Source organism: Mytilus edulis, chromosome 13 (assembly GCF_963676685.1).
Source record: "Mytilus edulis chromosome 13, xbMytEdul2.2, whole genome shotgun sequence".
In the NCBI taxonomy this organism is placed as follows: domain Eukaryota; kingdom Metazoa; phylum Mollusca; class Bivalvia; order Mytilida; family Mytilidae; genus Mytilus; species Mytilus edulis.
Window position 1 is genome coordinate 24,052,687 of NC_092356.1, and position 72,089 is coordinate 24,124,775.

At 32.4% G+C, this 72,089-nt stretch overlaps 2 protein-coding genes across 3 annotated transcripts; both read right to left on the reverse strand.

Moving 5' to 3' along the window:
- Positions 1-2,015: 2,015 nt before the first annotated feature.
- LOC139500704 (neuronal acetylcholine receptor subunit alpha-3-like) lies at positions 2,016-19,062 on the reverse strand. 2 transcript variants are annotated; one of them, XM_071289530.1, is made up of 8 exons: positions 18,900-19,056; positions 17,285-18,068; positions 15,232-16,097; positions 8,407-8,546; positions 5,817-5,861; positions 4,887-4,996; positions 3,165-3,697; positions 2,016-2,470 (listed from the first exon to the last, which is right to left on the reverse strand). In XM_071289530.1, exons 5-8 carry the CDS (start codon positions 5,856-5,858, stop codon positions 2,091-2,093), a joined length of 1,065 nt encoding a protein of 354 aa, XP_071145631.1. In that variant the 5' UTR covers positions 5,859-5,861; positions 8,407-8,546; positions 15,232-16,097; positions 17,285-18,068; positions 18,900-19,056; the 3' UTR covers positions 2,016-2,090. The 2 variants fall into 2 exon arrangements, with proteins under 2 accessions (XP_071145631.1, XP_071145632.1); XM_071289531.1 differs by having other exon boundaries at positions 15,232-17,914; positions 18,900-19,062.
- An 11,016-nt stretch (positions 19,063-30,078) lies between these two features.
- On the reverse strand, positions 30,079-31,278 carry LOC139500193 (acetylcholine receptor subunit beta-type acr-2-like). Its single transcript, XM_071288932.1, has one exon. It carries the CDS (start codon positions 31,240-31,242, stop codon positions 30,079-30,081), a length of 1,164 nt encoding a protein of 387 aa, XP_071145033.1. The 5' UTR covers positions 31,243-31,278.
- Positions 31,279-72,089: the final 40,811 nt, after the last annotated feature.

Below are 72,089 nucleotides of genomic sequence, written 5' to 3' on the forward strand. Positions count from 1 at the left end.
AATAAGTGCATGAACCCGTGAAATTGTTTTTATGTTTAATACACAGTGAACATCCTTTTAATCAGTTATGTAGTACTACATGTAATATATATCCCTTATGTTTTATTATATATAGTTGTTCGAACGTTGGGTGATTGACAGATATGAACCGTATAATTGATATCATTAATAGGACAAATCATTTTATTGATGTTCATTAATTCAATTATAGTATAACAACCTCCTGCATGTATCAATGTCAATGCTGTTGGGGATTAGAAAGTTTGACCACTACGAATGAAACCACTATCTGCACGTTTGTAACCATGGTATCAAACTACTGACCACATATTAAATAATAAAATATTATATACCAAAAAACATACCTAAATTTGCAGTAGTACAATTTTTGGGAATACTTTATAGGATAACATTTGTGAATTTTGTGAAATGTAGAAATTGGCGTTTGTAATAGGAAGACTGACATGTGTGTTGGGATATTTCTTTATATTATATGTAACAAGTTTAAAAGTGGTATACACTGCCATGTTCACATTATTACACAGTTTTTCGTTTCTAATTAATTTTGTGTTAAGGACAAGAATTAAACTGCTCATGAAATAAAAAAAAAACGTTGTTTAACTAAAGGGTAATGTAAGTAATGTACAGGATTGTCTTCACATGCAGATATATAACTACGAGTGCCGATAGTTTGGAATTTGCAACACTCATTGTTATTTTTTGTGGTTTTGTGGCAGGGAATGATTATATAAATTGGTCTGCAGCTTCATAATGCTGAGTTGTAGTGTGCAATTGTTTTCTTCATTTGTCGTGCAAACTAGTCTTGTCTACCAATAGTTTTAAATGTTACAACACTAATTGTAAAAGAAAACATTTTGTCACCACGAAAAAACAAGTAGTCAGTTACTAGTATTTGTCATGCATAAAGCTTATAATAACTGTATGCAGCGAGTCCAGACCCGGTTTTGGTTTTATTTCAAATATGAATACCAAAGGAATAAAGGACGGCAATCCAACGAAATAAAAAACAAATGTTGTGGTAAAAATGATAATATTCGGCATTGATATGATTAATGCATTAACACACAAATAATGAATTCATTTATTAATAAAAAAAAAAAAAAAAAAAATACAACCGTATGAATCATTTTGTGAATAGTTATCTATAAATGCAATGAGTGTTTATTCAAAAGTTATCGCATATTTCCTGTCGCAGGCCTAGTAGCTAGACTTTACTATTTTTAATTTAAGGAAATATTAAATGAAGCTTTTAATACTCCAAATAATATTATGTTTGTTACACAAATCACATTTTTGTCTTTGCTGTCTTGTCCTGTCTCTTTTAATGAATGACACCCTCAAGTGTTTACATTGTCTTAAATATTTCTTTTTGTCATAACCATGCTAAACCCTTTTAATGATCAACACATTTACGTAAGTATGGTGACCACGTGATGCAATTTTAAACATACATGTAGTCATCATTCACAGATAGTGTTAGACATCGCATGATATGCACATGTGTAGCTCTAGAACTATAAGTCCGATGCACTGTCAAATTGATCAATCATTTTTACGAATAGTTGTTCGTCATAAGGGGCAATGCCAGGACAGTGATACATTGTTCTAAATGAATGTCAGATAAACAAATCAATATTTTAACACTGAAGAAAGGTTCAAATTGAGTGTACAAAATTTGTAAAAGTATCAAATGCAAATTCATTGTCCCAAAACTTACAACAACAAAACAATGCGTGGCACACGCCCGTAATAAAACAACATAACAACACAAAGTCATGAGGGACAACATCAAAAGTTCAATGAAGGATAAAAAACTTAATTCACATAGTTTTTTTACTGACCACCACACCCCCCTCTTAACTTAATTTGGGAAAAATTGATTGACCAATAGGGAAGTATGTAAAATCGATTTTAGATGAACAAAACTTGCAACAATGGTGACCCCCCCCCCCCCCCAAACTATTTGATTTAAGTTTTTTTATCCTACATCGATCTTTTGATGTCGTCCCTTATAATTCCAATCATATAGACCTTGTCACAACTTATGTATATCTGCAATGTAGTTATACTTATGAAGACGTTCCCAGTGTCATGGTGAATCCTAAAACCACCATCAAATAGACAACTGTAAATACGAAAAAACAAGACTTGTCGAAAAATTCAGCAAGGTCTTTGTTAGTATTTTTATCATCTTCAAAAGGCCGAACCGTGTCTTTATCGCTCCATACAGACTTGCCACCCTGTGGTGTAGTATTGACCTTTCTAGATACCTTGTCGTCAGTTAATGATACTGTAGCTGTTTTGCACTTCAGTGTTCTACATTTGTTTGCAAATCTATGGACCCACTGAGGCATTACATCACTATCAGGCTTATGGTAAAGTCTTATAATTAGTACGGTCAATATGATGACAAACGAAGCTAGCCCAAGTGTAACAGTAAGGAATATAACTGAAAAATTAAAAACAAAAAATTATCAAAATGAGTTAAATACATGTGAAATATGCATGTAAGATAATATTCTTCTCATTCAAAAAGCAAGCAAGCAAATGTTAATTATTTCATGTAAGGCATTTGAGTTTATTGAAGATCGTAACTATCCACGAACCTCAATTACAGCACACATCACCCCCTATACACTCACATCACTCCCCTTACTCATCTGAAATATACACAGTCCCGCGCTGTTCAAATAACCTTTCACTTTTTACTAAACATTTTAAACCATCCAAGGCCTTTATATATAACGGAAGACACAAGTTATCATTCGAGGGTACCATTTTACACTGTAAAGCATGTCCTGTTTAAGAGGAAAAATATAAGTATCATGATAGTGGATTACCCATGCTACCAATCCGAGGCACACAGATATGTTAAAAGGTATTTTAACCTAGTTTTACATACGACCTATTATACAATTTTTGTCTTTGTATGAGATCGTTTTGTGGTCATATCTTTGTTGTTGCTCACTTACTATTTGAATTGAAAAATGCAATACGTGTACTTCAACAATCAACACTACAGTACACAAAACAACAAGTTTCTGTAGTTTCGAAATGCTACAGGGTTAGGGTTAGTGTAAATTGTTCGGCAACCCATGACCTTAAATATATAATGTTACAATAAACATGATAACAATCCTTACCAAGAACTGAAGTATGTTTTGAAGTTGTTGGCAAACTATCCGAAAACAATGTCAGTAATACAGCTAAGGCTAAAAGTACAGTCAAGATATATCCAACCTTCTCTCCAGACTCTACTGGTAACATAAAAGTTACTGATGTAAGTACAGCTGTAACAATGACAGGAAATATGACACTCATTAAATAATAGCCCGGAAGTCGTTGCACGTGTAAGGAAAACAACAATTCAGAATAGGTCAAGTCGTCTTCAATTATTTCGCCAGGGTGTTGGTCGGTAGAGAGTAGGTCCCATTCGCCATTTGTCCTGTAATTATTAAGGTTGACATGAGTTTTCAAAAATGATAAATTTACTGCCGTTGAAGGAAAGCCCCAGCTGGCTAGTTCTACTTCGCATGTCTGGATATCATATGGGAAGAACGTGACATCCATGTCACATGACGTTGACAAAACAGCGGGTGGTTCCCATCGTACTTCTCCGTCATACTGTATCCTTAACTGAATGTCATCTTGACCAAGATTTGTTAAACCAATAACCCTGAAATTTAAAAAAAAGAGTTATATACGACTGTCTTTATTTTTTTCAAAATTAATTAACGTGTAAGTAATAAGGTCTTTCAGACTAGAGAGCAACATTCATAAAAACATGAACGACAATATACAGTCAAATTTTAATACTTAGAAAGCTCATAGGTGCAGAAAATTGGAATGTTAAATAAGGGAAGTGAAAGATAAGAATCGATAATTTCAACAAATGCCCTGATTACCAACTAATTTATCATGACCTCACGCGTGTAGAGAGAGCACCACGCTTTCTCCACTCGGTAAGAATCCTTTCATAAACTTTGAGAGGGATTCGAAAGAAACTTGTTGCAAAATCCCTATCATGATATACATTAACCCTTAATTGTTACATGTGTTAGTGACAGTCCAAATTTTCGGATTGCGGGTATTGCAGGTCTATTATTCCTTTTTGTTATTTTGTGCTCTTCCTGAACACACTTGACAAGTTTATAACGACAATCAATTAAAAGAGGGACGAAAGATGCCACAGGGACAGTCTCACTCATAAATCGAAAATAAACTGACAACGCCATGACTAAAATGAAAAAGACAAACATATAAACAATAGTACACATGACAATACATAGAAAACTAAAGAATAAGCAACACGAACCCCCAAAAAACTAGAGATGATCTCAGGTACTTCGGAAGGGTAAGCAGATCCTGCTTCACTTGTGGCACCCGTCGTGTTGCTTATGTGATAACAAATCCGGTAAATAGTCTAAATGGATAGATCATATTCTTGAAAGGGAAGGGGATTGCAGTTACAACGTAAGGAACATATCCGATATCATTTGTAAAACAGTTATTCCATAACGGTCAACCAACTCGTGATGGCGTCCGTAAAATTTACGAAGGGATGATTTCAACTTCACCATTTGGAACTTTTGGATTAAAAGCTTCCTTGTGAGCAGCAACCCTCTATCAAGAAAATCATGATAGGAAACGCAAGCACGGGAATATCGTATAAATTGGGAAATATATACTCCGTATTAAAATGTTTCATACTTTTATCGTAGAAGTGATGAGATATTTCACATGTTTACTATACAGGATCAACTTAGCGATATTGTTATTTTATGTTATAAAAAAGGCAAATCCTTGTCTAATTTTAATCTAAATAAGAACATTATAATATAAAAATAAAAGGTAAACATAATTACGAGTTCTCCACGATCAATTCGGGATGCCATATTATTTTTTGCGATGCGTAAATATGTTCTATGTTTCCATAAGAAGATTTTGTCCATGTAAGTCTGCTATCATTCCAAACCTAAAATCAGAATTATATATATAATATATTTATATTTTTAGTGCTAATGGTTCAATTTACACGTTTATTTTGTGCATTTTTTTATTTAGATATTTTTTGTAAAAACATTTATTGGTTGCCATGGCCAATTGTGCAAAATTTTCGGTATGTAATGAATATCTTACGACATTGAATTAAAATCCAACACGTAGGTTTTTCATACCGTATGAATTACAAATCATGGAGTTAGTTTTTACAACCAATGTGCAACCAAATCGCGTTAAAAGTGCAATTAAATTAGATATTTACGTTTTATTTTCCATCAATTCCCCCATATTGTTTTCTTTAGATCGTATTAATTTTAATCCATATCTTTACATTTATATTTTTAAATAACTCGGTGTTAATCGTGATTTTACTCGTCTTGTGTTTTTAATAGAAATTCAGGAATAAACACTTTAATTTTAAATGATTTTTAATCGTGTTGTCATAATCATAGTGAAAAAAATGTAATTTTAAGTATTGCTATCTTCTGTTGATAATTTAATAGGGTTGTAAAAGAGTTGACCGTGCGTATTTTTTTAAAATAATGCGCGTCCACGCTTTATACCAAATGAATTTCGGTCAACGCTTTTGCACCCCAATATATTAACAAAACGAGGCATTCAATTCTTAATTGTTTCTTGAACAAAATTAGGTTATTAGGTGGCTTAATAGAAGAGTCAAAGTTATGACCATTAAAGGGACAGAAAAAAAAACTCTGGTATATCTGTTTTTAAAATCTTTCTAACTCCTGGAAAGAAACAGACATTTTAATTATATTACCGAGGATAAAACTTACCACGGTAAACCATCCAGACGTTGTCAATGTTTGAGTTTTCATTTCCTAAAACAGAACAAATAGAATTGGAACTCCGAATGTTTGCATTTTTTGTTTGTTTGTTAATTTAGCATTTTATTTACTCCTTTTGATACGATGTGTAGGATTTTGATTTGAAATAAAGTTCTATTATAACGAATACTTTGAAGTCGGCACTTCCACGACTGTTATACAAGTGAGAGGTTTAGCTAGTTATATCACTAAATTTAATCCACCATTTTCTAGAGGAAAATGACTGTACGAAGTTACGAATATAACAGTTGTTATCCATTCGTTTGAGTTTTCCTCGGGGATCATTTTGTTTTGCGATTTTACTTTTTTCATTATGAAAAAAATAATCACCAAAGATACTATATCTTAACTTACAAGTTGGCATACTTGACGAACATTTTGTCTACATTAGACTAAGAAGTTGGACTGGAAGCGAAAGAATTGGAAGACCACATATAATACGAAATTATAGATCATTGCACCTAAAAAGTGTCCCAAATACAGTATGGATTTATATTTAGGCAGGAACCTCAGTAAATTGAATAATTTACATTCCGTTTACAGGAATTCATATAGGATATTAGCATATGAATAATACTTTTAAACCAAACAGTGAAAGTAATTAAGACAAATTGAGGAATACTTATTTATCTGATAAGCTTTTAATAGTTATCAAAGGTACCAGGATTATAATTTAGTACGCCAGAAGCGCGTTAACTAAGGGTTACATATATGGGGATGATGTTGAAATCTGATCATAATTGTCATGATATAATATCCAATCTACACTGAGTAAACTGTTCATGAGAAAATCCAGCTAATCATAATAATAGCCAGATGTTCCATGGCATTATATTAAAAACAGAACTTCATTAGTCCAATTTGAGTTGTTTATACTGTATAAACATATGAAACATCAATAGACATTTCAAAAGGGAAAATGACAAACTAAGAAAAAAGAGATATGACCTTATGTATTGATTTGCGATTAAAACATCAAAGAATCAACATAAATTTGAAATTAGAGCTAAAAAAACCAACTGAAAATACAACTTGTCGATTGTTATTGATCAAGGTGTTCAAAAGAAATTCTAAAATTGTTAAATAAATTTATCTATTTTACTCTCCTGTAATAATGACATTCGAATAAAGTGAAATGTTTAAACATACTACTATTTCTATTATCTATTGTCCGATTAGAAATGTAAATCCATTATAGCTAAAGTTTTTAATTACATTGAGATATTTGAAGGGTAAAATATCGACATATTCTTGTGACATAAACAAACTGAAAAACATCCTCAATTACGCCAGTAAAAAACAGTTTTAAAGAATTCCTAATCTGTGCTTAGATCATTAAATTCATTAGCTCATAACAAAGTTCCGATGAAAGTAGTAATCATTTCAAGTCTATTTTATACTTTGAATGATTTGGGCTTAAAATGTAATCTTTATCTTTTTTGTTTGATATGTTATGCGTTAAGGTCTAATCATTTATATATAATTACATTAGATGTATGTTTCACTATAATACGTTATTCTGATTGGCTAACCAAACATCACGTGCTATTCCTAAAGCAATTGCATTACTCAATAAAACTTGTCATTCATGATAACACGAGGTCCAACAATAAAATGGACAAGTAAATTAAATAAAAAATTGATAAAATTCGTGTTTACATGATCCTAGCTAAAAATATAATCAAAAGTATTGAATGTTTCTTTTTGTAACTTCATAGGGTTGTAAAAGCGTTGACCGTGCGCACATTTTTAGAATGAAGCGCTTCCGCGCTTCATACTAAATGTAATCGGCCTACGCTTTTACACCCCAATGAAGTTACAAAAATAACACGAAGAAGCATTCAAATAAAACACAAAACTTAACATTATAAGTCATTGTATGGCCATCAACAATGAGTTAAATCCCTGTTGCGTAGTAAATGGTTCCAAAATGACAAGACCACTTTAGAGTTTATGACTAAATTTTGTTAAGCGTTGACGAGTGTTCCAACAGTTTTTTCTTTCTTTTTAATTTTTTTAGAATTTGGATAGAACTGTGTTAAATGCCCTTCAGATAATTACGAATTGTTTTATTTTTAATTTCTCAAAAGTTGGATACAACCACTTTAACTTCAGAGGACACGTGATCAAACCGGTCTAATTTATTTTTTGGTAAAGACTGTAATCCACATTCTCAAATTTTCTGTGTGGCATTTTGTTGACTTATGATTTTGGTTCGTATGTTGAGCAAATACTTAGATGACGTAGAATTACGTATCTACAAATTATTTCACCCTCCTTATAAAAACACCTCAGCAACTGTAACAAAGCTAAGCAAAAAAAAAAAACAATCGAAGAAAACAATGGAGTAAAATTAAATTCATGTTTTTCATTATTTTAAACTGAGTTTATATTTACACTAGATTTTACCTGTACAATAGATATAAATACATCATTTTACACCTAATGTCAAACTGAATTTCTTCCGAATCAAGATTGGACACTCCCCTTAACTATGGACACTGGTATATTAATACAACTTTATAATTTTGCTACTTACAAGTGAATTAATGGTCAGAAGGTTATATTCAGCCTGCACAATTACGGGCTCTTCAGGGAGAACATGTTTGTTATAACTTGTCAGTATAGCTGTATGTATATTTTCTGCATCACTGACACTGTACGAGGATACAAACTTGACTGAAAAATATAGAATACCTGTTAAAACTGTTTCTGTAAACCATATTTGCGCTGATTACAATTTTTGGGAGCCACACACATGGCATTTGCGAATATTCGTGTATGTTCATATACAGAATAATATGTAGGAGTTAGCTATTGAAACCGTGTTTAACCAGGGTTGAGTTCAATATTGTAGCAGCAACGTAGCGGCTACGTAGCTGATATCAATATCTATGCAACAACTACATGTAGTCTATAGCTACTCGTTCAATAGTCAAAATCTACGTAGCACTACGTAGCCGCTACAATCTTTAACGCAACCCTGGTGAAATTTGATTTTAGACAACGCACTCAAATTTTATCAAGGATGTTTTTTAATCTGTACAGTTTATTGACATCTCATGTGAATACAATTTTCTGAAGCTGCATATTATATTTGCAGATAAAAATCATTACAAAGTTACAATTAAAACTGATTTGTATATATTATATATATAACATACAATTTTCGTAAAACTTTCGATACTGAAAATAATAAAATCAAAAACACAACAATATCTATAAAATATTAACACGATAGGTAAATCAATACAAATTTAATTTCCATAATTGCAAACAGTAAATGATCTGTAAAATAACATTGTTTCGAGTAGTGCACTCAAATTAAACGATACATAAATTTTAGATATAATATATGAAACGCTTTCATAATTAACTTTAAAAAAATGGACACTTACAGCTTGATCCTGTGATAACAATCAAGATCACAGTGAAATATACTCCTCTTTGCGTCAACATCATTTTCACCAATGTGATCAATTGCAAAGTCGGAAAAATTTAAATCAGGTATTAGCTAGTGCATTATTTCAGTATTAATATGTCCATTAAACCATCTTAACACTAGAGACGTAATTAACAACTACATTTAGAATTACACAATAAACGAGGTTAATACCTGGACATGACTTTTTTCAATCATTGCAAGCAATGCATATGAATAAATGTTTGGTCTTGAGACCTAACACGGTCCCTTAACAATCATGCTGCTATTATAATGAAAATCGAGTTTAAGATGATATTTGTTTAGTTTTTTTCTAATTAGATTGACATTTATTAAAATTGATAAAGGATATATCGCGTTTCATTAATTCGCTTAAAGTTGTAGAACTTTAGCATTGGTTTATACGATTAAATGTATTTCTTTGAAATTACTTCTGAACAGGGAAAATTTAAAGTAAGAACATAATAAATAAGAGATAATGATGTTTTTTTTATCAACATGCAACGCACTATAACCAATAAAGGGATTTTCCTTAATAATACATTACATGGCTAATTATTGGCTAACAACAATTGCTATAAACCGGTGAGTTGATGACTTACAACAGTCAGGATAAAGATAAAACAGTTACTGCAACTCATTAAGAGATGAAAAAACTGATTGGGGACAATTCATATTAAATAAAAACCCTTTTTCACCAGAAATTTAGCCAAGCTGTTCTTCTAAGTAATATATTGATGTTATACACGGTGGGTAATATAATGTTGGTATATGAGAGAAAGTTCTGTGCTTCGGTCTTGATCAGATCTTATAATCTATCCAAAACAGAAGCAAAGACAAACATTTTTGACAATTGGTTTTAATAACTGCAGACAACTGTTTTTTTTTTGTTTCCTTATTGGTTCAAAAGCAAGCAACTAAAACACATCATTATATACTACTGTAGTAAGACACTCACCTGTGGATCAGGATCTGCTCACCATTCTGGAGCTCCTGAGATCACTTCCAGTTTTTGGTTGGGTTCGTTTTGCTTAGTCTTTAGTTTTGTATGCTATCTTTTTGGTACTATTATTTGTCTGTTTGTTTATTTCTTTTTCGGTCATGGCTTGTCAGTTCATTATCGATCAATGAGTTTGAATGTCCCTCTGGTATTTTTTGCACCTTTTGTACAAAAGTGCTCATTTTCAGAATATCTGGAAAAAATAAAAGAGCTCCTTGGGTCCAACTACTAGACATAATAAATTTGTTAAAGAAAAACTGTTGCGCTCATGTCCTGCTTCTGTTCTGGTTGCATTGACTTGACATTTTTGGTGGGTTTTAATACCGTGCTTGTGATGTAAATACGATTATGATTAAAATGTTGCAAAATCAACTGTCTTATGTCGAATTGTTAACGACACCTATCTAAACATTGGACATGTCTTTTGATTGTAGTATTAGCGTTTTAGAATAATCGCAACGTCATCATGTGTATACTTTCGAGGACAAAATATTTAGTTCAATATCAGATGTAATCATTGATGTAATCATTGTTGATTATAAAACTTTATTCAAGCTATGAACTACATTCAAAACTTTCATTTTCATATCAATTTACATTGTATGCTTCGTACAAACTGTTAAAAGGTATCAAAATACACGTAAAGCAACACTTTGAACGATTAGTGTCTCTTTTTTATTTTGTTTTTCAATAAGTTTGATCAACTTGTAAGACCGATATTATTATATTGCAGGCATGGAAAATAAAGACTTTGAATGCTACTACTGTGATATCGAGACCTATTATACGTTTGAAGCTATTGTGAATTCAATTTTATGCAATGGAGATAAGACTTTAGTTCTATCAATTTATGAAAAGGTTAAAGGAGTAAACAGGTAATGATGATCAGTAGCCACATTATTTTAACGTACCGTAAAAGCGTCTAACATTAATATTCAAAACGTACCAATTATATGAATGGCAACAATGAGACCTGAAAAGGTACAACATCAATTAGACAAGACAAATTTGGCCACATGCTTTCAACTTATTTTATATTTTGGCCGAAATACCAAATATTCGAAATTAAAGAGATAACTGTGACCTTTGTCTCCAGCTATTTATCGGAAAAATTTCCATTGGATAATATCGCCTTCTTTCTTTTTCTTGATGTTGCTAAATGCTTTCTGAACAAAACCCTGAATTCATGCGATATAACGACGTTATGTAAAAGTACTTTTATTCGTGTGAACCAATTGTCGTGGTTTAAGCACAGGGAATATGATCATGAATTCTTAAATCGGTGGAATTTAGTTATCGAAAAACAAAAATATCTGGCAATGACTGTGAAGGCATCAGAAATGATGTTCTTGAAAATGATTCACTAAGGTTTTTATATTGATTTATGGGTCATTGCAAAATAAGGTGTTCATTTACACTTGTTTGTTCGTGTTTCATGAATGACAACGTTCATTAAATATGTTATAGTATAATTGCTTTCGGATACAAATTGCTTCGGTTGACATACTGCAAAGTAAACATTATAAATGTATCATACCTGCAATCAGAAAGGATGACACTTAGTATATTTAACATGAAATCAACAGATAAACGATCATTAAAGGTGTTTATAGGGTCATAAACATGTCACTTCAAGAAAACATGAAACGGTTTTTTTTTTATATTGAATTGAGGGATATTGCAAAATAAGGTGCTCCTGTTCACTTACTTGTTCGTCTTTCCTTAATAATAACATTCATCAAATATTTAATATAATAATTGCTTTCGGGTAGAATATTTTCCTGTATGCTTACAGATTGTCTTTTTTGAGGGATACTTGAAATTAACATTTAAAATTTTGCACACATAAACAATAATAGTGCATTGACTTGACATATCATCGATATAAGGACGAGGCTTAGAAACGGGGAAATGCGAGGCTTTGCCGAGCTTTTTTTCTCGTTTCGGGCCGAATCCTTATATCGTTGATATGTCTAGTCAATGCACTATTATTGTTTTTATACTTCAATCTAGAAAAAAACGTTTTCAATAGTTGTTTAATGTGTTAATATTATTTATTTGATTACATTATTCGGAAAAAAGTCCCCTTAAAAAGGCATAATATCAGGTGGAGAAATAGACAACACAATGAAATGTACATTACCTGTTGAAAACCGCAATCGATGCTGAACGAATTCGTTTGAGTATGAAGACAAGATATTAGTATCTACGTATTTTTTTATGACACAAAGTAGAACCAACTCTTTCAATGTATCAATAAGTTTAGAAGACCCATTGCCTGACATAATCACCGATTCAATCCGTCAGTATTTTGAAATTGATGAATTAGGTTCACGATATTTCTGACATTTGGATATCACAGAGAAGTGTTCTGACAATAATCAGGTCACCATAAATAACGTGGCCAGCCGAATTATATATGAATAAAGAAATCGCACGTATGCAATCAGGAGATTAAGACTTGAAGTCGTCAACATTAAGATCCTGCAACACGTGTTAGTTTGTGAAATTTTAGTTGCAATTGGTTGGGGTTAGTTATTATAAGAAATGATAGATATATGTTCATAATGCTATCCAACAAGGGAGGTAGATTTATGTTCGAGCGAATTGATGTATGATAAAAGATATGGCTCAAGTTGATGGTCAACACCCGACCAACGAGAAAAAAAGCCACCTATATATACAGGGTAAAGTTCATATTATATTATATTCGACTCCCTTCCGTATCTCAATGATTTCGTTTGCCTCTTTTATATTGTCATTTGTGTGGAAATTTGATAGTTTACTACATGTATATTTGATGACTAGAAACTAAACAAAATTATTTCAATGCTATAATACTTATATATGTAAATCTTGGTATTAGATTCTGACTTTCCGTTTACTACTATTGATCGCCAATCTTCTTTCATGGAGTGAAAATATGCTTGATCTCTTAGTTTGTAGATGTGTTTTGCTGGATACAAGTCTGTAATTTTATAATGTGATCCGGACTCTTTTCACTAAAACAACAGTTTAACCGATAAATAGACGTGTTCAGTTGAAATTCATATGCGCCCTTTTAAATGTTCTAAACCCGTACGTACATACAGTGTAGAGTTTACGCGAAATTAATATCTTATTTTCATTTACAAGTCCCTGAAAGTACATGTATCATTAGCCTCATGATTACTGCTGAATACTGATCTAATTGTATCATTTCCATCCATTTTCCTCTCATTAATCTGAAATGTATTACATTAGTAATAAATCATACCCTTTTATAAAAAAAATGGCTTGATATAATAGCTTTAGTAAGTTTATCATGTTTCGTTGTTTTTACATACAAGTAGATGCAGTGTTTTACTGTCTAATAAATACATTTAGTAAGTACAAATTTAATAAGGAAAATTAACTAGTATTATAATGTAATACAAACTATAGAAGACTTTTTAGAAACACTATATCCACATACAAATTAAATACATTCATCCCTCTATAGTTAATTTCGTTTTGTCTAGTATTATATAGTGATACAACATATAGGAGATTTTTGTATTAAATAGAAACATTACATTCAAATAGAAGTTAAATACAATCATTCTTATCCTCTCTATTTTGATTACTCTTACTTCACGAACACCAACATAAATTTAGCTATAATCCAACTTACTGCGCAGTATTTTTTTATATTAAAATCAGTGTTAACCACACATATTTATTGCTTTTAAATTTATTAATTCAGTTGCGTAAGATTTTTCATAAGTTTAAAGGAAGAACATTTAACACACAAAAAAAGAGATTACAAAGCAGTCTCGGGAATATTTTCTTCACTTAATCATGTTTTAATACGTGTTCTTAGCACAGTAGGTATTGAGTCTGTTAGAGTTGTTACATATTTTTTAGAAACTATCCAGCTGCACAACTGTTATATACCATAGCTGAGGGAAAACTGTAATTTTACAAATCAATGAGCATTGTACACACCCAATCTGTTCCGTTTTTACTTTTCCTTTTTCGCCTTTTGGAAATAGTTAGAAGCAATAATGTTTAATGTATCATGCTTTAAAATTATCTTTTTTTCAATTGACAGTAACTTTCAGATACTACATCCATAGTTTAAGTGACATCAGTATTACGAAGGATACTACATGTGACACAGCAACTGTTAATCCTCCCCGGGGCTATCGAGTTTGACTCAGTGTTAGTTTTTCAGTATAATGTGCAAGTATAGTGCTGTCTGTCCTGTTCAGGGCCATACATTTGTTTTAATTGTTTATATTCGAATTATTGGAATTATGTTTTGTCTCCGTGTTTTTTCTCTTACTAATACAGAATAGAATAATTCCTTATACCTTTTGTGCAGTGTTTTACTGGATAGAGGAAGTTCAGATTGTCTTAAAAAAAGCTACTAGCATATGCAACGAAATTGTGTGTAAACATATTAAAGAAAGATTGTTTTTGTCAAATTTGCTTAATACTTTTTAATAGTATATGTTGTGTTCAACATATTAATATTGTTTCAAATAAGAGAAAAATAACCCAGACAATGCTGTTCTGTTATTTCTAGTAATAATAAGAGAAAAATTAAAAAATATAATTTATTTTATGGCTTCTGTTGGTTATCCCCCAATAAACAGTGGGTATATGGGTAATCATGAGTTATATTTAAAATTTCAATGCAAATCAAATCATTAAAATAAAAAATAAAAAAAAAAAATTCAAAATGCAAAATTCAAACGAAAACTAAAAGAATATACACAAAAATAAATGTGTTCTATATTGAACCCTGGTAAAAGATTTCCGACATCAACAAACGAAATTACGTTAAAGGAGAGACTGAATTTTAATACTGGATTAAAATTATAAATTAAATAATAATATAGTGAAAAATAACGTTAATTGGTACTGGTGCAGCCTATAGAGTCTAACCTAGTGCCTACCTCTGCCTTAAAGACTGTCATGACATCGTTTATAGGTACTCTATAACTGTTGATTCGTTATCACTCTTCAGATGGATGTCGTACTGTAGTTAATCATGTTAATTGTGTTAACTTTATAAAACTGGCAAAGAGTGGTTCATCCACTATGAGTTATAGACTAGCTGGATTCTGTAAAATAAAACATGAAAAAGCAGTATCAAAAAACAAAAAGATGAAGAATTGGATTGGTTTACCTAGATTTTGCGTAAAATAAGCTCATCAATCTGACGTTTTATATGTTTAGTTACTATCTTGCAAATGGTGCATTCAAAATATTGTAAGGTTGGTTGATTGATTGTTGGTTGCTTAACGTCCAGTTGCAAATATTTCATGCATATTCAGGACGAGAACAAGTTCACAATAAATACAATGGGTAGGTCTTTAATAGAGGCCATTTGGGATAATGGTCGGTGACATTTGGACTTCTACTGGAAAATAAAGGTATATTGGATAGGGACTGACATTTAGCCTTGCAACAGGCCACCTACGGGCCCTCAAAGAGTTGTTGCAAGGGTTCTTCACGTGCAAAGAGCGTGACATTCTCTTTACACGAGACATCTGATTTAACGACCCCATTCTGACCGGACGTGACTGCAAACTTAATACATCCCGCACATCCAAACAGACGCCCCACTCGGCAAGCGTTTTACTGCCGGTTGGGAGAAGATATTGTAAGGAGCGATAAGGTTGTCAAGATTTGAATGCCATTTTAACGATTTAAGACGCACGTTACATAGACCTATGCATGCACTTTTACAAGTCTCGCCTTCCTTTCATAACACGATTTAATGGTCAAACCTTTATAATAGAGTTATAGTTACAGAGACCTGAAACGAAAATGATCACATTATTTATGAAACAACATACATAATATGCAATAGATTTAAATAATGCATAAGAATTTTCATTTTCACTTTACTTTAATTTATTATAGAAAAATATCTTTGTGAGCATACAATATTTAACTGAAGTCTGATCAGGATTTTGTTCATTTAAATAGTTTATAAATACAAATGCAGCAATATGCAAATAGTTATAAGAAATAGATTCAAACCTCCCATTCATACATGTAATTTTGTAATCTGAAAATGTAAATCAATGAAATGAATACTGGGAAAGATTCTTTTTTTATCTAAATATAAACAAAATGTGTTAAGTTGAATCAAGGAAGTTTAAAGTTTCATTTTACAAAACTAAATTTTACTTTGATGGTTAGATAATTCTGAAAATACATCCACAGAAAACATAGTTTAATCTAAAAATATAGTTTAATCTAAAAATATGTTTTTAAATACTTTAAAGACACCCTAGGCATTATCTAAACGTGTTAATTTAAATATTGTGGTTCATTCCTAGAACACTCTTCGTTGGTGTTAATATAAAGAAATAATAATAGTGCTTATTCTCATTGATGACCAGTACATACAAAGTAAAATATTTGCCTTCAGATTGTTATTTATAACTTATCATACAAATAGACAACGTATGATGAAAATTAAACTAATGAAATATAAAAAAAACTCTCATTTATGTCAGTTGATTAATTTGAAAAAATAGACATTCCCCATTTCCATTCTCAATTTTATTATGAGGATAGTATGTACATTATTTACACACGGCTGACTAAGATAGCTTTAAACACTTCAAAGCAAAATCATATCAAATCAAGCAATACGCATTGATGCTGCAATATGTGGATAAAGCATGTAAGATGTGACTGAATATAAATTGGGTTATACAAGGCAAACAGTATATTATCATTATTATACAATTAAATATACATTAATAATATTAGTCAAATATAATGCTATACAATACAATTTGATATTTCGGTGAGTAACATAAATATAATTGCACATAATTTTTGTAACATTAGGTTTTTATATAAAGTTTGCATTATACATGTTATAGTACAGTATTTTCTAACAATTTTGAACATTTACAAAGTCTTTTTTATGTACCCCGATATTTTTCAACAAAATTATTAATTCTAAATATATCATTTTGACCTTACCTGGTTGTAATGAACAGCTACATGGCTTATAGTCAACAGATGTTGTCTCTATTATAGATGTTGATTGAACGTTTGACGAACAGGTTGTTGGATGTATGGTTGTAGTGTAACATGGCTGACCAATTGTACTTGAAATAGTGTTAGAATCTGATTGGAAATGACTTTCTTCGGAATTGCATGAACACAGCGTTATAACCTCTCTTATTGTCTGAGCCGTCGATGGACACATGCTGGTACTGTCTCTATAGGCGGAAGTTGTTTCAGAACCTGAAGATATCAGCTGTACGGTAGGAGTGAAAGAAATCATTGACGAATCTGAGTCAGAGTCAATTAAAGACGTTGATACGGAAAAGGTAGTATGAAATAACAATTCGGAAGGCGTTTTTAAACTTGGACTGAACATTATGGATGAAATCAATTCGTTTTCTTCCATTGACGACGTTAATTCCGTACTCTCTTCTGTTAACAACGTTAATTGTGTACTTTCTTCCTTCGACAAATTTGAAGACGTCTCACCAGTTATACTTGTCAAGTAATCTACTAGAAAACTGGGACTTACAGTGGAATCAGAAGGCTGAAAAGTCGTGTAAAGATAGGTGTCCGTACCTGTGGCAGTCAACAGTACGCTAACTGAAAAAGAAGGTAAAGATATCTCATCTGCAGATATCATTTCAGTTGAACTTCCCATAATAGAAAGATCTGTTGATGCTTGAGAAGTATAATACGTCGTACTTCTCAGTTCTGTCGCTGAAGACCATGAAGACACAAAAACGTACTGTATATTCTATTGAAAAATATATAAAAATCCATGAACATGATTCATTCGTGTATATCAATTTCTATCATGAGATATCCCAAACGTTTTTGGCTATCTTCCTTTTGTGTTTTTTTTTTTTTTTTGACTGTCTACATTTTTTATTTCATTTAAAAAGCAAACCAAAACAGTGTTTTCCTTTTCATCCTTTTTAAATGTTTGTTTTATGTTTTCTGAATTGTAAATACAGTATGAAGAAATATAAAATCAATTTCTCTGAAATTAACATCAGGTTTGTAAATATATGAGCAACACGACGGATGAAACATGTAAAGCATTATCTGTCTACAGTTTCGGGCACCTGAAATCACACATGGTTTGAGGTGGGATTTGTGTTTTTCAGTCCTATGTTTTATATTCTGTGGTTTGTACACTGTTGTTTGTATTTTTTCTGCAATAGTGTTTTCACTTTTATTTTCGACTTTGAAATTGAAATGTTCCTTTGATAAGCCGACTATCTTTTACATAATAAGACACCGTGATAGTTTGTTAATTTTAACATACGATTCAAACAAATCCGAAGAAATATTGTAAAACATAAAAATGTTGATTTTTATAAAATGGATATTCACTTATTCTATTACTACACTCTCTAAAAAAGATGAACACGAAACAGAAGAGATACACATAATTTATTGGTATATTAGTTTTTTAAAGATAATCTAATGTTTTATCGTGAATAATATATGCCTACAATATTAGTATACAGGAAGTATGACTGTCGATTTATACGTTGACACCTACTTGTAGAATGTACTTCAAGTTAAACATGTTAAAATAGAAAACTAAACTAACACTTACCATTGTTATCAGAATAAAAATCATGTGCATCAATCTTAGTTCCATGATCGTTTTCATGTAGTTCAGAAATATATCTTGAGCTCTGAAAATTGAAGTCAGAGGTAAATCGTTTTTGTATTTAGAACACGTTCGGTCTCAATCTACAATCTATCTGTAACTACACGTATAGTTTGTGAGATTGGGGGTCGTATCAAAGATAAAAATAGTGCAGGTATAATAAGTATGCAACATATACGTCCATATTCGATTTGAATTGTATTATTTATGAATCATTCGAAATAGGTTATATCTATTTGACAATTGATACTTGTTATGAACGTGAGAAGTAAATCATTTCCTTTACATACCATTTTATTTACAAACATAATTGTTTAACTTGTATTTAAAATTTCTTTTCTTATATTCATTTCTTTAACCATAACACAGATATAATTTGTGTTGGTTTAAATCTTGAACAAAATACTTTTTTACAAATTACTTGATGTACTGAATACTTACAGGGCTGCAATGAAGTCATGATACATGTTCACAAAATAAAAACAAAGAATCCAAGCTCTACCCATACATGGTTTATAAAAAGATGCATTTCAACAAGAGACAGTTTTCGAATCAAATCTAATTTCATTGAGTACAAAAGTTTCATTTGATTCACATGAAACATGCAGAATTTTATAAATGGATCCGGTTGTGTGTGCTTTTTTGTAATTAGCCAAATCATTTGTTTTAAAACGACTGTAGTGCCGTTTGTATACTTTGCTATCTTAAATTCATAACAACCCTTCATTTGGGATATCAAGCATCAAGCTTATACATATTTTTAATTTCAAATCCAATATCGTTTCAATTCATAGCACCTTGCAATTGACATTTTTGTACCCTGTTAATGTTCATTCATTTCATTGAAGTTATAACATATCTTCTCTGGGAGCTTATGAAAAGCGAGATTGAAACTGCCTGTTTCATAAATTACTTCAACATTTTTAACATCTGGTTGGTTTTTGGTATCTGCATGATTATGTTCTATAGCTATGTCTGTTATGTGATATTTAAAAGGAACAGGGTTTATCTAAAAAAAGAAACTAAGGATATAGTATTTCTATTATTCAAAATCAAACTTTATTTTATTGTTTATCCTCGAAGCATGTATCATTTTGTTAATACCATCAGTAATCATGGCATCCATGTTGGCGGGTCAGAGACAGAAAAAAATAAAATTTCTAATTGATTTGATAGATGATCTTAATATATATCAAGATTATAAGAGTTTCTTGAGAAAATGTCAAGAAAAATTCAAACTCTTTATTTATGCGGAAATATGACATGCACACAAAACTTCAAAACCAAAACCCAACAAAATTTGTAGATGATATCGGATATGTTTCATAAGTCGTAACTACAATCGCCTTCCCTTTTCATGAATGTGACATACAGAATTAGAATATTTACAGGGTTTGTAATTTTATGAACAACACGACGGGTGCCACATATGGAGCAGGATCTGCTTACCGTTACGGATCACCTGAGATCACCCCCCGTTTTTAGTGGGGTTCGTATTGCTTAGTCTTTAGTTTTCTATGTTATTTCTTGTGTACTATTATTCGTCTGTTTGTCTTTTTCCTTTTTAGCCATGGCATTGTCAGTCTATTTTCGATTTATGAGATTGACTGTTCCTCTGGTATCTTTTGTCCCTCGGTTTGTAAATACATATGGACAAACATTTGTTTCATTCAAATACATGTATTTATTAAATGACGAATTACATTTATATACACACAGTACTGCTTTTGAGACGACCATTCACATTTTATCTGTCAGTTTCGTTGAGAACTATATCTGTAGATAAGTATTAAAACATTCTACTTATAACGAGATACGTTTACCCTATGTTTTAATCAGGTAAATCTTTTCAGAACGGAAAAAAATCGATCACAAACAAAAGACTATATGAAAACCATATAAATCTAATTTTATCTTCAAAATCTTTGTTCTTATACATCTATGATATAGCATTAATAGTTGCCGTAATTCATTATTGACACTTACAGATAAGATACATGCATACACTAGTATTTCGTTCATGTTAACTTTGTCTTCCTTATACGAGTGCAAATATCTTGTTTGTTCCTTCATCCACTCGTTTAATGTCATAAAATGTTAGACATGTTCCTAATGTCGTAGCTACAATCACATTCCATTTTCACGAATGTGACATACCGAATTAGATTTGTAATCCTTATTTATGACATTTTTGCCCATTATGTCTGTTTGTTTTTTCACGTATCATTATTATTATTATTAAATTTGATGCGACTGTCGTACAAATGAGAGGTTTTGCGCTATAAAACCAGGTTCAATTCCCCATTTTCTACATTTGAAAATACCTGTTCCAAGTCAGAATTAGGGAGTTGTTGTCCATTCGGTTGATATGTTTTATCATTTGATTTAGTCATTTGATTAAGGAGTTTCCGTTTTGAATTTACCTCGGAGTTCAGTATTTTTGTGATTTTATTTCATAGTGAATGTACGTTTAAGAACACATTGATGAATATCAGTGATTCAACCCACGCATTGACTTTTCTTAACTGACTGTCAAAATGAAACAGCTTGGTATCTTTAATTGGCGAATATCAATCAGTTTACTAATCGAATACCTCTACCCTTGACAGGAAGCTTCGGGCATCCAATGTTTCTTGAAGTAATGTATTTTTGGCATACTTCTGACATTCTTTAACTCATATACTGACGTCGGTACTGACATCATGAAAGAATTTTTTTCGGAGGTCAAATATAACGTAGTTAACTGCTACTATGAAACAGGTTCATGGACTACACAATGACGGATTTCAACTTTACGGCATTAATGGCGATTTCCACTAATCTAGTAAGTCATTCGACATCAAATATTTTCTTTTTACAATATTAGGTAAACACGTTATTTGTTCAATGCAAGAAAAAAAACGTTAACGTGAAGAATGGACGAATATATTGAGTGTGCACCACTGTGTTGCGTTAAACCAAATACAAATAATTGATAACAATCAAAAGTAAATAGTATTATAAAAACAAACACACAATATATGTCTGCATGTGATATCCCATTTGTAATAAAATGTATACAGGTATAGATATAGGAAGATGTGGTGTGAGTGCCAATGAGACAACTCTCCATACAAATAACAATTTAAAAAGTAAACCATTATAGGTTAAAGTACGGCCTTCAACACGGAGCCTTAGCTCACACCGAACAACAAGCTATAAAGGGCCCCAAAATTACTAGTGTAAAACCATTCAAACGGGAAAACCAACGGTCTAATCTATATAAACAAAACGAGAAACGAGAAACACGTATATATTACATAAACAAACGACAACTACTGTACATCAGATTCCTGACTTAGGACAGGTGCAAACATTTGCAGCGGGATTAAACGTTTTAATGGATCCAAACCTTCTCCCTTTTTCTGAAACAATAGCATAACATCACAACAAAGAAAAACATACGATAAAATATCAATTGGCAGACTTAACTCAATCAAAAAACGTATGATTAAATATAGCCATACTTCAGAAAATTAAACATTGATCTATGCGAGATGTTAGTAATGGTATTTATATATCTTATGGTAACAAAACACATGACTTTAGTAGTTACTAGTGATACATTAAAGAATACGTACGTTCATTTAAATCTACAACTTTACTACAGACACAATAACAGCGAACAAGTTGGGATATGTAAAGTGATGATTTATTTGGACATTACCGTCCCAAAAAAGAAATTGAACAGTAGGGAACGAACCATTGTTCTTATTGTCGTAAAAGTTTTAAAAAGATCCCCGTGTGCAAATGAAAGATATGTACCCACGAAAGGACATACATTGATGTTTATGTGTATTTAAAGTAATATAAAAGTCTTTGTGTTTACTTTCGTAATGTAATTCTTGATTATCTAACAAAATTATATTATCTCGATAATGCTAAATGCTGTTACTAAAATATTTCTAATCGTGTCTTAAACATGTTTAATGAGTTTTGTTAAAATTGCGACTTATAATAATAAATGAACATGTCTTTTTTTCAAAATAGCAAACTAGGTTACCATGTTTTGGTTGACTGTTCCTCTTGTATCTTTCGTTCCTCTTTTATTTCAGTTGCCATATATAATAATATCTTAATCTACATGATCTATCATCGTTGAGCGAATTTTCTAAAAGTATATTTGAATAATATGAAGTAGTGATGTATACATATATGAATGAATTTTACAAATAAGACCCACATTATTATAAAAACATTCTTGATTTTATTCAAGAGGCGCAAATACTAAAACAAAAACTATGAAAAGATAAAATCATGTCATACGTGTGTCATGTTCAAAAACAATGCTTTTATAATTGGAGCTTTGTGACATAATTTAGTGCATGGCGTGACTTTATATTGTCAAGGTTATTTTGTTTACATACACACCTCTCAAATAGAAAACCATTTTTTTTTAAATAAAGATCTCATCACGGATAGCAGCAGCAAAAAAGTACAATTTACACAACTGTCCAAAAAGTACAAGCAACTTCAACTTTTCGTATTCAAACTTAACATGGAATGCTTCGGATTCATAATTATTCGTTGGATTCCTATTTTCGTCGGTACAGGTGAACCACGCATTAAAATATTTAACGAATTATTGAATTAATTCTAGTTGTATAGGCTTTGTTTGCAGAGATAAGCAAAACCACGAAATCAGATATCCACGATAATGCAAGTTTAGATCAACCCATGTAAATTGATCACCAAAATCGTTTACAGCACCTCACTAATAAATATCAAATAAATGTGATTTAAAAAAAATCCGGAGGAGTGTTGGATAGATTTAGATGCACAACAAACCACGTCATATGTTTGAAACTATTCCCTAGATCAATGTGGAAACAGTAAGTTATCTTTCAGTGCAAACTGTCAACGTGACAAGCCATTGTTGTATAACTCTAAATATAGAAGATGCGTTTTTTGTTGTAAAATTTTACTTTAACCTGGTACATATACCCAATCGAAAAAAAAAACGGTGAAAACTATGTTCTCGAAGTTTGTGTATGTAATATAACGCATAATGACAAGAATGCATACAATCATGGCTTTTTGTGCATTCGACCGGGTCTAAAAAAAGATTAATAAAAAGCAAAAACGCTTTTGAATCAAATTGTTTATGTATCGTTTTGTACTTTAGAATGTGTAACCAGTGACTGCAATTAAGAGATGTTTATTTCATGTTTTTGTAGTTTTACTCTACTGTTTTTTTCCCGTATATTCTGATTTCTGTCCATTAATTTTAGTCAAGACATCAGTTGGCTCAAGCTAAACTCAATTTTAATATTATGAGAGATTTTGTAATTGACCGTCCCTTATTTTAAATTACCTACTGTAATATGTAAATTTACCGATTATGTCTTATTACCTATTTTGACATTTAATTCGAGTGTGCATTCGTATGGTCTTTTTCCCCGTTGAATTGTGATTCCCTCATTTTTTTATTTAGATTAGAGCATTTTTAAACTGCTTTTGCATTAATATTTCATGTTTACATTGCTTTGAATGAAAACTGTAATACATGTTCGAAGCGTTGACTTGTTTGTTTTAGATTATTTAGAAATGTACTGTAAGGAACTGGCTGGAAAATTATTTCAAACCCTTCTGTTATAAAATCTTTTATATAATTGAAATTAAAGTGGTTTTTAAAGATGGTTTGATATCATCAACAAAAAATGTATTCAACGTTTTGTATTTCCATAACTAAGTTTTGTCTTAACTTCCTGATCAAATGTGTTATTGTTTTATTTTTGTATGTGACATGTACTCTAAAGATAACGCATCACAAGGACATCACCATACAATACAACTGTGTGTGCAAATCAGTGTACACATATATCTAGGCCATTTTCATAATTATTTTTTTTCAGATAATAGAGGAAGTTTGAACCATACTACTGTTTTGAATAAGCAACACAGTAGTCATAAAACCTGCTTGCTAATCGTCTTATTCGTTTGTTTATGCATTTTATTATCCAATATACTAGAATTTATATATTCTATTTCATAGGATAAGTATATCCAACATTTCGATTGGAAGAACTATTGTATTATTGCCTTCAAATTTGGATATTATTCCAGAATGTTTCGAACTGCTTCCATTGTTCAAACATAATAACATGTTCTCTGATTTTCAGGAGAACGATCCGAATCAGTTAGAAATAAACCAGATATATGTAATTGGACAAAATTAGAACCAATGCTTTTGAAAGGAATAGTAGGTCTGTTTGAGTTATAGTTCTTTCAACGTTTGCGTCAGATTTGAACAAGTTGTAAACGTGTTCGAAAAATATCCCTCATTGGATATTAAAGATGTTTCTGAACTATTGTTTATGTTTAGAATATATAATTGAAATACAGGGGGAGATAAACGATTTGCGATGAAACTAAATAATACCATGCTGGTGTTGTATAACATCCATAAAACTCCAAGTCTGTGATTGTGTTTAAGTTTTTTTCTGCTTTGTTTATATCTGATTTCATTGTTTGTTCTTATGTTTTTTGATACAACACTGTCTCAAATTAATGGAGCATTGGTGCCTATATGATTATTTTACCCCTTCCCATTATCTGTCATTCCCAAATCAAGATAATGTATTTCAGTCAGTGGTTTCAGTTTGTCATGGTTATAGTTCGAAAATTGTTTTGTTTTAAAATAGGCCGCTGGTTTTCTCAATTGATTTTTTTTTACATTTTTCGTGCATATATATGTCGGGGTGTTTTATTGACGAAACTACGGCATTGAGTTTCCTAGTTGTTCCTGTTGTCGAAAGAGATAGGGTTTGTTATAATTGTTTACTCCGCTTCAATTGAACGTTGATGAATAGCTGTCACTTTGACATGCATACTCATGTATTTCTTTTACATTCAAATGTTTTCGTGTCACTTTTCTCAAGTACTACACAGTGATTTCAGACTTTGGTATTAGACTGAAACTGATGAATATATAACATGTAATTTTTGTTTATTTGTCTCTATATGTTGCATTTCAGTATATATCTCTAATTAATGCAAATTTCCATGATGGGGACTCCTTTTACAACTAAAAGTACCACTTTTACCATGAAGTTTTGATTTTTTTTAATTCTAGAATAGAAAGCTCATATGCAATACTATTTGTTTAAGGTCAAAATATAGGGTAGTCCGGAATATTTTCAATGTTTATACATGTTATATGCCCCGAACTTTACTTACACTAAAATTCTTTACTACCCCTTCTTTGATTAAATGGTTCCCACAGATTTCAATTTGACCAAATGCATACATGTATTTACTGATAAATTACACAGGTATGCTTCTACAAGATAAAACATAGAGATCACATATAGGAACCAGTACGTTAACATAAATAACTATCTATGAAAATCATATATCTCACCAAGAGAGGCGTGGTTTGAGAAACAGCTGTATTTACAAAGTGCAACCTGTAACATACTTCCAGTTTGCAGCCACGATGATAACACCAAAACGTAGATGCGGTAGAATTCGAAATAGACAGATTAACTCAAACACGGATTCCAAATACGATTTCGGGTATGTGAACAATCTGTAGGTTTTGTTTTGCTGATAAGTTCCTGTTTTATATTCTAGTCATGTTGATTTGCCGACGGTGTCATCAAAAATGTGTTAAAATATACAACCGAGTTGTTTTTGTAAACACATTTATATCATTCTGGCTAATAAGTATTAGGGAAGAAGGTTTGTTTAAAGTTAAAGATGGCAATGGACAAACGATGGAAGTCTGGGGCCAACTGATCAGAAAAACTCAATATGTCCTCTGGGTTTGGTTAGCTTAAAATGGTGCTTTAACTATCTGTTATACAACATTTCTAGGCTGAGCCTCTCAGTATATCAAAGACATACTGCAAACAGTAGCTCTAACTGAAGGGGTCAAATATCAAAATATAAATTATAACATGACCCTTTTTTTCTACTCCGTTTAAATTGATATGATATGATAAAAAGAAAACGTTGTTTGTCACTTGAACAAAAGAAACAGGTGTTTGCTTTGTGTTTTTAGAATATCAAGTTACTCGTGTTTTCCATATGTTCTATATACTAATATTTCTATTCCTCTTGATACCCATCCTTTGTTTGACTTATGGAGTTTCTTATCATTTGTTATTCAAACATAATTATTAGTATCCATCCAGTATAAGAGAACTATTGATACAGACTTCTCGTTAATTGAAAAATCTTCTTGAATTCACGAAAATCGATTTATTAATAATAGCCCGAACATTTTTTAAACCACTTTACTTATAAATTGCATATGATACTTATAATTAGGTGGAAGCTGAGGTAGGGACACATTCCTTAAGACACGGCAAGTACTAACCAGTGAAACTAAGACGTATCAAAGTATGCGAAATTTATTCTTTTAAAATGAATTGCTTATATATCTCCTGTAATTTTCATTTTCACTCATGGTGTAAATATATAAATAATAGTTACCAAAGGTACCAGGATTATAATTTAGTACGCCAGACGCGCGTTTCGTCTACATAAGACTCATCAGTGACGCTCATATCAAAACATTTATAAAGCCAAACAAGTATAAAGTTTAAGAGCATTGAGGATCCAAATTCCAAAAGGTTATGCCAAATACAGCTAAGGTAATCTATGCCTGGGATAAAAAAATCCTTAGTTTTTTTTTAAAATTCTAAATTTTGTAAACAGGAAATTTACAAAAATGACCACATTATTGATATTCATGTCAAATAAGACATTCAATGTTATGATATCGATAGAATCGCTATTGGACTCAATGAAACAATGAAACAAAGCGACGTAATTTTGTTTTATTTAATGAATATCGGCTGATAAGGAATCCAGAGAAAAAAAACAAAGTTTGCATCAATTGTTTGTTGCCTTATACTTGGAAAATGACGAACTTTCCCAACATCTCTTTCTTTTTCACACTTACGACTGCTTTCATATATCCTGCTTCTTTTGTAGCCTATTCCTTTGACAATCCACATTGTTTTTAACTATTTGGAGATGTAGATCACCAGAAGATTGTACATTTTTGTACTAAATACGTTACTATAGAGGAAAACAGACCGTTACATGGCAAAACCAGAAGAAAACATCTGGGAAGTTTTTCCGTTGTAAATCCAATCGAGTTGTTCACCTTTCCAATAACAAAAAAACCCATGTTATATGATTATCTCCCTTTTGATCAGATTTTGTATCGTACCCCCACCAATTTCAAGTAAATTTAGTTGGAAAATCACTTAGAATTTAAAAAAAAATTATAGACGTTACATTCGGACAAAAATTTAGAATAAATCTTCAAATGAATATGAATTTATTGTATCATTGGAAATTAAATACGATTTTAATTTTTGAGAGTATATGATATTTTATGGTACATGTGAAAAATATGTCGCTTGGTTTTTAGTTTTCTATGTTGTTTCATTTGTATTATTATTTGTCTGTTCGTCTTTTTCATTTTAAGCCATGGCGTTGTCTGTTTATTATATATCTATGAGTTTCACTGTCTCTCTGGTATCTTTTGTCCCTCTTTTATATAAAAAAAAATTTCTATAAATAATTTGACAACAAGTTTTAACCCAAAATTATACGGATCTTGTATTCTCATGGAAAGATTGACTGCAAACAAAACTGGAACACAGACAACACAGATGAAGTTTGAATCGCATACTAACAACGGACATCTCCCATGAATTTACGACAACACAAATGAAATATACACTGCGAGACAGCTCTATCAAACAACGCCACAACACATGACGTATTTGTTGTGACTTTTTTTATAATCAACACAGGTTAATTAAAAATCAAAATCAATATATTTGTTTTCCTTGTAGACAAGAACAAAAATAGGTTCTGATTTTTAATGTTAATCCATGTAGTTTCTAACAATGACAGGCATATTAAATTTAAATTATGTTTGTTATGGTGTCATTATGTTGTTCTTTCTAACTATGTCAACATTTCTTCTTAAACAAAACTGTGTATAATCAAACAAATCCTTTGCTTTTCAACTTTGTACTTGTTTGGCTTTATAACTATTTTTGGAAAAACTAAGGATTTTCTTATCCCAGGCATAGATTACCTTAGCATTATTTGGCACAACTTTTTGGAACTCTGGACCATAATGCTTTTCAAGTTTGTACTTGTTTGGCTTTATAAATATTTTGATTTGAGCGTCACTGATGAGTCTTATGTAGACGAAACACGCGTCTGGCGTACTTAATTATAATCCTGGTACCTTTGATAACCATTTGCATAAAGTTGCTTTCAATTTGAAATTGTAAAATGAAATAACTAATCTTTCCTCGTAAACGAAAAAAAAAACCAAAAAAAAACTGTATCATAAGGCAAGATAATGTAATACCGAACAGGTAACAAACTTAAAAACACCCATCATTAATAAAAAAAAAAACTAAAATATTTATACTGACCAATTAACTGACAAATAAGCCATATGTGAAATGTACCAACAATACTACAAAAGAAATCACTTAATAAATACATTTTGGATTAATACATACCAAGACATGTCGTTTAGCTATGCGAATCTCCACTCGGGTACAACCGTCATCTACGGGAATAGGTCACGTTTGGTACTTAGCCGGCCAAACGACGCAATAGGTAAACTAAAATCGAAGACATGGTTAAAAATTCGTAAGTTAGTTAACACAGACTTTCTGTGTAAGGAGTAAATTCCTGTTTCTGAAGTCAGTATAATGTGAACATACACAAGCATAACGTATCAGTTGAGATATGTTAACACCACATACCAGAGAAGAGGGAAAGTTAACACCTGCTGTTCTTTATGTTTTTAGTAGAAAGCATATGACTTTACATTTAACATGTTTAATAGAACAAATACTGAATTTCTGAACAACTACAACGGCTACTGAACGACATTAGATTGTACTGAAATTATATGACAAGTTTATCTAAAAATATTTCAACCTTTCAACTTTTGAGGTTTCTACTGTCAAAATCCAAATGGCGGTTCAAAAACATTAATTGTTCTATCAAAACAAATTTATTATTTTACATTTTCGACAAATATATATGCACAATAAAAAATTCCAAACGTAAACCTGGTTTTAAATCTTTTTCAGAAAGAAACATAGATAAAGTAACATATAACACAAATGATAATTGCAGCATATGTGGAAAAGAAAAATATAGTATCCAAAGCTCGTGACGCATCTTTACCGGTAATAACTAATTCCGGTCCATCTACATTTGGAACGATCTTACGTGTTCGTAATAAGAAACGCTTGGCGAAAAATTTCGGTAGAAATCCCATGTGTTCATCCGCGTGCAGATAATAATATTTTGCACTATAAATGGCACCAATAACAATCAATCCACTTATTGAAATAATTACTATCATTATAAGAAGTAAACCACACATCGGATTTGAGGTTGCAGGGATAGATCCAGACACAAGCGTTAGGAATATTACATAAGATAGTAAGATGGTCATGGCGAGCGAAACTCTTTCGCCTGAGTCCACTGGAAGGACAAATACTAACGGATTTAATAAAGCAAACAGTAAAGTTGGTATAATAATTAGTATATTGAAATACAATGACTGTCTTTGGAATTTCATATTGAGATAAAATGCAGAATGATTGCCATCTGTCAGTCCAGTGCTAGTTTTTCTCTCTAGTAAGGTCCAGTCAGCATGTGGAGTGTAGAAGCCTAGTTGTGCCCCACTGTAAACTGATGTTAAGGTAACTTGTGATGATGACATACCCCAGGGGATAATAATTAATGTACAAGTTTGAGTATCAAATGGAAATTTCGAAACGTCCGTTGGACATTTTGCTGAAATTATCCCACCAGGAGGATGTGTCACTATTCCAGTATAAAACACAGTACATGGCAATTTTGCATCACTGCCAATTGTTTTCAAGTTTTCTGCACTATTTAACAAGAAGATTAATGGTGTCCATATATTGATCGAATCAAAGGTTGTCAACGTAATGTTTCCATATGAAGCAGGGTCCCAAATTAAAGAAGGATCTTTCCATGTAAGTGTTGTTCCCATTGTTATAGATATTGTTTCGTCAACCTGGTTGAATGAATTAAATGAAGTTATATAAAAGGTCACATTTACATTTAACGATTCTGATTGGTTAAGAACTGGTCGGACACTTGGTTTGTAGTCCTTCAACAGATCGGCATGTAATAATTTTGCATCTTCTAAGTTTTGTCCTGTGACTGTAAAGACACACATTGTCAGGTAAAAAGCTGCTGATTTAAAGTTCATCGCAAAATTTCGCTTAATCTACTACGATGAGTAGTATCGAAATCAACGTGTTTATAATGTTATATGAATTTACAACAACAAAATTACGGAAACATGTGTGTTGAATTAAAAACCACTGAAATGATAACATAACATCTAGAAGCAAACATATACGCATTCAAAGTGAGGACAAACTTAAACATTTCTTTCATGAAAAATGGTAAATTTATCTGTTAAGTGCGTTTCAATTTATAGTATTTGCTTCCATTTACATAAGAGAATACTACTAATGCAAAAATATTGATTCAGCGTTTTTAATAAAACAAAATATAATTCATTAAGAGAAACGTTAAAAAAGATTGTTATAATGACATTTTGATTACAATGTATGTTGATTGCTGAGTCAGGAACGCCCCAACTCATCACAATAACGAAGCCATAACATTTGACTATCAAATGATTCATCATTTTTGCTTTATGATTGTAACATGTATAATAAAAGAGGGACGAAAGATACCAAAGGGACAGTCAAACTCATAAATCTAAAACAAACTGACAACGCCATGGCTAAAAATGAAAAAGACAAACAAACAACAGCACACACAACACAACATAGAAAAATAAAGAATAAACAACACGAACCCCACCAAAAAACTAGGGGAAATCTCAGGTGCTCCGGAAGGGTAAGCAGATCCTGCTGCAAATATGGCACCCGTCGTGTTGCTTATGTTGATAACAAATCCGGTAAATAGTCCAATTCGGTAGGTCACATTCATGAAAGGGAAGGGGATTGTAGTTACGACGTAAGGAACATATCCGATATCATTTGTGAAACGGTTATTCCATAACGGTCAACCAACTCGTGATGGCGTCCGTAAAATTTACGAAGGGATGATTTCAACTTAACCATTTGGAACTCTTGGTTTAATAGCTTCCTTGTGAGCAGCAACCCTCTATCAAGAAAATCATGATAGGAAATGCAAGCACGGGAATATCGTATCAATTGGGAGATATATACCCCGTATGCAGGTGCTGCTGGAATGTTGCTACTTAGAAATGGAAAGTTCACAATTGGAAAGCTGAAATCATCTCTTTTGTCGTAAAGTTTTGTTTTCAACCGACCCTCATAGTCAATATGTAGATGTAAGTCAATATATGAGGCCGACTTAACTGTATCTGTAGGATCCTTTATCTCTAGTTCGATTGGGTAGATGCGTTCCACATAGTCACCAAATTTTGAATTATTTAGTGAAAGAACATCATCTTTATAGCGAAAAGTAGAGTTAAAGGATATTGCTAACTTCTTATCTTTCTTCCTAAGAAGTTCCTGCATGAAGTCAGCCTCATAATAATAAAGAACCAAGTCGGCAAGTAGAGGGGCACAGTTTGTTCCCATTAATATTTAGTTTCAACTAACAATGTCTTACGATAGCTGTACTATCAAAAATAGTACGATTCTCTTTTAATTCAAGCAGCGCCTACATATAAAAAATATATCAGCCTGTTGATAAGATATTCTTAAGTTGCCTTTCCTATCATAATTCTCGTGCTGCTGCTTACAAGGAAGCTATTGAACTAAAGGTGCTTAGTGTTAACGTCATCACATTGGACGTTTTACGCATGGCATTACGAGTAGGTTAACAGAGATGGAAAATCTGTGTCTCGATATGTTCTAGTTGTCAGTACCTCAATCCCGCAGGCATAACTAGTTGTTGCGCAGCCTTAAGATGTCTATATAGTTTGTGGGTGTCTTGTTATTGTTTTAGTCGTCGTATGTTAACAGCCATGTCGATGTCAGTGTCTCCTAATGAGTTTTCAAAGTTTCCTTGTTATCTTCCGCATCTTTTAGTTAAATGTTGGTAAAGATTTAAGGTTCAAACCCCTCACACAAAGTTCGCCTTTGAAATATTTATGTCATTTTTGATTATATCGGTCTTCAACTGTTTCTTGAATGCATTTTTGCTTGGCTTTCAAATATTCTGATAAAGGTAAATCCCAAAAATTAATTAAATTAAATTAATTACGTGTTGTTTTCATTTTTTAAACATCTTCCAACTGAATTCAGCTTGCTAACAGATGCATACTCGAGAGAATCATAACATTAACGTAACATTCTAATCTGATGCAAAGTTATTAGAATCCTTTCAAATCAAGCAAAACTTTAAAGACTGTCGACGGTTTTTGTATATCTAACAAATAAATACAGGAGTAATATATACACTTTGCAAAATTATTCATACATTATATAAGCAAAATTAATGATTCTGTTCGAAAACTTTTGAAGTATTGAACGTTCGAACAACTTTGGGTTGATATTAAAGGTGATTTGAGAGAACATGTAAAAACAAAACTGCCCCTGGCTATGTTGAAGATAAAATACATTTCCTAATATCATGTTAACATATTTTCATATGATAGTTCTGATTTTGTATTGCTTTTTTTAACTACAATAAATTCATTGGACCTCAGTCTACATGTATGTGTAGCGGTGCTTAAACCGTCACCTAGAAGGCCTGATATTTATATTGCATGTGTATAATTAATACCATTTCTTCTCGTGAATATCCCATATTATCCGTGTGCCTCCATGAATTTTAATATTGTAATGTTGTGTATGATACTGTATCCCAAAACTAAGAAAATGGAGCATATCTACCTTCATCCTTTTTTGTTGGCACGATAGGCGCAGTTGGTTTGTTGGTTATGAGGAGAGGGCGCTAAACGTCTGACAAAAGGTATACATAGTCGACACCGCATTGTATAAAACTGATTTAATGGTCTTTAAAATTAACAAGTGGGGATAAAAAAATCCAAGTTGAAGAATAACGTTCGCTATTGTTCATGCATAGCAGGCTATTGCTATTGTGTTGGCAGTGATTACTGGTTGATGACATGCAAGTGCATCAGGCGGAAACAGAGGAGAGGGTGTTACCATAACTAGTCTTTTCCTTGAATATATTAATATTTTGAAACCAGAACCCTGGGTTGATGACATCCGTAAAAATGATAAGTAGCTCAGTCAAAAGTGTTACTTTGCTTTGCTATGGCATCAAGATTTCACATAAATATTTTGTCCTTCGTCTAAAGTTGCAGCTGAAATCTGACAAAATATAACTACTCGTATAATCAAATCGTACACAATCTGCCTCTGTTTCATTTGAATATATACCGTCAAAACCATTTAGCTGTGTGTTAACTTCATATATATCCTCAAATGTTTTATTTGTCAACCAGTATTCGCCTTTCAAACCAATCCACATATTTGACACACCTGAAATTATACAGCATAACCTATTTTATTTTGCTCACATTTCAGCATACATTCCTATTTAGTGTTTGTTTCGAAAAGTGATTTTATCAATATAAATAGCAATACAAGTAGTTAAGAACTAGATAATAATGACTACTTGCAGACTAGAATGCTTTTCATTCCTAATTCTGTCATTGTGCAAATTAATTTAGATTTTTTTCAAGAATGAGGAATGCGAATTACATATCCAGGTGCACTTTCTTCGGTGTGTATTTAAGGTGGTACCTAACACTTTAACTAAAATTAATTTGGCTCGTTTAATTTTCTTAAAATTTTGACAGATTATTTACTTTGACCCTTTGACAAAAATCAAAAAAAATCAAAAAATTTGAATTTACCGTTTAATCAGAAAAATTACACTGGTTATATAGCAGTTTGACAAACACTTATTTTGATCATTGAGAAGCTTGATATTCCCTCATGAAAACAACGTCATTAAAACGTTCTGCTGATTTAACAGAGTTATCTCCTTGTAGTGTTAGGTACCACCTTAAGTCCTTGTTGAACTTGTTTCGAAATGATATCGACATAGTCTTCCCAATTTAAGTAAGGAAGTTATAATTAAAAACAAAAGTTACAATCAACATACCCTTTTTTACGGTTAAATATCGTCTTGATAACCCATCCTCCATATCCTCAGTAGAAATACTTTGGATTTTTTCTTCATAATTTATTCTGAACTTGTATGAAATATTTGCAATTGGAAGTTAAGCTAACTACAATCAATCAAGTTATCGCCACCGATCTTAATTATCTACTGTGTGACAAACTTACGAAAACTAATGGAAATTTAATTTACTAGTTTGCAATATGATAATGTGTTCAATGCTATTCGAAAAAGGGCGTTTCAATACACTTAGCAAGAACATTTTACAGTGTTAGGAACTTTTAATTATGCTTTGATAGCCTTGTTGGAATGATCCCATCGACTTTGGCATTTTAGTTTCGAAGTATTGCCAGTTGTAACATATACATGATATACGTTGTTAAAACACCTGTTGTTAATCCTAAATTAAAGTAACTGCTATTTCCCCTCTTTATTGAACATTTGGGGCAAGGATCAATAAATTAATGCTTCCATCTGCATTTCTTTATTAATGTAGCAATTTCAATGTCTCTAGGTGACGAGACAAAAGAACGATTACTTTATAACACTCGACACTGTCGCTCTCATGATTTTCACAATATTTGTGGTATTTACTTTCGAAGGGTGTTTTCTACGTAAACCAACAGACATATCCTGCTCCACTTTCGCCATCCGTCGGATGCCCATGCAAGTCTTACTCGGTAGGTCACATTCGAGGAAAAGTGGACGGGGTTGTGGCTACAACAATTGAAACATATCACTCATCATCAGTTCAACAAATATTCCATATCGATCAACGAACTCATGTCGGTGTTTGTAAAATTTTCGAAGGCATGATTTCAACTTCACCACTATGAAAACGTTGTTCCATAGCTTACTTGTAAGCAGCTATCATATCAACGGGGAATCATGATACGAAATTCAAGCTGTGGAATATTGCATAAACTTGAAAATATACACTCCTTATACAGGCACTGTTGGAATGATGCTACATAGAAATGAAAAGTTCACAATTGGGAAGCTGAAATCATTTCTTTTGTCAAATTCTAGATGCAAGTCAAGACTTATATCTATTGACTGTATCTGTAGCATCCTTTATTTCAGGTTCGATGAAGTTAAAGTGTTCAACATAGTCAGCAAAATTTGAATTATTTATAGTAAGATTCCCTGTGTCCAAAAAGTTCTCTAGTCAACGGAATAGCACAAGGCTAATTTGTTTGGCAAATTATGGGATAATACATTTTTTTTTCAATATTGATTATCGTTCTGAAATTTAGTGGTCACGATTTTCTAAATTTCGTGTTTTACAAAAAAATATACCACTGTGTGCAGCAGCAGACACAACTGCAGTAATTTCAAAACTGAATTGGCTATAGGCAAACCACTGAAGCAAATTACCTTTATGTGCCAAGCATGCATGTTAAATCTATTTACCATGTTTCAAATAATATTGGAATGTTTGTTTTTGTTTCTGTGAAAATTAAAATGAACAAAAAACCAAATTGGTAGTTTTAAAATTATTTGAACAGACACATACGGCATTTGGCGGGGTTACACATGTTTGTGATCATTCGACCCTTCCCTTACTTGGACAATGGCATAGCAACACACAACATAAGAAGAATCTGCAAAACAACAGTTGATTCATCAAATCGACATGAAACACACATTTAAATCCTCAACGATCTTACATAAAGGCTAATGAAAGGACGTCATCAATATTCTGAGAGAGGAATGGCCATAAACACCATTATCGTAAAAACTAGGATTCTACTGGTACAGCATGTTTTACTAACTGACTGAATTACAATGTATGTCGAAAGTCTTAGAGAAAAGGATTATACATTATGTATATGCCTGTCACAAGTAAGGATGGAGCTGGTATTTGAGTGGTTGTTGGTGTTTCATTTCTGTCATATTTTTTTGGTAAATTGTTTTTTTAATAAATAAGGCCGTTAATTTTGTCAAAAAAAAAAATTCAAAATATTCCTAGCGTGGCCTTTTATAGCCGATCATACGGTATGGGTCTTTCTTATTGTTGAAGGCCGTATGGTTGCCTATAATTACTTCCACATTTACATATTTTTATAGTATACAACTAGTATTTATAAATAAAATTAACTTTATCAATATTCCATGTAAATGAGGTAAGGTCAGATGAACTCTGCCACAAAGACGTGTATACACTTAGCTACCATTCCATACACCCAATATATTTGACTCGCAACTTATAGTATCTGAGATACGGACTTGACCACTTGTTCTCTGGTCCATGACATGAGGTCGGGGTCAGACTAATACAGTGAGATGACATCATCTATATAGCGGAACGTGCTAGTAGCTTTTTTCCTGGAAAGTTTCGAAGAGAAGCACAGTTTGTGTTCATGGGAATTCCGAGTGATTTTTAAAAACACGTCCTCAAAACGTCACAAATATGAAACATCTTGATATCAGTTACAGAGAACTTTTTTCTAATAAGAGTGATTTTTAAATAGCAAGATGTGTCCCTCACTAGGATAAGATACTTGTATCTACGTTGACCATTCGTTTTAATGAAAGAAAGCAGTACCATTTTTCTTAGTTTGTTTTTTATTTTGCAACAAGTACATGAAGTAATACTTGTGTTAAGGTTAGACAAGTCAAATGTTTTAATACTATTAAAGGATAAGACAGATTTATAGTGTAGGTACAATGTACCCTTATAGATCTCTGGAACCTTAACGTACCCATATCGAAAATAGAGTAAGTAGTTTAAAGATAACGTTAATGCTCGACTACAATAACTTTTGAAATTGATGTCTATAGTTTATAAACAGGTTTAGTTTGTGGAGCACATTTAAGACCCCGCATTATCCCTAAACGTTGCATGTATTGAACAAATAGGTACAAAACTTGGGATTTTTTTTCAAAACGATATCTTGAGGTTAAAAACTCTTTCACAAATTTTAAACAATTCATATAATACTCTGTAATTTTTATGGGTCAATTTAGCACAGCGGTATACTTCTTTTGTTGCCTTTATTTGCACAATTAAAACGATGATGTTTACATATAACTTGTACAAATGACAGACCTAAACAAAAAATTTAAATAAATTCATTTTAACCATATATCTGTGAACTTACAGCTTGTAAAATTTAGAACAAAATCCCATTTCTCCTTCGATGTTATACTAATTAAATCACCGCCATTCACTTGGCAGTGTTGTCTAGCTTCTTTCCATGTTTTTCGATTCTGATCCGAAAACATTTTCAAACATGTATTGAAGTTTGGATCATAGTAATATCCTTTATTTGTACAACCTAAAATGAAAAAAGGGGTTAATATTAACATCTATAATACTAAAATTACGAGGTCCAATTTGTCAGCCGTCATCACGTAAAACCCACGAATCACAGAATTCAACTTTATATATAACTAATATAGTACAAAGGTGTAGATTAAAAATTACACCACTCCAGGCCCCTTTGTTTTCCACGTAATTAATATTGCCAATAATTAAGAATTTCCGGGTCGAGTCCGTTACCGATACCAATAGTATATTCACCTGTTACCTATTACCTTATCTGTACGTTCCGCATCTGACAGGCGCACCACCAAACGTTGTGTTCAGGACTAATATGCTATATACACGGGTCATAACCACAGGGTTGACACTACTAAGTTGTCAAATTGTTACCTATTGTAGTATTTTAATCAGTAAGACTTTCTAAGATAACAATACGAATACTAAAAATCTGGACTAAACATAAGGCGTATAGGTACAGTTTTCAATTTGTTAGTGGACATGACGTAAAACAGCAAAGCATAGAATTCAACTTTATTTATAACTTATATAGGACAATGCCGTTGATTAAAAAATACTCCATTCCAGGACCTTTCGTTTTCCAAATAATTAATATTACCAATAACTGATAAGTTCCAGTTCAACGGGTTCAAACAGAAAGACTTGAAAGCAGAGAAAAACTGTGTATCTTATAATCGACCTGACTTTATCAGATGATAATACTAATGCTAAAATAAGGCTTGCGCATAGTTATATACTTTAATTCAGTCACGGACCCGTGATATCACGGGTGTGTTCTAGTATAGTACTAAAAGGGGAGACCTGTATTTTATGTTCTTTTCTTTTCGAACTGCAGGTTAATTGTTTGTTTATAAATTTTGAAATTATTAAGAAACCTAAGTTTTACCTACCTTAGGCAAAGTTGATCTCAGATTGTTTTGGCTATTATTTGTAGGTTCTACTTAGTCATGTAGCTCTTTTACTATTCGGTTCTAATACATCATTGACTTTCAAATATTTGGCTTTGAGCGTTCTTCGTGAAAGGTTATTCAGAAAAAAAGCTTCGAGCACATAAAATTTTAAAGGGTTTATGTTTTTAAAATAACTTCGTACAAAAATGATAAAAAAAAACCAACATATCCTTATTTCTACTCATTTCAGTGCAACCTAACATTCGTTATTCTACTTGATGATAACTTTTGTTATGTTTTACAACGTTCTTTCATAGGTTATTGCAGTAGTTGTCTAATTGTAAAATAAATACTACCATGTTAGATGTTTTCTTGACCTTGCTATATATGAGATGTTAACATCATGGTAGTAAATATTCCAGCAACTTAATGAAAATCAGCCTTGTTGTGTTCAATGAACCGGATATTTTCCAGTACTTTATTGGTTTGTCCAGTAATGTTTATCCATCTTACTTTGACAATGTGTTTTGATCATTTTGTTGTATAGTGATGATATAAAGAGTCGCACTGACAGTCGGTCGAAGGGGCGACAAAAGAGCCCGCCGAACCCTTTATGAATAATTAAGAAGACCTTTTGTTAAATTCACATGTTAGCCAAATATTACGATAAAAAGGACTTGTCTTTTCCTATTCTGTATTTCCTTTCCTTGTTTGTGATGTTTCGTTGACTTCTTCTTATCATCATTAAGCGATAGCCTTCAAAAAATTTATTGTGATGAGATATATTCAACAAGTGATCTCAATCAGATATGAATTCTGAAAAATCCGAAAGATATAACTCAAATCTTCAATTATAATATGTATTATTTTGCAGTCATATCAAGATATGTCTACGATTTGTATTATTATTCCATATAGTCAATTGGACTATCGACTACGTCATTTCATTAAAAAGAGCTATTTCTACAAAAATGGATACCAAAATAATCATCTTAAATAAAATAATAAAAAAGTCAATCATAGGAAAATACACTGCCATCGGGTCGTTAAGTAGTATATTCAGAGGATAGATATTTTTGTTTTGCACCATGGAGGTGTGACACATGCCACATCTATATAAGGAATGCAGTTTGTTGTCTTGCTCTATGAAAACTCATGTTTGCAATGTTAGGCCTGTCCGAATCTACTAAACATCAAATGGACAAATGAATACAATGAAATGGTGATGATTAAATACTAGATAATACTCATTGTCTCTTGTATTGCTCGCTGTTCTTCTACATTGATTAAGTAAGCTCGAAAATAAGATTTATGTTCTTCTAAAATCAATACAGATGCAAGGGTAAGAATAAGTGTTAAAAAAATCAAAAACAGAAGAAAAAAATAACTATCATTGAAGTATACTAACCGTATTTGTTCATATTGTAAATTTCCACTTCAGAAGTCATGGCATCAATACTTCTACTGATTCCTCCAAAAGCCATACATGTTTTACTTGTTCTGTTCCAAATAAATGCATTGCAAGGTTCACTTATATTAGATATACAGTTACTAGCACAGCGTGTTTCAGACTGAACATATATTTTCTTAATTTCAGGATTCAAAAGACACATTGGATAGATGCTTGAAAATTTGCTATTGACAGTATTTAAATTTCGTTGTAAGGCATTCGCATGCATTGAATTCAAAATTAAAAGTAACTCTAATACTACGTTCATACTGTGACTTGGTTAATGATTCGAAAGGTTATCGAAATATTTTGGATTCATACACTTCCAAGTAAATACCATATATGCCAAGGTATTGCACTACTTATAAAGATAGAAAACACTAATTTCATGGAAGTTACTGTTTTAAGTAGCGTGATTATCGATTTGCAAGCAATTACGAATGCCTTCAATATACTGCTTATTCATATATAAGTAAAGTCAGCTGATAAAGAAAATCGAGCATTGTCAGGATAGTTACGTAATACTATTTAAAGACATCCAACTACAGTCGCCTATGCAAATTTAAGGGTTTATTGTTTATCCCTCAAAGAAAAAGGGCATTCCTTACATATAAATGGTTTTTACAACACTATATTTCAATCACATATTTATTATAAATGTTAAGTTTGAAACATTTTGACTGCCAGTGATAAAATAGGAATGCTTTCTACATAATATTTTGAGCTTGAAAGCGACAACCTTCGTACCCCATGCATAGTAGTTGAGAGGGTTCTTGAAAGTGCAGAGTGTGGCATTTTCTCGAAACAGGGTATCGAATAAAACGTAAAGATTCTATCTAGATATATTTAATAAATTCCACGCACTCAAGAAAATTCCTGCCACTGAGCTGTTTCTTACAGTCATAACAAATAAGTCCAATATGATGTACAGTTCATTTTTTTCGACCTTGGTATACATTACATATTTGCCACTGGACGTAAAAAAAGCTACCACGGAAGCCAAAATGTCATGAACATTTCCTTCCGCTACGAGTATTGTCAAATGTCAAGCTATCCGCAAACATCGATGATGCTACATCGGAAATGTAAAAAATGCTTACTCGCTACAACACAACATTACCAAGCTGCCGACCAAAAGTTAAACCATTCATTCCCTTCCATAGGAGCCAAATTATCTGTGATGAAATTATCCTTGTAATGTGAGTATTGTAAAATATCTAACCATCGGAAACAAGAAGTGGATACATCGTAGAAATTGCTACAAATCAACTCGATCAAGCTGCAGACCAAATATTGAATCATTATTATCATAGAAACCAAGAAAACTGTGACGAAATATTCCTCTTGGATAAACGGACGTAGTCATGAGGTTTCGAGGCCGCCTCCGCCTTTGACGATGCATTTAAGGTGGTACCCAACACTTGCACTAACATTAATTTGGCTCGTTTAATTTTCATAAAATTTTGTCCCAACCGTTTTGTCAGAAAAATTACACTGGTTATATAGCAGTTTGACAAAAACCAATTTTGATCATTGAGAAGCTTAATATTCCTTTTACAACAAAACGTAATTAAAACGTTTAGCTGACTTTACAGAGTTATCTCCCTGTAGTGTTAGGTACCACCTTAACAACCATATCATTACCTGTCTATAAATAACTGCTTATGATTTTAAACGTTATATATCAAAGGCATCTAACTAAACGTTATCAAATGTGAACGCCATATATAGTATTTGAGAATCAAAGACATACTTATTATCTAATAACTGGAGTTTTTAAGATCTTTTGGAGCTCTTTTTAGTCTCCGTTTTGCAGTTATGACTTTTACTCTTCACATACGACATTACAAAATAAAGTAATATAACAAAAATACCGAACTCCGAGGAAATTCTAAACGGAAATCCCTAAGCAAATGGCAAAATCAAAAGCTCCAACACATCAAAAGAATGTATAACAACTGTCAGATTCCTGACTTGGTACAGGCATTTTCTTATGTAGAAAATGGTATTTTTTAGCTACCCAAACCTCTCGCCTGTATGACAGTGACATAAAATTAAATTACATGACAACGATGTGTGGACAGACATAAAAAGTAAAAATATCAAAAATAGGGGTACAGCAGTCAACATTGTGTGACTATCTTAATCACTACAAAAACGAGCAAATATGTCAACAATGACAACCAAAAAGGCATTCAGACAAAGCACATTAGCAAAAACAAAAGACAAGAATACAAAAAAAACCATAAAACAACAACACATTGACGGGATGTACAAGTACTGAGCCACGTCAAATGAATCACTACAAAAAAAGCAAATATGTCAACAAAGACAAACAAAAAGGCATATAGACAAATCACATTAGCAAAAACGAAAGACAAGAATACAAAAGCGTCAGTACCTAGAATCTATACTTCAAGACCATGGTGTATTATTTGTGAAGTTGATACGGAATTTTTATCAACAAGGTCTTGGCCTCTTCCGATGAACTTTTTTTAGAAAAAGGACGAGACGTTCTTTGACATACCCTTGGTTCGCCAACTTTATGCTCAGACACTGGTGACGTTTTACAAAGTCTGAGTAGCAGCTGCAAGCTCTTGAATACCGAATGAGTTCGGAAATGTATATCCCATATGCAGGTGAAGTTGGTATATTGCTATAAGGTTGGGGAAATTATCGTATAACATTATCTTATCAACAACAACAAAAACTACTTAATATAGTGATATTTGAAGAGCTAAAAAGTATATCGTTACTTTTTGACGTTCTATTTGAACAGGTGAGTCTAAATACAGTGGAATCTAGATTGATTACTTAGAATATATCATATAAATATCTGTAGGTATTATCAATAATATCTATCAAATGATGTTTCTGTAAGTATTTCGAAGAGTAGCCAATATTAACTGTGATCAAAATAGGTAAGTAATTAATATAGTGTAGGAATTCATTATAGAACGTATGGTTGCTTTCCTTTTGTCATTTCGGGAATAAAAAAAAACTGAAATGACGTTCATGCAACGCGCTCTTTTTATTCATATTGTTTGATTACCTGCTAAAATGTCTAAACTCAATGAATGACTTGGACGAAGAAATTCGTTTAAATTGGCTTTTCATGTTCATTATAATTGGCGATCGTTTGCCGGTTTTGTATTTTCAAAATACACAGGCACGTCTGTCTGAACATGTTGAATGGGTATGTTAAATTTCGATACTGTAAGAGCATGCCTCACTCTCTTCGTGTTAAAAACCCGTTGCGCAATCTCTTTGAGGATTCCGCAAGTTGACTTTTGGCTTAAAATATTTCTTTCCGAGGTAAACTATTTTTCCCTGTTTACAGTTGTTACTGGTTGTTAATATGTCAATTTCAGAACATGCATCGTTATTTTAAAGTTGTTTGCAAACAATTTATGAAGTAAATGCGAGAAACTCAATTCATGTCGATAGTTTAGTCCTTTTTTATCAAGTGGTAAATTCATTTATTCAGACAGGTAAAGAGAGGAAGAACCGAACTTTCCTATCCAATATATCATTTTCTTGACGCTATAGTTAAAATGTTCTGTGCTTCATTTTGTGCTTATTATTTTACAGAACCTACCTATATATTTCTCAACTTGGTTTCGTCTTAAAATTGCATATTTGAAACTAGATGTTAAGCAACAAATATAAATCACAATTGTCTAATTGGCAAATAAAAGTTATAAACATAATCAATATACATATACTTAACAAAGAAAACACCAATGAGGATTATCTATCAATTATATTGCAATTATACTCAGGTTTTTAAAACTAAATGTCTCCTCAAATTTACCTCTGAAAGTTTACTGCTTGAAACATTTTAGTCTTTGACGAGAAAAGACTTGCACGTTCGAAAAGTCTATGAAGTACTAGTATTGAAAATGTTTATTGTCATGGCGTAAACAAGATGTTTTAAAGCTGGTATTGATAATACAATGTCACTTCAATCGACCTATCAGAGAAAGAAGAGATCGTTTATCATCAGAACCAGATCAAAGGTTCACAATGAATAAAAGTGCATTGATAAAATTGCTCACCTTATTTTTAATCAAACTCGCTGATTATTGGAAAATCGTTAGGAAAATTACAAAGGCCGTCGAAGAAGATGACATTTTTTTTCTTGAAACAATGCGATAACATAAACCTTGAAGGTATATGAGGGGTCTAAATTAAAATCATAATTTGTCAGAATGTAGTATATAACATGCTGTTTGTCTAAAACAGAATTGAAAGTATGGGTCAGTTTTTTTTTTATCAAGCTACAGGTTGTTCAGAATTGCCAGATTTAACATGCCATTTTAAAAGTAACATTTTCTGAGTTATCTTCCCTTATATGTCAAAAGTGATATAAATTGAATCAAACAAAAACAATTCTGTATTTGAAAAGCACAGTTGTAATAATATAACAAAACACGTATAATATTTACTTTTACAAATTGTGACTTAGATGGAGAGATGTCTCATTGGCACTCTTAACGCATTTTCTTATATCTACGTATTATTCTTCGATAAGATGAAATGATTAAAATGAATGACAATCGTTTCGCAACATTTGTAGTTTAAGTAAGGACCTAGATTGCTTGAGTTCTGCTATATTACTATTCAAGATGTCAGAAAATATACGATCTACATACCTTAAAGTTGAAAAGCTTGAAAAAACGTTAACGAAATTAATTCAGAAATGACCAAAGGAAAAGTCAATATAACTTTTAATCGCATTCATCTACATAGAAACCATTCTTTCTAACCTAGTTGATTTTTTCTTTTGTAGGCTTTAATGATAGGACTTTTAGCTTTTGTAAATGTTTTAATTTTATGTTTTCATGTAAAAATCTTTTATCCAAATTTTCTGATTTGCATCTAATTAATAGATTTGATCATTTTAGCAAATAAATATTGCTGGCATATTAAAATGATTAAAATGCAGTCTTCCGTAATGCTTTAATAATAGCACTTTTAGCTTATGTAAATGTTTTAATTTATTTTTTTCTTGTAAAAATTCTGTTATCCAAATTTTTGCATCTAATAACATATATAAATAGATTTGATCATTTTATCAAATAAATAAGGCTATGTTATAAGCTGATACATCTTTAATATTTAATAAGCCCACATTACTTTTTAACAATTGTTTAGAATGAACTTTCCTTTGATATAATAAAATTGAATGTGTTTGATAATTGAAATCATAAGATAAACCTTAATGAAATATTTAACAAATAAATTGGCATTATCTTACTAGGTTCAATAAATATATGGTACAAAGTGTCCTGCAATTGAGGCCTACAAAAGGAACTAGAGGCTCTCAAGAGGCTGTATCGCTCACCTGACACTACTTGGGTTTTTGAAATCATATAAAAAAAGATAAAATTTGGCTACAAAGTAACAACACTTTGCCACCACCTCATTATTAAAAGAACATTTATGCTATGTTTGATTTCATTCAATTCAGTAGTTCTCTAGAAGAAGACTTTTGTATGCATTTCCAATAGGGTCCTATGTTAAACAAAGTCTACAAACTAGCGGCCATCTTGGATGTTGGATCGGCTATAAAATAACAACATTTGTTCAGCACCTCTTCAGGAAGATTCATACTATGTTTGGTTTCGTTCCATTTAGTGGTTCTCTAAAAGAAGTCATTTGTATGCATTTCCAATAGGGTCCTATGTTACACTAAGTCCCCCGCTGGCGGCCATATTGGATGATGGATCGACTACAAAGTAACAACACTTGGTCATCACCTCATAAGGAACATTCATACTATGTTAGGTTTCATTCCGTTTAGTGGTTCTCTAAAAGAAGTCATTTGTATGAATTTCCCATAGGGTCCTATGTCAAACTAAGTCCCCCACTGGCGGCCATCTTGGATGAAAGGTCGGCTACAAAGTAACAACACTTAGTCATGACCTCATAGTGACCATTCATACTATGTTTGGTTTCATTCCATTCAGTGGTTCTCTAAAAGAAGTCATTTGTATGCATTTCCCATAGGGTCCTATGTTAAACTAAGTCGCCCGCTGGCGGCCATCTTGGATGATGGATCGGCTACAAAGTAACAACACTTGGCCAGCACCTCATAAGGAACATTCATACCATGTTTGGTTTCATTCCATTTAGTGGTTCTCTAAAAGAAGTCATTTATATGCATTTCCCATAAGGTCCTATGTTAAACTAAGGCCCCCGTTGGCGGCCATCTTGGATGATGGATCGGCTCCAAAGTAACAAAACTTGGTCAGCACCTCATAAGGAACATTCATGCCATGTTTGGTTTCATTCCAATCAGTGGTTCACTAGAAGTTCAAAATGTAAAATGTTAACGATGACGGACGCCAAGTGATGAGAAAAGCTCACTTGGCCCTCAGGCAAGGTGAGCTAAAAATTAAGTTTTATCAATTAAACAAAGCCCCTTATTTAAATGTGTTACATAAGTGAAGATATTTTGCATTACAGATATGTGCTGCATAGTGCAAACTCGACATATTATAAAAATACTTGTTTCATTACAGTGAAATGTTTAGTGGTAAAATAAGACACAAATAGTGGGCATTTACGATCAACTAAGGATAAGGAAGTTAACAAATGTATATCGTTATATATCGTTATAGTAACAGGTAAAGTTTACGAACGCCATCACGAGTTGATATATGGTTACGGAATACCCGTTACACAGATGATAGCGGATATGTTCCAAATTTCGTAACTACAATCCCGTCCCATTTTCAAAAATGCTACATCGGAAATGTAAAAAATGCTTACTCGCTACAACTCAACATTACCAAGCTGCAGACCAAAAGTTAAACCATTCATTCTCTTCCTTAGGAGCCAAATCAACTGTGACGAAACTATCCTTATAATGTGAGTATTGTAAAATTTCTAACCATCGGAAACAAGAAGTGGATACATCGTAGAAATTGCTACAAATCAACTTTATCAAGCTGCAGACCAAATATTGAATCATTATTATCATAGAAACCAAGAAAACTGTGACGAAATATTCCTCTTGGATAAACGGGCGTAGTCATTAGGTTTCGAGGCCGCCTCCGACCATGCATTTAACAACCATATCATTACCTAACTATAAATAACTGCTTATGATTTTAAACGTTATATATATCAAAGGCATCAAACTAAATAAACTCATCATAGATACCAGGACCAAATTTTGTATATACGCCAGACGCGCGTTTCGTCTACAAAAGACTCATCGGTGACAACGTTATCAAATGTAAACGCCATATATATAATATGTGAGATAGAAAGACATAAACAATACTTATTATCTAATAACTGGAGTTTTTAAGATTTTATGAAGCTCTTTTTAGTCTCCGTTTTGCAGTCATGACTTTTACTATTCACATACGACATTACAAAAAAAAGTAAAATAACAAAAATACCGAACTCCGAGGAAATTCAAGCGGAAATCCCTAAGCAAATGGCAAAATCAAAAGCTCCAACACATCAAAAGAATGTATAACAACTGTCAATATCCTGACTTGGTACAGGCATTTTCTTATGTAGAAAATGGTATTTTTTAGCTATCCAAACCTCTCGCCTGTATGACAGTGACATAAAATTAAATTACATGACAACGATGTGTGGACAGACATAAAAGGTAAAAATATCGAAAATAGGGGTACAGCAGTCAACATTGTGTGACAATCTTAATCACTAAAAAAACGAGGAAATATGTCAATAAGGACAACCTTCAAGGCATAAAGACAAAGCACATTAGCAAAAACAAAAGACAAGAACAAGAATGAATCACTACAAAAAAGAGCAAATATGTCAACAATGACAACCAAAAAGGCATACAGACAAAGCACATTAGCAAAAACAAAAGACAAGAATACAAAAAAAACCATAAAACAACAACACATTGACGGGATGTACAAGTACTGAGCCACGTCAAATGAATCACTACTAAAAAAGCAAATATGTCAACAAAGACAAACAAAGAGGCATATAGACAAATCACATTAGCAAAAAAGCGTCAGTACCTAGAATCTATACTTCAAGACCATGGTGTATTATTTGTGAAGTTGATACGGAATTTTTATCAACAAGGTCTTGGCATCTTCCGATGAACTTTTTTTGAAAAAGGACGAGACGTTCTTTGACATACCCTTGGTTCGCCAACTTTCTGCTCAGACACTGGTGACGTTTTACAAAGTCTGAGTAGCAGCTGCAAGCTCTTGAATACCGAATGAGTTCGGAAATGTATATCCCATATGCAGGTGAGGTTGGTATATTGCTATAAGGTTGGGGAAATTATCGTATAACATTATCTTATCAACAACAACAAAAACTACTTAATATAGTGATATTTGAAGAGCTAAAAGTATATCATTACTTGTTGACGTTCTATTTGAACAGGTTAGTAGAGGTTTGAACATGGTTATTTCTAAATACAGTGGACTCTAGAATGATTACTTAGAATATATCATATAAATATTTGTAGGTATTATCAATAATATCTATCAAATGATGTTTCTGTAAGTATTTCGAAGAGTAGCCAATATTAACTGTGATCAAAATAGGTAAGTAATTAATATAGTGTAGGAATTAATTATAGAACGTATGGTTGCTTTCCTTTTGTCATTTCGGGAATAAAAAAAAACTGAAATGACGTTCATGCAACGCGCTCTTTTTATTCATATTGTTTGATTACCTGCTAAAATGTCTAAACTCAATGAATGACTTGGACGAAGAAATTCGTTTAAATTGGCTTTTCATGTCCATTATCAATGGCAATCGTTTGCCGGTTTTGTATTTTCAAAATACACAGGCACGTCTGTCTGAACATGCTGAATGGATATGTTAAATTTCGATACTGCAAGAGCATGCCTCACTCTATTTGCGTTAAAAACCCGTTGCGCAATCTCTTTGAGGATTCCGCAAGTTGCCTTTAGCTTAAAATATTTCTTTCCGAGGTTAAATATTTTTCCCTGTTTACAGTTGTTACTGGTTGTTAATATGTCAATTTGAGTACATGCATCGTTATTTTAAAGTTGTTTGTAAAACATTTATGAAGTAAATGCGAGAAACTCAATTCATGTCGATAGTTTAGTCCTTTTTTATAAAGTGGTAAATTCATTTATTCAGACAGGTAAAGAGAGGACGAACCGAACTGTCCTATCCAATATATCATTTTCTTGACGCTATAGTTAAAATGTTCTGGGCTTCATTTTGTACTTTTTATTTTACAGAACCTACATATATATTTCTCAACTTGGTTTCGTCTTAAAACTGCATATTTGAAACTGGATGTTAAGCATAAAATATATATAACAATTGTCTAATTGGCAAATAAAAGTTATAAACATAATCAATATACATATACTTAACAAAGAAAACACCAAGGATCATCTATCAATTATATTGCAATTGTACTAAGGTTTTTAAAACTAAATGTCTCCTCAAATTAACCTCTGAAAGTTTACTGCTTGAAACATTTTAGTCTTTGACGAGAAAAGACTTGCACGTTCGAAAAGTCTATGAAGTACTAGTATTGAAAATGTTAATTGTCATGGCGGAAACAAAATGTTTTAAAGCTGGTATTGATAATACAATGTCACTTCAATCGACCTATCAGAGAATGAAGAGATCGTTTATCATCAAAACCAGATCAAAGGTTCACAATGAATAAAAGTTTATTGATAAAATTACTCACCTTATTTTAATCAAACTCGGTGATTATTGGAAAATCGTTAGGAAAAAGGCCGTCGAAGAAGTTGACATTTTTTTTTCGTGAAACAATGCGATAACATAAACCTTGAAGGTATATGAGGGGTCTAAATTAAAATCTTAATTTGTCAGAATGTAGTATATAACATGCTTTTTGTCAAAAACAGAATAGAAAGTATGGGTCAGTCTTTTTTTTATCAAGCTACAGGTTGTTCAGAATTGCCAGATTTAAAAGTAACATTTTCTGAGTTATCTTCCCTTATATGTCAAAAGTGATATAAATTGAATCAAACAAAAACAATTCTGTATTTGGAAAGCACAGTTGGGGCAATATGCGCAATTGTTTCTCCATAGGCCGTAATGGTAACGTTGTCTTCTGTTGCTCAGCCCATATCGTAAACTTGTATATGTATGATGGCTTGTTTCGAAGCTGAGACATTTTTACATATGTGGTTAAATTTTCGGGGTACGAAGTTTGATTCATTTTTCCGTAATTTAGCAAACCCCGAGTATCCTTTTGCGATGTCGCTCCTCATGGTAAAAAATCCCAATTTTAACACAATAAGTTCTTTGAAATTTTAATACTTTGAACACATTTCATAGCTCCATGGTTTTTACACATTTATTCTGTGTTCCCTTATTTTCTAAATTAACACTAATGGTTCAGCTCAGTCATTTGTTTATCATAGAAATGTGTCAAATATCACTACACAGAGATTTTTTGTTTACACGTGACTTTTGTGTTCCTCATTTCAAGGCGCATTAGGGGTATTGTAGCAGTTGTAATAATATAACAAAACACGTATAATGGTTTACTTTTACAAATTGTGACTTAGATGTAGAGATGTTTCATTGGCACTCTTAACGCATCTTCTTATATCTACGTATTATTCTTCGATAAGATGAAATGATTAAAATGAATGACAATTGTTTCGCAACATTTGTAGTTTAAGTAAGGACCTAGACTGCTTGTGTTCTGCTATATTACAATTCAAGATGTCAGAAAATACCCGATCTACCTTAAAATTGAAAAGCTTGAAAAAACGTTTACGAAATTTATTCAGAAATGACCAAAGGAAAAGTCAATATAACTTTTAATCGCATTCATCGTCATAGAAACCATTCTTTCTAACCTAGTTGATTTTTTTTGTAGGCTTTAATGATAGGACTTTTAGCTTTTGTAAATGTGTTAATTTTATGTTTTCATGTAAAAATCTTTTTATCCAAATTTTCTGATTTGCATCTAATTAATAGAGTTGATCATTTTATCAAATAAATAATGCTGGCATATTAAAATGATTAAAATGCACTCTTCCGTAATGTTTTAATAATAGCACTTTTAGCTTATGTAAATGTTTTAATTTATTTTTTTCTTGTAAAAATTCTTTTATCCAAATTTTTGCATCTAATAACATATATAAATAGATTTGATCATTTTATCAAATAAATAAGGCTGTGTTATAAGCTGATACATCTTTAATATTTAATAAGCCCACATTACTTTTTAACAATTGTTTAGAATGAACTTTCCTTTGATATAGTAAAATTGAATGTGTTTGATAATTGAAATCATAAGATAAACCTTAATGAAATATTTAACAAATAAATTGGCATTATCTTACTAGGTTCAATAAATATATGGTACAAAGTGTCCTGCAATTAAGGCATACAAAAGGAACTAGAGGCTCTCAAGAGCCTGTATCGCTCACCTGACACTACTTGGGTTTTTGAAATCATATAAAAGATAAAATTTGGCTACAAAGTAACAACACTTTGCCACCACCTCATTAGGAAAAGAACATTTATGCTATGTTTGATTTCATTCAATTCAGTGGTTCTCTAGAAGAAGACTTTTGTATGCATTTCCAATAGGGTTCTATGTTAAACAGTCACCAAACTGGCGGCCATCTTGGATGTTGGATCGGCTATAAAATAACAACATTTGGTCAGCACCTCTTCGGGAAGATTCATACTATGTTTGGTTTCATTCCATTCAGTGGTTCTCTAAAAGAAGTCATTTGTATGCATTTCCAATAGGGTCCTATGTTACACTAAGTCCCCCGCTGGTGGCCATATTGGATGATGGATCGACTACAAAGTAACAACACTTGGTCATCACCTCATAAGGAACATTCATACTATGTTAAGTTTCATTCCATTTAGTGGTTCTCTAAAAGAAGTTATTTGTATGAATTTCCCATAGGGTCCTATGTTTAACTAAGTCCCCCACTGGCGGCCATCTTGGATGATGGATCGGCTACAAAGTAACAACACTTGGCCAGCACCTCATAAGGAACATTCATACCATGTTTGGTTTCATTCCATTTAGTGGTTCTCTAAAAGAAGTCATTTATATGCATTTTCCATAAGGTCCTATGTTAAACTAAGGCCCCCGTTGGCGGCCATATTGGATGATGGATCGGCTCCAAAGTAACAAAACTTGGTCAGCACCTCATAAGGAACATTCATGCCATGTTTGGTTTTATTCCAATCAGTGGTTCACTAGAAATTCAAAATGTAAAATGTTAACGACGACGACGGACCACGACGCCGGACGACGGACGACGACGCCGGACGCCAAGTGATGAGAAAAGCTCACTTGGCCCTCGGGCCAGGTGAGCTAAAAATTAAGTTTTATCAATTAAACAAAGCCCCTTATTTAAATGTGTTACATAAGTGAACATATTTTGTATTACCAGATTACAGATATGTGCTGCATAGTACAAACTCGACATATTATAAAAATACTTGTTGTTTCATTACAGTGAAATGTTTAGTGGTAAAATAAGACACAAATAGTTGGGCATTTACGATCAACTAAGGATAAGGAAGTTAACAAATATATATCGTTATAGTAACACGACTTTACGAAGTGCTGTAAACTATGAAATCGAAAGAACGACATGAAGGACGTTGAGAATTTCAGTACAAACCCCGTTTTAACATTTACATTGACAGCCACTAAACGTACATGTAATCCCTTTGTAAAGTTTACGGACGCCATCACGAGTTGATATATGGTTACGGAATACCCTTTACACAGATGATAGCGGATACGTTCCTAATTTCGTAACTACAATCCCGTCCCATTTTCAAAAATGTGACCTACCGAATTAGACTTGTTACCGGGTTTGTACTAATATGCGATACACGACAGGTGCCACATGTGGAGCAGGATCTTCTTTCCCCTACTGGAACACCTGATATCACCCCCAGTTTTTGGTGGGGTTCGTATTGCTTATTCTTTTGTTTTCTATGTTGTTTTTAGTGTACTATTGTTTGTCTGTTGGTCTTTTTTTTTCAGCCATGCGTTGTCACTTTATTTTTTACTTATGAGTTTGAACGTCCCTCTGGTATCTTTTGCCTCACTTCACTTAATTTAATTTAGCAACATATTATAATACTTGCTTCATCGGGACTGGCGATGATCTGAATTGTAAATCAAGTAATATTGTGTATGGATAAGGTAAAACCTTTGCAAGTTTTACTACATGTATGTCATTTGTGTTTGAGGCTTAGTCAATGAGGAAGTTCGAGGTTTACCGAGGTGCCAAATACCAAAAAATCATATTATATTTTACATTTACCTAATAATTTTGTTTTGACTGCAGGTAAAAATTGCCCCAATAATATTTGAATAAATATAGTTACCCATCCCTTAACGAACCCCATATTGTGAAGGAACATGAAATCAACATTGCTTGAAACATGCTTTTAATAATATATTTGGTGGACACAATCCCTCGAAGTGTTCTAGATGCAGTATAACTGATTGTACGGTGAACTTCATTAATGAACTATTGTATATCGTCGAGCAAGCAGTTTCAGTTAAACAAAGTTAATAAACAAGGTCATTTGAGACTTGGTACACTGTTTCGAATCAAAATATATGATTCCATGAAAACTTTTTATGTATGACACAAGGAAAATACAAAACATAACTTTTAATTAGACGACTTTAAAAAGTTATAATGCAGATTTTTAGTAGATCTTGCTCGAGTTATCTCTCTTACAGTGATACTTCCTCAACACATGTCATAATATTTCGACTGAAATGAAAATAACAATGAACCAAATTTGTATTCACCTCCATCACAATTGAATAAAATCAACTAAGAGCGGTGTCTTTTTGGGGTAATGATAAGCACGAGTAAAAAGGATAAAGTATACATGCGCATATTCAATTGTCTATTGCAAAAAACTGTATGCTGCCATCTAGATGTATTTTAGTTTTGTTTTGGTGTTTCATTTTTGATTCTATGACGTATACCTCACGTCTATTTTATATCAAAAATATAAACCTTGCATTACCAAATGCATGAACCATGATTATCTAATACATGTTACTTGATTAACTATTAAAAAAACTACGCGTTTCTCTTGTGGATGGTATTATTACAAATTATATGGTAAAATTAATATTTGAACATTACTTTTCGGTTTTCATTTTTGCCATGGCATTGTCAGTTTGTTTTTGACTTCTGAGTTTGGCTATCCTTTTGTTTATGTCGCATCTCTTTTGACATTGGTAACATATATTCAGCTCGTTTGAGTCTTTGAAGGTTGATATTTTCATTGACGTATACTAAAAAGTAAAATCACAAAAATACTGAACTCCGAGGAAAATCAAAAATGAAAGTCCCTAATCAAATGAAACAAGAATGTGTCCATAGTACACGGATGCCCCACTCGCACTATCATTTTCTATGTTCAGTAGAACGTGAAATTGGGGTCAAAACTTTAATTTTGAATAAAAATTAGAAAGATCATATCATAGGAAACATGTGTACTAAGTTTCAAGTTGATTGGACTTTAACTTCATCAAAAACTACCATGACCAAAAACTTTAACCTGAACTTCACACTATCATTTTTTATGTTCAGTGGACCATAAAATTGGGGTCAAAACTATAATGTGGCATTAAAATTAGAAAGATCATATCATAGGGAACATGTGTACTAAGTTTCAAGTTGATTGGACTTCAACTTCTTTAAAAACTACCTTGACCAAAATCATTAACCTGAAGCGAACGGACGCACAGACAGACTAACGGAGGCACAGACCAGAAAAAAAACATAATGCCCCTCTACTATCGTAGGTGGGGCATTAAAATCAAATGATTAAACACATCAAACTAATTGACAACAACTGTCATATTCCTGACTTAGTGGAAAATGGTGGATTGAATCTGGTTTAATAGCGCTAAACCTCTAAGTTACATGTATGGACATCTCGCAAAATAATTTCAATTCATTTTATATCGATATATTAAGGATGTCCTATCATCAATAACGACATTTCAATGAGGGTTGATAACCTCTCACATAAAATAATCGTGAAGTTGATATTAAGGACACTAAAGAAATTAGGTCTTTTTGTATATACCGATCTTGTCCTAGATATTCACACAGCTAGACGATTTCAAACTAGAATCTATGACAAACGTTATGATAACAACTTTCTCACTGTCAACTTCCCATTTCTCAACAGTAAATAAAGGCAACAGTAGTATACCGCTGTTCAAACTCATAAATCCATGGACAAAAAACAAAATCGGGGTAACAAACTAAAACTGAGGGAAACTCATAAATATAAGAGGAGAACAACGACACAACACTACAATGTAGCACACACAGAAACGGACCAAGCATCAGACAAAATCCCACGAGAATAACAAATATAACATCAAAACCAAATACAAGAATTTTGGATAGACAAGTACCGTGACACGGTTTATCGCAATGTCAATTTACACTCAAAAATAAGAGAAAACAAACGACGCAACGTTAAATTGTAACACACACAGTAAGATACCATATGCTCAAACTTACGGCGTTTATAATACGTTACGCTCGTGCATGTTCACAATATACAGGCATCATAAAGTTCAAGGACTAACAGTTGAAGAATGTGTTGTTGATCTGAATAAATAATTCACATATGGTCAAGCATGTTGCTCTTAGCAGAGTTACCTCAAAATCTGGTCTACACATTAAAAGCATAGACACTGAAAAAGTAGACAAGAAAATCTTCTCCGATCCTGATATTGTAAAGGGTTTTTCAGAAATGACTAGATTTTTGCTTGAAACCGATGATGTAGCAGAGGAACCTAAACAATCTTTTCAAATAATGTATCACAACATTCAAGGTTTACAGACTCATGCAGAAGATTTGAAACATAATCCAGACTTTAGAAGTGTATTTGTATATTTGTTTTACTGAAACCTGGACTAAGCAAGAACTCATTTGTTTTGAAATGATGGGATATGATGGTTTTCATTTGCCCAGATCTTTAGCTTTCGAAGATGATAATTCCTATTAATTTTCTTTAAAGGAAATGCAGCATGGTGGTGTATGTGTTTTTTACAAGCTTTCTACAGAAACTGAAATATGCAACTTGGCCTCAAACTTAGAATGTATAGTTTTCAAAATATCAAGTAAAAATATTTTAGTTGCTACTGTATACTGAACTCAAAAGTATAATCTAGGAAAATGTTTGGAGAACTTGGAGATATTAATATGTAAGTTAGGAGACTTATCAGAAAAATATTGTTTTAATCGGTGATTTTAATCAAGATATTTTGAAAGTTGGTTGTACAGTATTTAATTCCATGTCATCAAAAGGTTTCAGACAGCTTGTAGATAGTCCAACAACAGAAGGTGGGACTCTTGTTGATCATGTGTATGTAAAAGGATCATACACATATTGCTATTATTCCAACATATTACAGCTACCATGAGGCACTGAAAATAGTAATTCCATATGACTAAATAAGTAAGAGAGAAAAATTTGTAAAACCAACAGACCCATAAATTATAAATATGAACAGTATTAAACAAGTATCAGTTTTAAGCTTGATTTAAAGCATTGTATAAATTAAAAAAAAAATATGCCTCCTACGTCCCCGTCGTAGGAGGCGGATATCAGCACTAAAACATGATATAGTGCTGATAACAAACAGGGATATGGCAACACACCAAACACATTGTTATTCGACACAATGGGAGGTCAGAAACAATGTCGGAATACGCAGGTTTTTACTGCAAGGATATGTATATTTGTGGACCACTTAAATGTGTCGGTTAAAACAGGATATTGAAATACTCAGGTGTCGATTAGGCAGGTTAAACTGTATGACCATGGTAGTTGCTAAAGTGTTTCTTTCGTCATTCTGAATGAGTTTGAAATATTTGCCACTGTATGATAAACAAACATTAATTTAATCAATTTATCCAAATGAAAGATTAGAATAGATAGTTTCTTAAAGTAATACACATATTTAATGTTTACTCCACAATTCTATGTTATATTTTTTTTTCTCTCTAAATGTAATAATTGATCATCAAGATTATATTTTACAGAATGAAAATCATCGTTCTCTAGAAAATTTCCTCAGTGAGAACAGTATAAAACTCAATTGTTTTAGCTCTTGTGCATTGTTTCATATATAAAATTACAACTGCCATGAAGTGAAATAGTTGATAATGCCTAATTAGCAAATAAGGAAGATGTTTTTATAAGACATAGTTGTTTATATCCAAGGTTTTGAGTACTGGTAAGTCATACTTTTCAGTTCAATATAACAATGTGATTATCTTGTATTTCCCAATTGATGCATTTCAGTATATTTTTGCTATTTATATATTAAAATACAATTGCTTTTCCAGTTCTGCTGGCTTTCGGCTATTGAAATTAGGTGATGTGTTTATTTCAAATGTGTTGCATAGCATGTTATTATAAAGCGTAAAATTTGTAATTAAAATATAAGGAAGGTTATCATATTTATAATGAATTGAGTACATTGCAGTTACATAAACAAAACTTTTTCTATGCATATGTAGAATGATTGCATAAACTGTCTTCATCTTTTCCAATACTTTGAAAGAATAATAAATAAAACAAAAATAGGGAAAGTAGATTGAAGACTGTTGATTTCTTAACGCCCGTTGGAAAATATATCTTGCATGTTAAGGACGAGAGTAAATTAACAAAAGCAATAGGACGGTAGGGATAGTCAGGATTACTAATATTGAATGAGTGTAACTGGGTAATGATATAAACTTGTCTTGCAACAGGCCGCCTATAATCCATCAAAGAGTTTTTTCAAGGGTTCGTAGCAAACAAGGAGAGTTATACTCTTATCAAAAGATATCGAATTGAACATCCCCATCCCGACTAAACGGGGCTACAAAAAATGTACGTACTTGTACAGCCAAACGGAAAAGTCCTAAGTGACCATATTTCTATCCGTCAATATGCCCTGAGTATTAAATGTGCCGAACTTCTTTGTACTTGTTAGTAAAGTTCTCTCCCCCACCCCTGTACCTATAAATATATACGAACAGCGTCCACATGGGGGAGGAGGATTAACCCATATTAAATGATACGTATCATAACATGTATAAAAGACATTGTTTTTAATACCAGTCATTATTTCTAATGTGTTTTGTTTTCCTTTGTCTTTTTTTTAAAGATTTTTCATCAATATAAACAAAAAGTACAACTTTCCTTATTTCTTATTCAAAGATTTGCAACAATTGCATATATACTGGTTTCATTAGTAGCAAGTTTAATTGGGACATTGATATCAGTGGCTATATATGTCAATAATGAATAATAAAAACAGAAGAGGACCCCAGTCAGAACTTGAAGCATGTATAGACTATCCTTTGAGACCTTGGATTACTAGTTTTCAATCCATTTAATATAAGTAAGCTGCCAGAAATACCATATCTATGTAATTTTATGAAAAGACCTCACTGCCAACCACTATCAAAAACCTACTAATACCAGATGATGTTCTAGTGTCTACAAAAAGTTCTCAACAACCTTTCCAAAATACTTCGTTCTGAATCACTCAAATCGAGCGCACCTTAAAAAGTTTTAAAGAAGTTCATTTTATACTTGTTTTATAACAAGAATCTTTATTTATAACCTTCTCTTAGGGTTATCATTGCTAGCATTGCCTGTAATACTCATCTATATTTTAAGCACACTATTTTAAATTATAAGAGTTGAAGGGGAAAGGCGGCCGATTTTAAATAAATTTCCGACTGTGTAGACTATACTATAGTTTAGTCCCCCTGTTACTATACGAGCATCAACCAAATAGGTGTTTTCTATTAAATTCATTAAAGTTTGAATTTCAGATACATTTTATAACAACGGCATATTCATTGATAATGGGACTGTTAAAAGATATAGGTCTTATACCAGATTTAAAAAAAAAATGTATTCCCCTAAGTCATTCTATCTATTAGTCCTATAATATATGCCTCCGCTTTAAATATTCACTATTTAACGTTTTCATGCTGATTTTTTCTTTTCTTTTTTATTCTTTGTCTAATGAGTCTAATGAGAGTGGCACTTTGATAATAAAAAAAAAAAAAGAAAAAGAGCAAAATCAGTAATAGGAAATGGAAATAGGAAATAATGCCCCCGAGTTCATATATTTAGGACTATCTATTTGATAAAAGTTTTTTGGTTTACTTTAATACTATTTGAAAGTCTTTTGTAAGATTTCTGTACAATATAATTCTATTAACCTTGTTTTTCAACTCCCTGATGCTAGTGCTTTTGGACTACACGTCATTGATCGTTAATAAAATTTAAGTTAGACAATAGTGTTTTGTTTTATTAAGTACTATAATCATGGTTTAAGAATTCTATGTATTGAAATCTTACAAGTCGTGTCTGGGCAATTCGTGAATTGCGTTTAAATCGCTTTTAAGAATTTAAGCAGTTTTACTGGATTTTCAACAGTTCAATAGAGACGTGGGTCGTCAGTATAAAGCTTATTTGGGCTTTGAAATCAGTGTTTGTCAGAAAAGGACCTGATTCGAACCTTGTGGAACGCCAGCATTAAATTTAGTTGACAACCATTCATAATTTGACCCATGTATAAACTACTCTATGAGACCTTCCATTCTAATACTTTACAATCCATTTCCGTAAGTTTCAAGATATATTACTATATATCTTTAATTTATTAAGAAGAATCGTGTTATACAAAACGCTATCAATAACCTACCTACATGTACTGTAGCAGAACGGGTTTTTCTTTGTAACATATTTCTTATTTACAGTCTTATCTACTGAAGTCGGACTTGCATTGCGTTCGAAACTTATTGGTATGTTTATAAATACAGCGCTCGATACTTATTGATATGTATATAAATTCAGCGTTCCAGATATTGAAATGGGGACGAAGTCCCCTATCACAGTAGAAAATTCAATAAAAAAAATAAAAAAAAAAAAAAATCGGGAAAATTTCCCGAATTTTTCATTGTACTAATGAACTCAAAATCGTTCAATTTTTTTGTCGCGTTTTTTAATTTCCGGATCTGCGCAGAACACATAACTCTACGTCTTTCTTCTGGTCTTGTTGTCGTCAGACTTTGATTAGTCTAGTAAAATATAGGAACTCAAGGAACACAATACCAATATTTTATTTTTAATCATTCTTTGTCTTTGGTATGAATAAACGTTACCTAGCTGATGCATTGCGTTTCTTTGTTTACATTGAACATGACGTCATAACTTAAATAACGTCACAAGTAAAATCCCTAACAACAGAACCAAAATCGGAAACGTTACGGTATTTCCGTTTCTTTTTAAGCTCACCTGGCCGAAAGGCCAAGTGAGCTTTTCTCATCACTTGGCGTCCGTCGTCGTCCTGCGTAAACTTTTACAAAAATCTTCTCCTCTGAAACTACTGGGCCAAATTTAACCAAACTTGGCCACAATCATCATTGGGGTATTTAGTTTAAAAAATGTGTCCGATGCCCCGCCTAACCAACCAAGATGGCCGCCATGGCTAAAAATAGAACATAAGGGTAAAATGCAGTTTTTGGTTTATAACTCAAAAACCAAAGCATTTAGAGCATATCTGACATGGGGATTAAATTGTTCATCAGGTCAAGATCTATCTGCCCTGAAATTTTCAGATGAATCGGACATTCCGTTGTTGGGTTGCTGCCCCTGAAGTGGTAATTTTAAGAAAATTTTGTTGTTTTTGGTTATTATCTTGAATATTATTATAGATATTCATCAGGTCACGATCTATCTGCCCGGAATTTTCAGATGAATCGGATAATCGGTTGTTAGGTTGCTGCCCCTGAATTGGTAATTTTGAGGATCTTGAATATTATTATAGATAGAGATAAACTGTAAACAGCAATAATGTACAGCAAAGTAAGAACTAAAAATAAGTCAGTATGACCAAAATAGTCAATTGACCCCCTAAGGAGTTATTGACCTTCATAGTCAATTTTTAACAATTTTCTTAAAATTTGAAGATTTTCAATAACATTTTCCACAGAAAGTACTGTTATAGATAGAGATAATTGTAAGCAGCAAGAATGTTTAGTAAAGTAAGATCTACAAACCCATCACCATCACCAAAACACAATTTTGTCATGAATCCATCTGTGTCCATTGTTTAATATTCACATAGACCAAGGTGAGCGACACAGGCTCTTTAGAGCCTCTAGTTTAACAAATATCTATAAAGTTAAAAAAAAATAATTAAAAACAAACTTCGTCCCCATTCATAGGTAATGCCTGCCTCATATTAAGACATTATCGTGTGTACAGGTACATGAACTATCAAGGACATTAGTGTTTTTGAAAGAAAAAAGGTGACAATGTTAAATGTATGAAAAGTCTAGAGATAATTTGTTCCATCTCGAAAACAAGCACACGGACCATTTATTTGTTTCTACTTTTTTAGTTTCATAATTTATAATAGTCTTTTAAAAAGTTTGTTATTTTGAAACAGAGTAGCGAGCATTCTTAAAACGTGACAAAATTCAATCAAGAATACATAGCCCTATGTTATAATCTTAATATTAGTAGCTTTTTGGATAAATTTCTAATTTTTGTAATTGCTCTTTTATATCTTTTTTGATAAAAATCAGCAATGCTTTATAAATCTAGTTTTTGAGAATTCCGTAGAAAATGTTTGCAATCATTAGAAGCCGACAAAGTTATTGTCGGTTACTTTCTAATTACATTCCTCAGTATTACTAACTAAAACAAGATCAACAAAGTCTTAACAGGATGTTTGAATTTATCCCATTTGTTTTGTAATTATATAAGCATATTTTAATATCAGTTCATTTAAATTGATATATGTTTAAAGTACGTTTTGCATGTTGAAGTTTTCCTGTAACATCATCATCAAAGCAGGGATCTATTAATTGCATTTCTCTTCGTTTGAGAAAGATAAACATTTCTAGAAGTCTGTCGTGTAAATTTTTTCCTATCTTTCGAGAACACTTCAATTGTACTAGGGTTATGCAACGGAACATACAATTAGTGATGTCTATATTGTCTCAAAGAACAAATCAATATAATAATAAATAGTAAATAGTTTGAATGTATACAATTCTACTGTTTCAGTAGTTTGTACGACTTTAGGTCACCGTATGGCTTAAACCAATTAGTTAAAACCATACAACATAGCAAAGGTCAGACATATAAAAACACGAAGCAATTCAAACGAGAAAACCAAAGGCCAACCAATATGTAAGTTAATGTTGGCAGTTGTATGCAGTGTGTGTTAAAAGAAATTGTATATTCCTACATAACTTACTGTTTTATTTATGAGAAATACTTGGTTTTAGGGAATCACTGAATCATGAATGGAGCGTTCCCCTCTTTTGTTAATGCTCAGTCATTGGGTCCCCCTTATAAAAAAAATCTGGATCCACCACTGTAATACACTGCAAAATATAATATAGCAAGTTTACATTATATCGGATATATATATACAAAACAATACATGTAGATGTGGTATTAGTGCCAATGAGACAACACCCCACAAGATACCAAAATGACAGAAATTAACAGCTGTAGGTCACCGTACGGTCTTCAACTATATCCAAAGTCCATACCGCATAGTCAGCTATAAAATGCCCCGAAATGACAATGTAAAACGATTCAAACATAAAACCTTACGGCCTAATTTATATATAAAAAATGAACGAAAAACAAAAATGTAATAATAATCAAACGGCAACTACATGTACTAAATTACAGGCTCCTGATTTGGGACGGACACATACCTACATAATGTGGCGGGGCTCACCATGTTAGCGGGATCCCAACCATCCCCTAATCTTGGACAGGGGTATAACAGTAAAAGATAAGAGCGAACTATAAAAATCAGCCGAAAAGTCATAACTCATCAGATGGATAAAACTACAAGTGGACGTGGGTGGGTACATGTACTTATACATCCCAACAACAAAAAGACACTAGGTAAAGATGTTACATGGGGTTCGTGTTGCTAATTCTTAGTTTTCTATGTTGTGTAATGTGTACTATTGTTTGTCTGTTTGTCTTTTTCATTTCTAGCCATGGCGTTGTCAGTTTATATTCGATTTACGAGTTTGACTGTCCTTTTGGCATCTTTCGATCGTGACTACAATCCACTTCCCTTTTCAACACAAATGTGACTACCGAATTAAGACTATTTACCGCGTTTGTAAAAAATGAGCAAGACGACGGGTGCAACATGTGGAGAAGGATCTACTTACCTTTCCAGAGCACCTGATAACATGTGATTAACCCCAGTTTTTGGTGGAGTTCGTATTGCTTGGTATGTAGTTTTCTATAGTGTGTCTTGTGTACTATTATTTGTATGTTTGTCTTTTTATTTTCAGCCATGGCGTTGTCAGTATATTTTCTGGCAATTGCTTCAAGAGCATTAACTCGTCCTAAAGCTCCACTCAACCTCAATTTCAATTCTCTATTATCAACATTTGTATTTTCAAGTTGGGTTTCTAAGTCACGTCTGTGGTACTCCATTTTCCTTTCAATTCTGCGGCTGTCTTCATGTGCCATCTGATAATTTCTCCTTCATTCTGCTCTCCTCAATGACTTCACCAATCTTACGCTGAGTGTTATTAAGGTTTATGACCCCTTCTGTGGACTGTGAATTACAAAATTTTCAAACTGCAATAGCATCAAAAAGATATTGAATAATAGAGATGGGCCATTTTGTACATGTACCAAGGGGTAACTTTGTGCAAAGCATTAATATTTATAGTTTAATTGCATTTAGTAGAAAAAGAGAATTTGGTGAAATTAAAACCAAGAATTTTGTAGAAAATCCAGATTTTAATACAGAGATTTTTATTATAAAATTTGAAACATAGATTACTAACTTATTCTTCTATGATGTGCTAGAGTTTATTGTTTACAGAATGTCCTAAACAACCTTTAAATTCCAAAAACACCTCGTGGTGAGTCACTAAAGTCGTTTGCACCCTAAAAGGTGTACTTGAATTGGTCCATATTTATATTTGTTTTAACCAATATCTAAATTTATAAACTTCTTTTAAGGAAATCATTGCTAGCACTGCATGCAATAATCTTCTATCTATCGAGCATCGAATTGCCAAATATGAGAGAACAAGGGGAAAGGCTGTGGATTTTCTATAAAATTTCCATATGTTTAGAATTGAATCAACACAAGCGTACATAATCCTTAAGTTCCTTTCTGAGGGCTTTACGACTGGCTTCTGTCCCAACCACCTAATTTAACTATGAGTTTGACTGTCCCCCCTGGTATCTTTCGCCCGTCTTCTAAAAGGGTACAACATCACTAAAAATTATAATATTATTTCTCTACCAGTCTTTAGATTTGACAGGAACTTATTCATGGTATACATATGCAAAAAAAATGTTGACCTTAATATTCTTTCTACTTGTAAGGACATAAAAGATGTAAATAAAAATAAAAAAAAACGATATAAAGTTAAAAATGAAAAAATACTAGAGGATGAGAAACATTTTTTATTGTGATAATAATAAAAATCTAAGAAATGCCTTTTTTCAACACATATGTACTGAAAAAAATAACTTTAATAATTTAGCTGAAGAAGAAGAAAAAAATCATTATTTACTAAATCCATCGACGCTCCTACAAACAAATAAATTAGGATCCATCTTGAAAAAGTCATAAGAACTAAGGGCAGGGGATTCTTAACAGCTTGTTTGTTGTTATAAATTTTAATGCTGTTTTTATTGTGTATGTTTCATATGTACGTATATATGTTTATTGTGTTAATATATGTTGGTCACAAACTGTAAAGTTTCTACGATAATAAAATATTTGATTTGATTTGATTCCTAAATGTTTTAATGTTTCGGTTACATGTAACTTATTTTTACATGTGGTAGACAAACTGATATAATAATATTTATCGCTATACAAATTATCAATCATCAATACGTCGTTAAATTTTTCAATATTGATGTTTGGAAGAAGGAACACGTTTTTAAAAGTGTTTTTAAGAGTCCAGTTCGGAGGCCTGGATTACAGGGAACAAGTTAGAAATAGCGATGGTAGGCAAAATGAGTGACTCGACTCTGTGTAAACGTCTAAAAAATGTACTCTAAACAACACCGATAACAAAAAAAAAGAAGCATTAAATGTAGTTACCTATTTGATTAAACTATATAACAATCTTGAAATCTATACAATAAAACAGTAAAAACCAAACACAAAGACATAATAGTAGGAGATATTATGGACATAATTGTGCAAATCGTGATACAAGCATGAAATTTGGTATAAAGGTTGACTAAATGATACTTAAAAAAAATCCGCTGCTGGCCAGAAAAAAAAATCATGGCCACCACACATGTCGGAAATTACAAATTGGCAATAATTCGTTAATCCTTTGAAAGCTGTGTTATATGTAAAATACAAGTTAGATTTGATAAAAAAAAGTAAATGACAGTTCCTTAATTACGACTAGACAACGCATTAATGAAACTAAAGGTGACTTCCAGTTTCAAAATGCCGGCAAAAGAGTCAAAAATTTCCATTTTTATACTTCCGAGCAACTTCACAAGGATTGTAAATCCCTGAAAGATGTGTTATAGGTATAATCCAATGTAAGTTATGATAAAACGTTAAAAACAGTTCCTTAGTACGACAAAACAACACATAAATGAAAAATAGTGACTTCCGGTTAAAAAATGGCGACAAATACGTAGAAAATATTTTTATAATTTCCATCAACTTAACAAGTGATAACACTCTTTGTTAAGTTTAAATGCCTAGTTTGGTTAGAAAGACAGGTTGCTTATCTTATAATTATCTGATAGTTGCCTATACAACAACCCGTACAAGGAAGGCCAGAACGGTAGCATCTACAGTTAAATGTACCAACACAGCTGGATTTTCGCCTCCGCATTTCAAAATTTCATGACACGAGGATGCAACGGCAGTCAAAGAAGTCCATTTTGGTTTCCAAATGTCATTGATTCTTTCATCCAATCCTAATGTTTATGACTTGGTACATGTACCTGTCGAATACATGAATCAGGCTGAGCCCAAACAACTCCTCCTTGATATACTTCTCTTTTGATGTGCTCTGGAAAAGAACCACAATGCCGCTGGCTCCTGGCAAACAATTCACATCATGCCTCAGACATACTTAAGCCAAAAAAAACGTCCTTTACATCTGGAAAAACTTCGATTGTTAGCCAAGCTGACCTCTTCCCTTTCTCACGACAATTCGACAAAGTGCCACGTCCACTGAATGCATGGACGAAAGTAAGAGCAGCTACACAAGAACCAAACGCTTTTAATATGTCATGTACTGTAACAGGAAGACATCAAAAGTCGTTATTCCTTCCATAACCTATCCACAATTTGTTCTACCTAATTTTCAAATTGCTGCAATTATTGATACTATTACATCTGTGTCAGTACTACCTAAAATTACAATTTACAACACTTTTCGTAATCAGGCCGAACATGGACAAACATTCGTGTATCTGCTTCTTCATGATTACAAGAGGATAGCATTTTTTGATAGGAAGTATCTTTATAGAAATTGCAAAGAATATTTTCACCATGAGTAACATATACATTTGTATTAGTCTCTCAAGAAGCAATTTTGTCAGCAAGAAACTTGAACAATTTCGTTTCGTTGTCATCTTAACAGAGAAAACTACAACAACAATTTGGTGTTCTACCAGAACCAACACCTTTCCATCTGCCACAAGAACCTTCAGTAAACATCAAATACAATGTCTACTTTTGAATATTTATCGATGCAAGATTTAATATAAGGCAGTATGACATCATTAGTATAATCATCAACATTTTTTTGCCATGACCTGGAATTAACCATTGCTACCCCACCAAAGATAAATGCGTCCGAACTTGGATCAGCAAATCGCAGAATGTTTCAAGTAAACCCATTTGCAGCGATGTAATACCACTATTTCAAGTGACATCCTGAGATAAAGACGGAGGAGCAGTTTAGTTTTTATGGATAAAAAAATATTTCAAGTAAAACTGTCTACTGTGACAAGAAATGAAAAGTCTAGAAAAGATATCGCAACCACTTTAAAGGTTCTCTAGCTTTGTTTTTGACAAAGACGTTTTGCATTTACTTCAAAAGATCTTCGTATTGTTTGGACCAATATCTTGGAGTTTATTTACATATCTTACCTGTTTCCGAATCAACAATTTCCTAAATGGAGTATTTTTTTATACAAATCTGACGACTCTTCTAGAAATGAATTTCTAGACTCGTTCATCACTTTACAAATCCTTCAAAGCTGTTTAAAGAAATCTTTTTGTGTTTTCGTAGAGTCTTCATTAGGTCGTTCGTCTGTTGTAGAATGACCCAAACCACTAGATCTTTTAAATTCATATTCTAGTATACTGACTCCTGGTCCAGCTGCCATCCATTTGTCTAAAAGTGATCTTTGGTTAATCATATGACACCAACATCGCCCTTCACAATTGCATTATTCTGTTTTTGTTTTGTGCCTGATCAATTGTGTAATAAGAAAGAAATTTGCTGGTCTTACGTACAGTGAAATTATCATTTTCAAATTCCATCGCCACCTGTGGGTGATGTTCGGGAAGGGAAGTCATATCTCGGAGACGGCTCGGTAACGATCGAGCATAATTCACACGATCAAGACCTAAAATAATATGCTATCATACTTTATATGGACTGTTTGAAAAGTACGAAATTTCACTCATGAAATGAGCATCATACCAAAATCAAAAGAAGTTCTTAATTGATAATTAATTCTTAAAGTTTCAAAACGTCGTAGGTAATATAGCTTTTTACAACAAAAAACGCAAAGTTAAAAGAAGTAATGCAAGATATAAACTGTAAAATTTCCAAGGTGACGACAGTTAAAATGTTACAACAACGATTGCCCGGAAATACATTCCCCAAAACAGGCACAGCTCGATCTAAGCTGGTATATTTCAAATTTGACAACGGTAAGAGTAAGGGAGCTACCATTTGATTTTTATGGGGTGGCTGGGATGAAAAATGTTGTCCTGCATTTTTTTTTTAGCTGTAATCTCTGTCCTGCCTTTTTATTTTTCTCTCTGTTTGGTCCTGCTTTTTTTTTTTTAGTTTATCCTGACTTTTTTTTACCTAAATTGTCGTCCTGATTTTTTTTGGGGCAATTGTCTCATCCTGCCTTTTTTTTTACTCAAAACTCCTGTCCTGCATATTTTTTTGAAATTTCATCCTAGCCCCCCCCCCCCCCAAAAAAAATCAAATGGTAGCTCCCTAATTATAACATAGGCAGCGTATTTAAACATTTCAAATTAATAGCAGTTGGATAATGATTAAAAATTAAATGAAAATAATAAGAAATTTTGACAAAGGTTAAATTCCTAAACGTGACTACGTACTTGGCCATCCCTCTCAAATGAATAGAACCATTAAATAGTTATCTGTTAATGATAACAAACAAAAAAGTGAAATAATGAATTTTGACTAAGGTTAAATCGTTGAACTTGACTGCCACTTGTCAATCCCTCTCAAATAAATAGAACCATTAAAGAGCAGTTGGTTAATGATTAAAAAAAATTAAAATAACAGAGTTTTGACTGGTTAAATTGCCGAACGTGACTGCGCACTTGTCAATCCCTCTCAAATGAATAGAACCGTTAAAGAGCAGTTGGTTATGATAAATAAAAAATTGAAAATAATAATGAATTTTGACTCAGGCTAAATAACTGAACGTGACTGCGTACTTATGCATCCCTCTCAAATAAGTAGAACCCTGCAATTTAAATAAATTAGAGTTGGCACAGTTAAAGAAATAGCTACAGAGACTGTAGTAAGATGTAAAACAACCAAAATAAAAAGCACTACGCGAATTCGAACTACATATTTTAATTTATCCCATTTGGTGCCAAAATTTTCAATTGTCGTAGGCAAAATCTTTCCAGATTGAGTCTACACTCCCTAGCTATAATTATTATGGTCAGTTGATGGATATCTGCTTTAATGTGGCTAAGGGTTCTCAAATGTCGACTGAGAAGAAGGTGTGGCTTGCATTCATAGTCGCTACAATGGCCGTTCATTTGTTTGTGAAATGGCTGTTCTGACTCACCAAGATACTGTTTACTACATGTACATTTTTACACTGTAGAAGATGTAGGAGATACACAGTATTTGTAGTATTGCAAGTAAAATATAGTGTATTTTGTTCCAGTGGAGTGACTGTTAATAGTCTGGGTACTCAATATTTGTTTGCAAGTCAGCCATTGTTTGTTTCCGCAACCCTTGCTAAAGCCTCCAGACAAAGAGCATGCTTTAAATGATCAATCAGCTCTCACCAGCAGGTCTTGTAAGGCTTTTTGACCTACGGAAACTTATTACAGGTGGCTCTGGAAAGATCTTTGACAGTTTCGGTTGTTTTTTATTTTTTTATTTTTTTTTTTTCCTTTCGAATTTTTCGCGGATTAGGAGTGATAACTTATATAATTTGAGATGGTAAGTCAACGCAAAGTCACCATCTTGTTGACTATCTTGTCTTTATATTGACGTAACAGTTCATCTTGGGTAATGTTGTTAGCACGAAGAAACCTTTATCTATGTCTTTTCTTTTGTATCTTCGATTTTTAAGGTGACCGCGAAGTTCTTGTAGTTGCCTTTTGCAGTATCGTTGGTGGAGAAAATCCGTTTTATTCGTGTAGTGTTTGAAAGTTCTAACTCAGACATTTTTTCTGACATTTGAAATATCCATAATACATGTATATCATAATATAAATATTGTTAATAAAGTGAAATTGTTAATCTTTTATGGTTAAACAAACAATGTTATGATGTGAACAGTTTCTTCCCAAAGCATTGTTTGTTTTTCTATTGCATTTAATTCTTGCTAAATTAAATTTGATTTAAGGGAACGTAAAAGACTTCCTGATTATAATATGCAGCTATGCCATTCAACCAATGTTCGTCAGGAGATTATGGAGTATTTGATTACGTACACATGTCTTAACTGGCAACTACATCAAGCTTTAGAATTCATTTAATTTTGTACATGTAACCTTAAATTGAAATTAATTGTAATCAGTTGTTTAAAGTCGATGACCTTCCAGTGAAGAATTAAAGTAATTTCCATTTGGCATTTAGGAATTTTTTTTACTGCCTATTTGTCAATACTGGTGACATAAACATCCGTGTAAAAGTAAAACAAGATTAGTAAAGACCACGGGAAATGGTCGCACAATTGTATGAATGAATGATTCATTTACGCACTTAAAGACCCCATTCAAACTGCATTTATTTCAATTGTAGTGCAATATATCAAACTTCAACTTGTCGTTCGTTCTTTTAATGCAAATCTTCATGACTAGCTTAAATCCGGTTGTATGAAATAGTTTTCGTATTTTCAGATAACAAAATAAACGAGTTAAGACATAAATAGTCACATAACACGACACAATGTATCATATAGTTATTAAAATCGAGGGACTTTGTACACTAAAGAGTGAACAATATACTTTGCATATTTTCCATCCTTTATATCATACATATGATAGCAATTGTTTTTCCGATGTTTATTTTAGACCGAAAGTGTCGCCTTGATTATTATAGTAAACCACTATAGTTCACCAGTATGTAACATTTAGATTATCGCTGCATTGAAGGCCCATCGATGGCCTTCGGCTGTTGTCTGCTCTATGGTCGGGTTGTTGTCTCCTTGACACATTTCCCATTTCTATTCTCAATTTTGACGATGGTATACGGATGCACAAATACAATCACATTTTAATCGTGACACCAGTACCACGTGTTTTAAAGTGACGCGATTAATAGGACCTCTAGAAATAGTGTTAGCAAACTATCATACTCTTAATAAAATTGAGAATGGAAATGGAGAATGTGTCAAAGAGAAAACAACCCGACAACAGAACAGACAACAGCAGAAGGGCACCAACAGGTCTTGTTGAAGGCCGTACGGTGACCTATAGTTGTTAATGTCTGTGTCATGTGCAAAGAAATTCCCGCACCCGGAGGCGTCAAACATCTTTTACTTTCATGAGCCGTTTTTACACCTACCGAATTAGCACCGATATATTTAACGCGTGGGTACAATGTATATTTCCCCACCTCCTGAAACACTAATTGTCGATCAATCAAAAATGTCTGCATCGTTAAAATACAGACACTTTCTACATCCACATCGTTCTTTTTTCAAACATTCAATTTTGATGAATTACAAAATAAACTGAACTTGTTTTTCAATCAATATATTGTCGAAAAGACGAAATGCTATGTATGTGTTAAAAAATCATTCAGGCAACATGTAATGGAATTGATTA

Bases quoted from the DNA above. Each gene is read 5' to 3' on its own strand.
- LOC139500704 (XM_071289531.1), bottom strand. From the start codon at position 5,858: ATGAAAACTCAAACATTGACAACGTCTGGATGGTTTACCGTG. The intron at 4,997-5,816 runs GTAAGTTTTATC...TTCTGATTTTAG, and splicing joins CGTCTGGATGGTTTACCGTG to GTTTGGAATGATAGCAGACT. The intron at 2,471-3,164 runs GTAAGGATTGTT...TTAATTTTTCAG, and splicing joins AAAACATACTTCAGTTCTTG to TTATATTCCTTACTGTTACA.
- LOC139500193 (XM_071288932.1), bottom strand. From the start codon at position 31,242: ATGAACTTTAAATCAGCAGCTTTTTACCTGACAATGTGTGTCTTTACA.